Here is a 72089-nt window from a genome sequence, read left to right on the forward strand (position 1 = left end):
TAATGAACATAACAATTTGCAGGGTGATACATATTCTGATGCTATTTCCAGCAAGCCACAGGTGGAGTTTCCTAAATTTCAGCTAGTAGGAGAGAGTGTTGCAGTTCCTATTTTGCCATCTTGAGCAAAGGAAAGATAGAATACGGGAAAAGTAAAGTCGTGCTACAAAGACAGGGAAGGCTATGTGGGCAAGGAAAATAGGCTCCTCTACAATGGATGACAATAAACTTTATTCTCAGAGGGAACATGTGGATATCTCACAACAATTTGTTTGCTTTGTTTGCAGTAGGCTATAATAGTTCATATTTGCTAAATGCCTTTATGTCTCCTAGTTGATCATAGGATCTTCATAATGGATATCATAAATACTAATTGTCTTTTGGGGACTTGAAGTGGATACTAAAAGAGGCCCATATGGCCTATACCACCAACGTTGATTCTCTAGCACAACATTCACAAAGCCAAAATTTCTCCCCCAGACGTCCCTCCCAACAAAAACTAGAGATATGGTAGTAGATGTTGCAGTGAAGGCCTCTAATTTAGTGTGGAATGCCATATATATTTATTATAGAAGTCCCATGAAAAATACCCTGAGTCCAATGTACAATGTGTTGATGCTCCCACAACATATTTACCAAAGGGACCATTTGAACCAGGTGCTCTAATCAGCCAACAATTGCCCCACATGTTTTGAGTATGCCCAGATGGAGTTTTATATTCAACATTTTCATAGAAATTGGAAAAAAACACAATACTGAGTATTACTCATACATTAACTCCTATCTATACTGAAATTTTGAATATTCCATACCTATTCTTAGAATGTTACTATAATTTTTAGAAAAAAAATTGACATTTTTTTAAATACACTACACCACATCTCATAGTATTTACCCAAATCATTTTTTTAAATAAAAACTGTGGAAAGATTCAAGGTAACTTCCATCAAAATTTTAAAAGCACAAAATGTTTTCATGCATAACCATTAATCATAAAATGCAAAGAAAAACAAATTACTAGATCATATGTCATGGTCAAAAAAATTCCAGAGTTCATACTTCATTCACTTTTGTTATTTACTTTTCACTTGGTAAACCTCCCAACTTGTTTGATATAGATGTTTAAATTGATGACTTTCTAGTCTACGTATCCATCATGGTTCGATTGATTTTTGGATTAGTGAAGTTTGCAGAGTATGTGTCAAACCCAACATTCGTACATGATATGAAGGAGGAGCTAAAGGGGCATTTTCTCTCCCATCATTGCAAGTAGCCCATGATTGCACTTGCCTTTGTTAATATAAGCTTTTGAAATCTTCCTGGGTTATGAAAAATATTTGAGTGCATGGTTGTAACTACCACTCTACCACCAATTTTTTCCAAGGTTAGTGCGAGAGAAATTATGAGAAGGGATGCCTATTGATTCCATCATTTGGAATATTGATCACTTATGATTGAATTTTGAGTGTGAGCAACCACATCAACACAAGCTAAAGCAATCAGCAAGTGGGATGAAATTCAAAGATTGTGAAAGATGATGATAGGAAATGGGGTAGAAAAGAAACCAGGATGCCGCTAGATTGAAGTCAATAAACATGTTCATGCTTTTGTTGTAGGAAAATCATCACATTCACAACTGCAAACAATTGATCCAAATTTGGATTGATTTTTTGGATTGGTGAAGTTGGCAGAGTTTGTGCTAAACCCAACATTCGTACATGATACGAAAGAGGAGCTAAAGGGAAATTTTATCTCCAATCATTGCAAGTAGCCCCTGATTACACTTGAGTTTGTTAATATAAGATTTGCAAATCTTCCTATTTTATAAAAAATATTTCAGTGTGTGGTGGTTACTACCACTCTACCACCAAGTTTGTCCAACGTTAGTGCGAGAGAAATTGTCAGGAGGGATGCCTGCTGCTTCCATAATTTGGAAGATTGATGGTGGTGATCTTGAGATTATTATTGGAAATGCATATTTTGATTTAGAGTTATCAAATCTCACGACTCAAAGGTAATTCCAGAGTTCATACTTCACTCACTTTTGTTATTTAATTTTCACTTGGTGGCATTAGACACTGGGAACACATAAACACAAATAGACTTTCACTTCCAAATAGACCATTGATGTACCATTGAAGAGAACCTTGTATTTACAACCCCTCCAAAAATTGAATCACCTTGAGCATAAATTGATTGCCCAGTCTTTCCAAACGTTGGGATTTTGAGGCTTATTCCAGAAGGAAATCGTAATTCTAATACATTTATTGCACCTTGGGTGTAGAAGACTTCGTCGTTACCTTTTGTTTTTGAAGAACTCACCTTGCATTTGGAAAATAAAGATCAATTACACATTCACCTTTTCATGATATGTGACAAGTAATGATTATTTGACCCAAAAATTGTTTGTGACACACAAAAACATACACCAGACATGAGAGAGTAATGGAAAAAAGATCTCACCATAACTTTGTCTTACACTAACACTACATTCAACATCTGAATTATGCACATGAAGAGTTGAAACATTTCTACCTGGAAAAACAATGGATTGCAGTGGACAAATATATATAATTTACATCCCAAAGGCCAATAGCCTTAGTTTCTGCTACAACTACCTTTCTTTTTTTTCTCCATTGTAGCGGGCTATAATAGTTCATATTTTCCACATGTCTTTGTGTCTCTCAGTTGACCATAGGATCTGAATAATGGATATCATAAATACTAATTGTCTTTTGGGGACTTTAAGTGGATACTTAAAGACACCCATATGGCCTATACCACCAATGTTGATTCTTTGGCACAACATTCACAAAGCCAAAATTTCTCCCCCAGACGTCCCTCCCAACAAAAACTGGAGAGATGGTAATAGATGTTGAAGTGAAGGCCTTTGATTCAGTGTGGAATGCCATAATATCTTTATTATAGAAGTCCCATGAAAAAAAAACTTGAGTCCAATGTACAACATGCAGATGCTCCCACAACATATTTACCAAAGGGACCATTTGAACCAACTGCTCTGATCAACCAAAAATCTCCCCACATGTTTTGGGTATGCCCATATGGAGTTTTATATTCAACATTTTCCTAGAAATTGGAAAAAAACACAATACTGAGTATTACTCATACATTTACTCCTATCTGTATTGAAATTTTGAAGATTCCATACCTATTCTTAGAATGTTACTATAGTATTTAGAAAAACAAGGAGAGTTTCATGGAGGTTGATTGACACAGTAGGGATGAACACTTAAAGGTCATGGTAAACATGGCAGATTGTTATTAGGAATGTTAATTTTAAGCATGCCTTTCTTTCATTTTTGGAAAATGCATCTTATAGTTCATCAACAAAGAAACATCAAGAATTATATATTATGGAATTGATGCTTGAACTGACAGGTTACCCTTACCTACATAGGCAAGGAGTAATAGTCTATCAGCTCTGACACAAATTGCAAGAAAATATTTATCTGCATCTTTCCTAAACATGATACCCTTACCTACATAGACAAGGAGTAATAGTCTATCAACTTTGACACCAATTGGAAGAAAATATTTATCTACATATTTCCTGAAAATACTATTCCTGAATGAAATATGGACAACCAATTATGAATGAGTCTTAGGCCTAGTGGTCTATGTATTGTGATTTTTAGCAATAGGATGTTCTATGAGAAGGAAATTAGTCAATGGAGAGATGGTACAAATTACAGTAGGATTCAACATGTTGTACAGTATTTTCAATGTGTGATTGGATTCACACAGCTTGAGATAATAAATGACTTGAAGAAGCCAGTGAAAACATATTCTCCATTTGGTTGGCTTTTGGTGTTTTTGAGAATAGGGAGTCACCCTTTTTAATGCAGTTATTACTCATAGAAATTTTAAGCCCATTTGAATATGCGGCATAATGTTGAGCATGCCTATTAAATAAGGTCTCTAAGGATTTCACTGGAATTAGGCTACTTTGATTTCACTGGAATTGGGCTTCTGTGCTCAAGTAAGGGCCTAGTCCGGAGCTCTAACAAGTAATCATAAAAGAGAGAGATGTAACCCATGGGTGTATGGTCAAGATTCCAATGTAATTTGTAGAATTTATCCTGGTATTTATTCTTCTTCATTAATTGGGTTTGTAGAGTACCCTGTTGAAATATTGTCATCATGTTTTACTCATGGGTTTTAGTAAGAGAACTAAGTGCAGTGGGTTGTGACTTGTAAGCCAAATGAAATACTCTATTGTTCGATACTATAATTGACACAGTATGGCTGAACACTAAAAGGTCATGGTACACATGGAAGATTTCTATTAGGCATGTTAATTTTAAGTGTGCCATTCTTTCCTTTTTGGAAAATGCATCTTATAGTTCATCACCAAATAATAGATCAAGAATTATATATTATGGAGTTGATGATTGAGCTGACAAGTTACCCTTACCTACATAGACAAGGAGTAATGGTCTATTAGCTCTAACACCACAAGAAAATATTTATCTACATCTTTACTCAAAATTCTATTCTTGAATGAAATCTGGATACCAATTATGAATGAGTATTAGGCCTGGTGGTTTGTGTATTGTGAGTTTTAATAATAGGATGTTCTACGAGAAGGTAATCAGTGCATGGAGGGATGGTACAAATTAGAGTACGATTCAACTTTTTGTGTAGTGGTTTCAATGTGTGACTGGCTTCACATAGCCTGAGATAATAAAAGACTTGAATAAGCCAGTGAAAATTGATTCTCCATTTGGTTGGCTTTCGGTGTTTCTAAGAATGGGGAGTCACCCTTTTAATGCCTTTATTTCTCATAGAAATTTTAAGCCCATTTGAATATGCGGCATAGTGCTCAAGAAGTCTATTAAATAAGGTCTCTGAGGATTTCACTGGAATTGGGCTTCTTTTCTCATGTAAGGGCCTAGTCCGGAGCTCTACCAAGAAATCATAAAAGAGAGAGATGTACCCCATGGGTGCATGGTCAAGATTCTAATGTAATTTGTAGAATTTATCCTGGTATTTATTCTTCTTCATTAATGGGGATTGTAGAGTACCCTGTTCAACTATTGTCATCATGTTTTTCATATGGGTTTCAATAGGAGCACTAAGTCCAATGGATTGTGACTTGTAAGCCAAATGAAAAACTCTATTGTTGAGATAATAAAAGAATTGAAGAAGCCAGTGAAAACATATTCTCCATTTGGTTGGCCTTCAGTGTTTCTGAGAATGGGGAGTGACCCTTTTAATGCAGTTATTGCTCATAGAAATTTTAAGCCCATTTGAATATGCGGCATAGTGCTCAGGATGTCTATTAAATAAGGTCTCTGAGGATTTCACTAGAATTGGGCTTCTTTGATTTCACTGGAATTGGGCTTCTTTGCTTAGGTAAGGGCCTAGTCTGAATATCTGCCAACTAATCATAAAAGAGAGAGATATACCCGATGAGTGCATGGTCAAGATTCCAATTTAATTTGTAGAATTTATCCTGGTATTTATTCTTCTTCATTAATGGGGGTTGTAGAGTAGCCTGTTGAAATATTGTAATCATGTTTTGCTAATGGGTTTCAGTAAGAGCACAAAGTCCAGTGGGATGTGACTTGTAAGCCAAATGAAAAACTCTATTGTTCGATACCAGAATTAACAGTACGGATGAACACTTAAAGGTCACGGTACGGATGGTAGAGTGCTATTAGGCATGTTAATTTTAAGCATGCCTTTCTTTCATTTTTGGAAAATGTATCTTATAGTTCATCAACAAAGAATACATCAAGAATTATATATTATGGAGCTAATGCTTGAGATGACAGGTTACTCGTACCTACATAGACAAAGAGTAATAGTCTATCAGTTCTGACACCAATTGCAAGAAAATATTTGTCTGCATATTTCCTGAAAATGCTATTCTTGAATGAAATCTGGACAACCAATTATGAATGATTCTTAGGCCTGGTGGTCCGTGTATTGTGATTTTTAGCAATAGGATGTTCTATGAGAAGGCAATCAATGCATGGAGAGATGGTACATATTATAGTAGGATTCAACTTGTTGTGCAATAGTTTCAATGTGTGACTGACTTCACATAGCCTGATATAATAAAAGACTTGAAGAATCCAGTGAAAACAGATTCTCCATTTGGTTGGATTTCAATGTTTCTGAGAAAGGGGAGTCACCCTTTTAATGTAGTTATTTCTCATAGAAATTTTAAGCTCATTTGAATATGCGACATAGTTCTCAGGGAGTCTATTAAATAAGGTCTCTGAGGATTTCACTGGAATTGGGCTTCTTTGCTCAGGTAAGGGCCTAGTTTGGAGCTCTGCCAAGTAATCATAAAAGAGAGAGATGTACCCCATGGGTGCATGGTCAAGATTCCAATGTAATTTGTAGAATTTATCCTGGTATTTATTCTTCTTCACTAATGGGGGTTGTAGAGTACCCTGTTGAAATATTGTCATCATGTTTTGCATATGGGTTTCAGTAAGAGCACTAATTCCAGTGGGTCGTGACTTGTAAGCCAAATGAAAAACTCTATTGTTCGATACTAGAATTGACACAGTATGGCTGAACACTTAAAGGTCATGGTACACATAGCAGATTTCTATTAGGCATGTTAATTTTATGTGTGCCTTTCTTTCATTTTTTGAAAATGCATCTTATAGTTCATCAACAAAAACTACATCAAGAATTATATATTATGGAGTTGATGCTTGAGCTGACAAGTTACCCTTACCTACATAGAGAAGGAGTAATAGTTTATCAACTCTAACACCAATTGCAAGAAAATATTTATTTGCATCTTTCCTGAAAATGTTATTCATGAATGAAATCTCAAAAGCCAATTATGAGTGAATCTTAGGCCTGGTGGTCTGTGTATTGTGAGTTTTAGAAATAGGATGTTCTATGAGAAGGAAATTAGTGCATGGAGAGATGGTATAGATTACAGTAGGATTCAACTTGTTGTGCAGTATTTTCAATGTGTGACTAGCTTCACACAGCTTGAGATAATAAAAGACTTGAAGAAGCTAGAGAAAATAGATTCTCCATTTGTTTGACTTTCAGTGTTTCTGAGAATAGAGAGTGACCCTTATAATGCAGTTATTGCTCACAGAAATTTTAAGCCCATTTGAATAGTGCGGCATAGTTGAGGTTTCTTCCATCATTTGGAAGATTGATGGTGGTGCTCTTGAGGTTATTATTGGGAATGTAGAATTTTATTTAGAGCTATCAAAGCTCATGACTCAAAGGTGATTCCAGAGTTCATACTTCACTCACTTTTGTTATTTAATTTTCACTTGGTAAACCTCCCAACCTGTTTGACATAGATGTTTAAATTGATGAATTTCTAGTCTAGGTATCCATCATGGTTCGTTAAAAAATGTTGTGTAATTCAATGGTTTTTTCAAGGTTTCAAAAAGTTCAAATACACTCCAAACAAGTTACAAACAAATCAATCACTTTTGTAGTTTTGAACACCTTTCTTAGTTGATCATGGCCTCATGGCATGTGTTGTTATTTTGTGTTTTCCGCATGTGGTAAATGACTCCAATCTTGTTAACCATCACTCTGAAAATAAGCCAACGCCTCCAAACATTATATGCTCATATACCTTAAGTATCTTGTTGAACAAACCAGTATCTAAATGTCCAATTGGTCTAGACTCTAAAGAATGTTAACACTTAGTTGTGAATGGTTGAAAATATAAATATTTCATCCATCATAAAAGCTACACACAAACCATTTTCTTCTCAGAAATTGATTTTCTTCATCTTGAGGTTATAGAATTATCATTCCAAAGAGTAATGGTGCCTCGACAATATGAAGTGAATGTGCGCATATGTGAGATCCAAAATAATCAAATGAAGGGAAATAAAACTCATCTGGTCCTATAGCTTATGTCATTTCTTTATTTCTTAAATGATCATGTGCCCCACTTTGGACACCATCCTCCTGATAAGAATAAAAAACAAATATCCCATTTCCATTAATAGACAACATGAAGTTAGAAGGTAGCTAGACTTGAGCTGCATAAAGTTGTTCATAGTGGGCATTAGACACTGGGAGCACATAAACACAAATATACTTTCCCTTCCAAATAGACCATTGATGTACCATCAAAATGGTTCCTTTGAAGAGAACCTTGTATTTACAACCCCTCCAAAAATTGAATCACCTTGGGAATAAATTGATTGCCCATTCTTTCCAAAAGCTGGGATTTTGAGACCTATTCCAGAAGGCAATCATAATTCTAATGCATTGATTGCACCTTGGCTGTAGAAGACTCTGTCATTACTTTCCATTTTTGAAGAAATTGATTGCCTCTTAGGTGTAGAAGACTCCGTCATTACTTTCCATTTCTGAAGAACTTGCCTTGCATTTGGAAAATAAATATTGGTTACGCATTCACCTTTCTAAGATATGTGACAAATGATGATTATTTGACCCAAAAATTGCTTGTGATACACACAAAAACATACACCCAGACATGAGAGAGTAATGGAAAAAAGCTCTCACCATAACTTTGTCTTACACTACCACTGCATTCAACATCTAAATTATGCACATGAAGAGTTGAAATGTTTATACCTAGAAAAACAACGGATTGCAGAGGATGAGGATCCATAGAATTAACATCCCAAAGGCTGATAACCTTAGTTTCTGCTACAACTACCTTCACTTTATTTTTCCATTGCAGTGGGCTATAATAGTTCATATTTGCTACATGTGTTTGTGTCTCCCACTTGATCATAGGATATACATAATGCATATCATAAATACTAATTGTCTTTTGGGGACTTGAAGTGGATACTAAAAGAGGCCTGGAACAACATTCAAAAAGCCAAAATTTCTCCCCTAGACATCCCTCCCTACAAAAACTGGAGATGGTTTCGAATGTTGAAGTGAAGGCCTCTGATTCAGTATGGAATGCCATAATATCTTTACTATAGAAGTCCCATAAAAAAACCTGAGTCCAATGTACAAAATGCAGATGCTCCCATAACATATTTACCAAATGGACCATTTGAACCAGCTACTCTGACCAACCAACAATCACCCCACATGTTTCGGGTATGCCCAAATGGAGTTTTATATTCAACATTTTCCTAAAAATTGAAAAAAAAAACACAATACTGAGTATTACTCATACATTACTCCTATCTGTACTAAAATTTTGAAGATTCCATACCTAAGAATGTTACTATAGTTTTTAGAAAAAAATTGGCAATCTTTAAAATAAAATACACCACATCTCATAGTATAAGCGAGAAATCATTGTTTGTTAAGGGTTTTCTTACAGTGAAAGTTGAACACTAATGGCTCCAGAGAAAGGTTGATTCCAAAATATTACCATAGCCATGTCGGGTGGAACTAAAAAAATAAACCGAAGGCTGAGTTCTTAGCTACGAATGAAAAATTGTTATCAAATAAGGAGAATAAGCGAGAAATGACTGTTTGTTTGAAGAAAAAAGGGTTTTCTTACTGTGAAAGGTGAACGCTAATGGCTCCAGAGAAGGGTGGCTTCCAAAAAATTACCATAACCATGTCAGGTGGAAGAACTGCAAAAATAAACCCAAGGTTGAGTTCTTAGCTACGAATGAAAAACTGTTATCAAATAAAGAGAATAAGCAAGAAATCACTGCTTTATTTGAAGCAAAAAGGGATTTCTTATCGTGAAAGGTGAACGCAACCCATTAAATTGCCTCTCCCTTCCTTTCTTTGCAACCTTGTTATCATTAGCCAGCTGAGTTCGAGCATAGTCTAAAGAATAAACAAAATGGAGAGAAGATGCACTAGATGTACCACCATAGGAGAGGTTTCCAGCAAACCATTTCCAATAACCATCCCTGTCTTTCTTGAAATTAAAGAGTCCCTTAAAATAATCCTTGAACGCAAAGTTCAAAGCCTGAGTGGGATAATAATCGATAACATTTACAGTGTTTCCTCTCCATAACACAATGATACCTTCATCCTTCATTGTCTTAGCAAAACAATCCCCGATCCCTTTGTATGGTTCAGCAAGACGTCCAAACTTCAACATTTCATCCTGGTTTTGTATCAATAATTTGACATGCTCAATAGGGGCAGCTGCAGTTTTGGATACTGCAACAGAAACCCCTCCCATGAGAAAGTCAATCATGAAACAAGTAAAACATTTCTCTGCAGGCACTGGAATAAAGACAAATGAATGGTCGGGAGCCAAAGCTACATTTCTTGCACGAGAAGCATGCAAAAATGCACTCTGCAAGCCACCATAACTCTGGACAGGGGCCCTGCAACAACTGTTTCAGAAACCCTAGCAAATGGAAGGTGAAGCGCACCATACTGGATGGGTCATATGCTATGTATCCTATTCAGTTGAAACTGTAAACCATGATGGAGGTTCAATTTGACGACAGACAATGGTTCAATCATCTAACAAGACATCTGACAGTTCATAGCCGTAGACAATGTCAGCTAAGGCAATTCTTTTCAAAGGGGTACGCCTTACAGTGTAATTAATTTAAAAAAAATATTGTACATAACTTATAGATAAAATGATTCTCCAGTTTATTTTAAGTATTATTTTTTTTGTTATTTTTTTTCACAATTAAGTATAAATTTTTAAAATTCAGTGTAATCTGTAAAATTGAGTGTATAAAAGATTTTTTAAGTGTTGAATTGATTTGAATATTCGAAAATGCATTTTAAACCATAAGAAATTACAATTTTGTTAACCATTTTATATATTAGTTATAATGAGCCTTTATAAATTAATAATATATATGAATAATGAATTTATGAAAATATAGATATAAATAATAAATTTATGGTAAAACTTACTCAAGATTTAAATTTCATAAATCAAATTAACCAAAAATAAGCAAACTAATCAAATATAAATAAATTTATAATAGATTATTAGAAAGAATTTTAAAATTCAACGATATAAATTATATTCAAAACATATTTTAAAATATATTCAAATTCCATATTTATAAATTAAAATTTTCATATAATAATAATTATTATTAGAATTGGTCTATGAGATTCTCTTGTTTGTGGGATAAGGGACCACCTCTAGTGATTTGACTGCTAAGTCTATGAAAACATACATATTCTACCCCTTTAATTTTGAACCTATAACTTTTTAAAAAAACACATGCTCTTAACCATTAAACCATCAAATTAATAATAAAAAATAATTTTATTAAAAATAAATTATATCACCCTTCCTGATTAAAAAATCTCAACCCACAAAACTTAAAAAACCTTTTAATCTAAACCCCCAGAAACTCCGTGTTATTACGTCTTTTCCTGTGCCATATTTTCCTGGGGGCGACTTTTTTAATTGCTTTTCACCCCGTGCGTGGTAATTTACACGTAATCTTGTAATCGTCATCATTTTGTGTAATCGTCGGCATTCCCATCACAAATGTTTGCAATGGATCAGTGCATGTGGAAAATGCTTCCGGGTCCCCTTGAAGCAACTTATTTAGGCCATATGCGGACCCTATTTTCTAACTATATTATATAATATGGTGGTGGTGGGGAGAAACGAGTCTCTGTAAATAAATAATATTACAATGTTGGTTTTTCCTATCCCCATAATGGACCACACTAGCCAATCAGTTAAATGGAAAGTTGGGATTCCTTATGATTAAAATTAGAATGCAATTGCAATAATATTTCAGGGTCCAATGGGCAATTGATTAGTGACATAGTGCTTGGACTTGATGCTTTGAGTTTTATTTATTATTTTTTCTTTTATAATTTGATTTCAAAGTAGTTACAACAAATATAAAATGGGATTTTTTTTAAATGATTTTATTTTAGAAATTTCAATCATCCTTTACTTTATATTTTTTTATACCGGTATAATAGTGATGATTTTTTATATTTTTTAACATCATCACAACGCATCACTATTTTCGACCCATTTATTAAACAACGTTAATAATTTATAGCAAATAATAATATTTTTTTTCATTTATTTATTCTTATTTCATGGAAAACTAAAATACATATTATGATTTGTTTTGTTTTTCTATTCGACAAGTTTTATTAAAGGTAAAAAAAAATTCGCAATGTAATATGATCTAAATTTTAAAATATGTTTTAATGATTATTTTATAAATATCTAAATAATTGATATGTTGTCTATTTTTTAAAGATTAATAGCTTCTAGTGAAGCAAACCTAAAACAAAATATATAATTATATTTATATTAAATTAGTTTGAGACTTAAAAGCTATGACCATGATTTACACCTATGACCTTGATTTAATGTGTATATGCACCAGTTGGAAGTGAGGACATTGGATCTTGAGGAAACGAAGAAGTACTTTGCTTTTAATTTCCGTCAATTGAAGCATAATCTCATGTAATTGTAAAATAACTTCTTCACAAGCTTCATCCCTATCCTAAAGATTTTTTCTAACCAAAGTTTAAAATGCTAATACATTTTATCTGTATTCCAGTATTTCATGTCACAAACACTGGAATGGCTTACATTTGGAAACCAATTATTGTTCTTAGCATCAACCTCCCAATCATGCATGCATGAAGTGTGGTCCAGTCTTATTTCCCTATTAGCTATGGAAATTTCTTTGAATTGAGGGAGAGTTTGCTCCTAGTATTCTTTGGTTTCCTCACAAGCAGCGCCTTGCACCCTCAATCCATAAGGGCATCTTATCCCTCTTTCCTCTCTATGGCTTCCTCAACCTCTCAACATGTTGAGTTGAATCCCAACACAAATAGCCTTTCCCCTAGACAATGCTGGATAGACTTGAAAGATTAGAGTTGTCTAAAATGGAGACAAAAATCCAAAGTAGAAGGAGATTGGAGAATGTTATTAAAAGGTTCATTCAAAGGAAACAACTTATAGAAATATCAAACAAGGGTTCATGGAGGTTAGGCAGTCACCCTAATAGATAAGAACAAAGCTAGGAGGGGTAATGTGATTGAAATTAGAGAAATAGGAAAGATAGAAGAATGGACAAGGCCAGAAAAAAAAGATAAAGTACAAGGTTGGTGCACAAAATGGTGAACTAGAGTTGCTCTACCTATGGGATGGAGCAATGAAAACACGAAAAAACTAGCAATTCTACCATCCTTGCAAATCACTACTAAGGAGAAGTTTAAATCAAGATGGAAGGACTCATAACCATGAAATTCAATATACTGATAAGTAATAATTCACCCTCTATTTATCCTGGTGATAGAACTAGAACGACCAATAACCCTTGTACATGTTGAAGTTATGTTCCATAACCCTTGTCCTCGCTAGCTAAGTTCTGACGTAGAGTAATAATGGTAAATTCTATAACTTCCTTGAAGGTAACATATCGTCAAATCCGATTCTATAGCCATTGTAAGGCATTATGGCACATAACAACAATGTGCCACCACCCTTCCTAGACAATATGTAGACTCCATTAACTCGTATTTCCGACGGGCCTATTTAAAGCATAGCAGGTTTCCCATGGCCACATAGTTTCCCAAATATTCATGAGATGTTATGCTCATAATGATCAACCTAATTAGAGAATAATAATCTTTTTTTTTATATTTGTACCATTATTTAGTATTTTTATTTTTTATTTTTTTGACAATTTCACAAAATATATATATATATATAACTTACATATTTCATTTACAATTAATAATTGTCATAATTTTCATTTAGGCTCTTCAAACATACATTTTGTTATATATATAATATTGTTGTTATTTTTAAATTGTTAAAACACTTTTATATGAATGAATAAATATAATTTCTTCTTACACATTTTAATTATTACTATTTTTAAATAAATTGATACATATATTTTATTAATCTTTATAAAATATAAATATAATTTTTATTCAAATTTTATAATTATAAATAAAACTAATTCATTATATAGTCTTTATTCACATTTTATATTTACAAATAAAACTAATCCATCATAATTTATTGAAAGAATCTTTCTATCAAACTTTGATAGTCTTATTAATTTAATTTTTAATCAATAAATATTAATTATTTTCATCTCTCATTATAAATCCAAAATTATGTAAAACTTTTTTTACTAAATTAATCATCTCATTATCTATTCTATATTATTTCTAATAAACACCTATTTAGATATTCTTTATATTATCTTTTATCTATTTAAAATAAACTTTAATAAACAATAAATACTCACTCTTATATTCCTCCATAAAAATTAATTCATTGAAATCCATTAACCTAAAATATCAATCCATCTTGAACCATCCTAAAACTACACTTTAATTCATTTTCCTTTCACTCTATTGAAGCCATTTGAAAACAAGTCTAAGGCTTCATTCAATGAATTAATCACTTCACTTACAATTTTAATATTCCGAATAACCCCCTATTTTCTTATTCCTTATATTATCTTTAATTTCTGTGTTCATCTTCATAATCTTCAACTATACATTTCCATATTTTTCATTGAATTAAGATTTTACAATTATCTTTGATTTTGAAATATAATGTATAATTTACCTTCATCATAGATATTAAAAGAATAATGCTAAGAATATGTTGTGTAGAGTGTAGTTAACAAATTAATTTGTTAGGTCTGAACATAAAATGTTATTAGAAATTTAATGCTTATAATATAATGGATAATTCATTGTAAAGTTTGTCATAATAAATCTTTAATGTTTCAAAAAATAATGAAGTTGTATCTTAGTCAATAACATTGAATTATTGTTACTTTTATTACATAATAATATAAATATGTTAGGTTTGATATGAAAATTAGTTTAACAAAATTAAAGAAGAAAGTTTATCTGGAATATGATTCACAATTTTATTTTTAAGTTGCTGTTTTAAGTTTAAAACCTAATTCGTTATCAAGACAAAATGTTTAGAGGAGAAGAGATGTTAATATAAAAAAGAAGAAAAAAGAGCATAATGATATAAGCTAACAAAAATGAACATACAAGAAAATGTTGCAATAGTGGAAATGAACATACCATCAATACAATGAACATAAAATTTATTTTGAAAAAACCAAATGTAAAAAAAATTAGTTAAAATGTAAAGACCATACTTTTTTTTTCTTCACAAAATTATAATGCAAGATGGAAAAAATCTTTACTTGCTATGGAGCATGGACAATCTTCTCTACTTATTTATGGAAAAAAAAATCAAAACTGTATGAAGAAAAGGCTAATCTCCCTTTTGGCTCTTTTTTTAAATGTGCCTTAATATCATGTTGATGGATTGAGTTAGGACTAGGGATTTTACATATTTCAACCCTTGATAAGTTTTCAGGTTTTAACCCTTTAAAATTTTCTTGAAATTTCATACATAAATTATTCCACATGTGTGAGTAATGAGAGATAACATGGCATGTAGTTAGTACTATTATGGTCAATGTATATATCAACATGTGAAAATAATAAATTCATCATACAAACTCTAATGGATGAACTCATTAAACTTCTACAAATATTTCAATGATTAAAACAATACTGAGGCATTAACCCAAATATTTCAATGATTAAAACAATACTGAGGCATTAACCCATTTAAGAGATTTTAAATCTTTTAATAAATTTCAATACCCTAAATCAATCAAATATAATTAACCCATAATATCAGGGTGTAGTGTTAAGGCTATGATTTTCCACCTCTAACTTTTAGAGTAGATTAAAAATTATCTCAAAACACTCATCCTCCATCTCAGTCACCTCCCATCCCCAAACTGTGAAGCATAACTGTATAATCAAGCACGTAAGACTATCCCGAGCAACTATATAAATTATTAGACCAATATAACACTCATTAATAATTTATTTAAGTTTTAAAATCAACCTTTTTTTCTTCAACTATAACAAAATTTGTATTCCTTTGAAAAGGCCATAGCCAAAGCATATAATGAGTTAAATATGGATGATTATTATACTTTTTAACAAAATATGATATTTTTTGAGAAGAAATAAAAAAAGGTTCTAGCCAATTACAAAATATGTGTTCTAGGTTTTTCAATGTATGGCTTGTTTCACATATATTACTATGATATATATAATTTTAAAATACAAAATGTTAATGGTAAACCAGGGCACTATTTTCATCTTCTTTCTCTCATTATGCTGTGAGGAGTTTTGTTTTTCTATTTTCATAAGGTCTTTTTATTTATGGATTTTTTTGACTTACACAAAGTTCTCCATTTCTCTATTATTGGAGACTAATGTTAAGGATTCCATATGATGATTAAGGGTAATATTACATAGCCTATTAAACTTTGTGTTAAAAAAATCTATCCTATGCTTCTAATGCATAGAATACTCATGGCATTAGTATTTTGGTTAATGTAAACTTGCTCAATCTTTAAAGATTTAGAATACATAGATAAAATATAATTTTTGTTTTTTTTGAATTAGTTCCTCATGGTAACGTGTGACTCTTCAAATCCCTTGGATGTCATCCCTATCCATATTGCATAATTCTACATGAGAAATTAGAGAAAGGGATTAGTAGAAAATACCATACTTCTTGCTCACACCTACAAGTTTAATGATACAAATGAGAATGCCATTTCCATGTTTCCGAATGGGTAGACTTTATTTTTGGAAAACCAAAAACTAGAAGGTACTCACATCATGGTATCTAGAATCAAAACACATTTATTTTACAATGATACATAAGCCGAACAAACTCAACTTAGGCTTTTGGAAACAACCGTTGATATTCTCACAAAATTAATGACCATTTACACATTTATAAACCAATTTAAAAAGGGGAAGTGAGGATTAAGGTTTATGATGTACCCACAACATAAAAGGGTTTCTACTAATAAGAAAGATTGCATCTCCAAGGGACCCAATTTCCAAATTAACAATTAACTACTACAAAGCTTCCTTGTAGTAAAATAGTGATTTTCATCACAAATTCTACTATCTTAGTGCCTGAGCCTTTCCAAAAGCAAAGTTGAGAGATCAAATATGGGAAGGTTGAGTGGAGTCCTTGTGTCAAAACAAGCCAAATGGATATGACAGGAGAAGACTAACCCACTTGACCCCTTGCCCACACATTAAATCAGTGATAACAAATGACTAATCCAAAAACAAAGGTACCAAAATGGCTCCCAATGCTAACTAGGGTACTGACCAAACTACCTAGTGCATGGGTAGACTATCCCACAATACACTAGTGCTTATTCATTATCCTGACCATTCTCTTATCATGAATATACTAGAGCATAAAGCAACATTCATAGCCATGAACCAAGTAAATTTTCACATGAGGAGGGAATTGGGTGTCCTTAAATTACCAATCCCAATACTTTCCCATTTCACTATTAAATGTTTCGTCATATCCATATTATTTGAAATTATGTTCACTTAATCCAAGACTTAGTCATGGATGATTTTTATTTTGAACTCCATTTTTAATCAAAGTTCCATGTTTAATCTTTATTGCATGCTTCACCCATAAGTATACTCCCTTATTCAAGTCCCTCTTTATATGGAAAAATGAGACTAAGGAAGGAGCTAAGATATTTCTTGATTCTAGAGATGATGATTTTTAACTTGGATCCTTTAGGAGTGTATTTTTCAATCATTACTTTGATGATAATCTTTTGACAGTGTTGGACCCGCCAACATGTAAGGGGATCTCGCCGGTAAGAAGTCCCAATTAGACCTCAGACCGCTTGGTGTAGGAGTCCCAGTAGTAGGTCATATGGTAATGCCTTGGCCACGATTTCGCACAAAGGCAAGTAATATAACTCTGTTGGTAGCAAGGGTGTGACATCTACAGTGAGTCAAGGAAGGTGCATGAGAGGCTCTAACACATGGGGGTTGAGATGAGTGCGCCCCTTGGAAACCTATAATAGTACTCGGCTTGGAAGGGAACTCACGAACAAAGATGCATCACCAGCTGGAGAGCGAGTTAGCAATCAATCCAATGTGATGGTTAAACCAACAACACATTTTAGAAAGTTTCATACATACTCATACAGAATATTCCATACATGCATGCATAAGAAAGCAAATACATATATCATTTAGAGTAAACCAAATACCATAGAATACAATACAACATATGCATGAAACCTGTTGGCTCTTATTATATAAAGAAGTGTAAGTTCTGGTCATACAATACATCCATGTCGAACCACTAGTCCTAATAGTGCATCGTTACAGCCACATCTGCCTACTCCTCCAAAGAGATGTATTAGCTTTGCACAATGGAGAAGTCAAGGTGTGTTACAATACCGTCCAAGCTCTCTCCAAGATAGTCTTATTGGAAGCTTGGCTGACCAAAAGCCTTTACAATGAGTTATGAGGTTCTATTTATAGCAAAGGGTGGGGTGACCCTTGACATTCCCCTTTGTGACAGTTCATCTACCCTCATGACTCTTCATCTACTCTATGACTATTACATCCAACTATTGACACTTGAACTTCCACTTGTCACGACATTACATTACAATGCACATGTGGTCATGTGAGGCAGAATGGCTTGAGAAAGTCATGCAAGACATCACTGACACTCGATTTGTTGAGGTGAGACCAACTCTTTGACATGCTTGTGATGGTGAAGGTGGTGAGTTGATTCCAAGCTTGGTTGTACGTGATGGTGTGCTTGCACCCCATGGTGACATCTTGCTGAAGTGAACTCTTGCCTCCATTGCATCTGAGTGCATTGGTGTGGCTCCTTCATCCAACTCATCTCCTAGCATGCACATGGTCTTTTTTGTGCAACCGAACTGGTAGCACACTGATGCATAGTGTATGTGATGATCTTCGAGTGCGTTCTGGTGGTCATGCACATTAACTGTCAACTACATGCTCTGCTCCAGGTGGACATGCTTCTTGTCTTTGCCTTGGTGAGTGTGCTGAATGGGTTAGATCACATGCGTGCGCACAATGACATTCATGCTGTTGAATCCCTTGCATGCGATCTACAACACTGCTCACCATGTCTACTTCGTGCTAGCTACTGGGATGGATCTATAACTTGTATCAGTGCAGTTTCATCCATGAGTGCATGTTGTGTCTCCTATTGTTCCTGTTCTTACTGCAACTCATTCACTTGTCTATGTAGCTCATGTTCTTCCTTGAGTTTCTACTTCAACACATGCAACTCCTTCTTCGTTCCATTCTCTGTCTTCAAACGATCATGCCATCACCTCATAGCCTAAGTCTCCAAAATTTCTTTCATGATCAGTGGATCTACTTGAGCTTACAACTTTTTTCTGCCTTCGTGTTATCAATAACCTTCCTCTTGAATTTGTTTCATCAATATGCTGCCTTAAGATACTGTTGATGATGTTGCTCACTGTGATTCTACTACATCATATCTTGATGTCCTTGTCTATGAAAAACTTGATGTCTTCATGAATAGGAAAGCTCATAGAAACTTGATCGACTGCATCCCCAAGTGTGCTCTAAATGGTGTCTTGGACTCTACTCTCCTGGAAACCATTGTACTTGTCCTGCTGAGAGGCAAATGAACACCTGCGATAACAAGAGACATGGAAATTCTCATGGAAAGCAATCTATCAGTAGAAAACCAAAATGAATTTAAGAACTGACTTTCAACATACCTAGGTGATTGATCATGAAGGTCGCACAATTTCCATCAAGAGGTCAGGAGACTAACTACCAAAACTACGCAAGGCACAATCTAGGATGCTGGAAGGCCGATTGAATGCTCGAATTGTGCAATGCACAATCCAGTCTAGCTGCTGACTACTGGAATTGTGCAATGCGCAATCTCGGTTGGTGATGGCTGTAGGCTAAGTGACTACATTGCGCAATTTTCTGGGCCAATAGTCACTGGCCCTTAAAAATTCACAAAACAGTCCTAGAGGATAGTGCCTGGGAAGAAATGTGAATTCCTATAGAGGAAGATAGAGCCTTCCTTCCCCAGATTGCGCAATGTTGTCTCATTGAAGGCAAAGTCTGGGCCAAGGTTGGCCAGACTCACCGACAGGCAACTAAAAGCAAATATGACAGTGAATGCATGGCGACACTAAGTGAAATAAAAAGTGATTGACAGTGCAAGAAAATATTGAATGAAATATTCAGTAAACATATCAACATGCATGTGGGTGAAGCGAGTTATTGAATCGACAACGGTTCGTGCAAAACAATTTCATGCATGCGACAACAGTGAGATGTTAATGAAAACTGAAACGGTTCTAGTACAAGCTAGTATGTATCAAAATGAGAACAAGTGCTCACTGAAATCAAGTAGGTAGTGTTCGTATGAAGAGAAACACAAAAAACGCCAGAAATGCAACAAAAGACATGGAAAGCAATCTTACCCCAAAATAGCTGAGTTAAATGTCCCGACAACTCCTAGATGTGATGTGGGATGTCAAAGTTTCAAGGTTGATGTGAGGAATGAGCTTTGTAGCGTCCGGTTGATGAGTTTTGATAAAATCAAGGTTGTGACGCTCATGCCACAAATCTAGGGAAAGTGACACTTGGTGGGAGGTTTCTGAAATGATCCTTGCATGTAACCTCCAACTACCAAAAACAGGTCCCTGAAACAAGGGATACCTTTGCATGTTGCCTTGGGAGAAGCAGCCCATGCATGCAAGTCTGTTTTTCTCGGTCCCAGAGGGAATCAGTTAACTCAGTTGCACATGTAAGAGGTTGCTCAACTACTGGGAGAAAATGTTAATTTCTAGATGAGAGTTGGGCTAGATGCTCATAATATTTCCACAGTTTCTAGGAAGAGCAGCTGATTGCTGCCCAAATTTTCACAAATTATGGGCTGAGCAGCCTAGCTGGGAAGGATTGCGTAATTTTCTGGGTGAAGCTTGCACAACATAATTGCGCAATTCTGGGCCCAGCAAGCTACGAGTCAGGATTGCACAATTTTTGGAGGGAAGACCGGTTTCCCTCCACATTTGCGTAAATTCTTGAAGGAGATGCTCAACCTGCTGCTGGACCAAGTACAGACGAACAACCTGTGAGGGGAATGCATCAAGGTTTGATCGACAGGCTGTCTTTCTACAAGAAAATCACTCAAGCTTGTGTACTTGATGAAGCAAGACATGCTGCTGTGAAGGTTGGTAGGGAGGATCCAAAACAAAGCTAAGGAAAAATTTTGGAGGGTGGTTGCAGCTGCTACAACACTTAGCGACACACTGGTACAACTTCAGCTCTGAGAATGGACCTTGTTACTAAAAAGCAAGTCTAACACCTCCAGAAGTATTGTTTAGTTCTCAACTTGTCTTGGTTTCACACTAGCTTGATTGTAAGATGTAGCATCCACCGAGATCTTGGTCGATTGACACACATTCCAAGCCAAGTCAACACAGTTGTTTCGATTAGGGTTGAAGGGCATATTGGTGCACAAGCATGATAGTCATCAGAGTCTTAGTTTCATCTCTGGTGTTGCTCCGCTGCTAGCAGGCCTAGACGGTACCCCAACAGAGTCATAGAGGAACACAAGCATGACTCCGCTACCAACAAGCCTATTCAGTACCTCGGCATAGTTACTTGCATCACCTCTCTACATAGGAAGCCTTTCTCTTCTTTCACCTTATTCATTTTTCATTTTTTTCAAAATTTTTTCACTTTTTCATTTTCGTAACTATGCATAACACTTATTCATTTCAGAGGCAGAAGAGGGATCCTGAATTATTGAGAGAAGTAGAGGTTGTTCCTGTAGAGAAGTAGTTTATTATACCTCTGACATCCCTGTTAAGGTTTTGCCCCTCAACTTACTCTACTTGACTGAGCTAACAATGATTAACCCAAAAAAAACTGACTAGAGTAGGTGATACTAGTTAGCGTGCAAGCATTATGTTTTCACCAAGATTCACTTCGAACAGTACATATTTTCCTTCGATGTATCATGGACTAAAAGTAAGAATTTCCTCATACAGAGGCAAGATGATAGATAACCAAGTAATCATAGTTTCACAAGGCCTCTTGTACTTTACCTAGCTTTTTTCAAGAGTCATAAATGGTTCCATGTGAAACTAACCTACGAACAAAACAAGGAATCTAACAACAAAGAAAATCATAAGCAAAAGAAGAAGCGAAAGCAAAGCGAGTAAGAAAACAAGTAAGAAAGAGAACAATCCAACAAAACAAGTAAGAAAACAAGCATGCAAGAAAACAAACTGAAAGAAAACACTACTCCTACTCCTTAGCTAATGGTGCATGGGCCATCTCATGTGAAGTGATACTTCTAATGCAACCACCAGCGCATTGGTTGACCCATGTTGGTGAAGCCATGGTTGGCGAACAAGACAATGATGTGAACCAACAAACAAGAAAGATATAACAATTAAGACAAACACACTCTGAGTTTACAAGTGACCCCATAACAGAGATGAGTGAAAGTACATGACATGCACTCTGTGGAGCTATGATGGTGTTGTGCTACACTGCATGCAGATGTTGAGTGTGTGCATTCTCTTGACCATGACATGCAAGAAAACGTGAGAAAGGTAGACCAATTATGTTGTGCATGTGTGCTTTCTGTGTAAGATTCCTCTAATGCATGAGCGGTGGGATCGTGTAGTTTGAGTGGAGGAAGTGAAATCAGGTTGTTTGGTTGATCTTCAATGCAAAGCAGAGAGTGTTGAGGATCCTTGAGTGTTTCAAAAATTTCCTAATTGGAAGTGAAACCAACCTCAAGACAATAAGGGCCTGACATAACCATCAACTCGGGCTGAAGTTCCTCAACAGTCTGTGGTGTTTCGACTTCGTTGACAGATAAATCAGTGTAGACCAGTGTCTTGGACAAATTAACAATGACTGAACCAAAATCATGACCATATGAAGAAGTGGATAGATCACAACAACAAAGATCAGAAAATTCAAGATGCTTGTCGGAATCCTCATGATTTGAAGAATCGGACAGTGGGGTAGATGAGAAGCAAAGATGTTCGCCCTCTATGTTTTGAAGAAAGATAGATGACAGATTGGACGGATTTTCTGAGGAAGATGTGTCCTCTATGCACTGTAATGACAGACTGACATCTGACATGTCCTGTGAATGATCAGAAGTAGAATCATCCAGAAATGATTTTTCATAGGGGAAATCAGCAATGGTAGAATCACAAGGGATGTCAGGATGAAGTGGATGAGGCATGGATCGAAGGGAGTTATCCTTCACCACGGGCTCTTCTTTAGATTCCCACACACACTCATCCTGAATGATGGTGCAGGTTATCTGCATAACACCAACTCCATCGACAACTTGATCTTCATTCATAGCAAGTGAGGAGTCTAGAATGGAAGAACAAAACATAGTATAATCCATAGGATCAACAGAATGTGAGGATAGAGGTCGATGGAATGAATCCACGTGACAACCAACTAGCTTGCAAGCAAAATCTGTGCAGATATCAAGAGCAGGTAGGGTGGGAGTACGTGACAGTTCAACAAATGTGTGCACATGTTCTCCCACATCACTCAGTGGTGGTGGAGCTGTTTGATGAGGTGAAGCTGGACATTCACTTGTGACAACAACTATGCCTACTCGTGATTGTGCATTTCCATCACTGGAGTATGAGCAGGATTTGAGTGATTTCAAGAATTGCGGATTTTCAGATATGTAAAGAAGATACTCAAATCTCCCATTGAGAAATTCCCAATCAATATCATCTTCAGGGAATCAGTATGCAAGATTACAAAAGCGTGTGTAAAACTATTCAACGGATTCATCAGGTGCTTTTCATAATTCTAGAATTTCTTTGTTGAGTGCTTTATAGTTGAAGTGATTGAAAGCGCGGTCTATCTCTGCGACCAGATGAGCAAGAGAATGAATAGATTTTTTGGGTAGCGTGGCACACCAGTGCATTGGATGCCCTCAAAGCGTGTAGATGAATAGCATGCAACTCATGTATTCTTCAAATAATCCATGTCTTTCGCATGAACCTATAATGCCGACCGCATGCATAACCAAGGCTACGTAGCCTTCACCATTGAATGTTTTATGAGACAAGTTATCCAAGAGATTTTCCGACATGATGAAATAATTTCCATAAGAAATACATTCTGGAAGATAAACTCGATAGTTAGTCATGATAGATGTTTAGAGATTCAAAACAGATGTGAGGACTCAGCTTGTCATCTGGCCCTCCTTCTAGTGCCAAAATGTTGAGGGTGCTAGACCTGCCAACATGTAAGGGGATCTCCCCGATAAGAAGTCCCAATTAGACCTCAGACCGTTCAGTGTAGGAGTCCCATCAGTGTGTTGTATGGTAATGCCTTGACCGTGATTTTGCATAGAGGCAGGTAATATAACTCTGTTGGTAGCAAGGGTGTGACAACTACAGTGAGTCAAGGAAGGTGCATGAGAGGCTCTAACACATGGGGTTTGATATGAGTGAGCCCCTTGGAAACCTGTAATATTACTTGGCTTAGAAGGGAACACACAAGAAAAGATGCATCATCAACTAGAAAGAGAGTTAGAAAGAAATCCAAAGTGATGGTTAAACCAACAACACATTTTAGAAAGATTCATACATACTCATACAGAATAGTCCATACATGCATGTGTAAGAAAGCAAATACATAAATCATTTAGAGTAAACCAGATACCATAGAATACAATACAACATATGCATGAAACTTGTTCGCTCTTATTATATAAAGAAGTGTAAGTTTTGGTCATACAATACATCCATGTCCAACCACTAGTCCCAATAGTGGAACGTTCCAACCACATCACCTGCTCCTCCAAAGAGATGTAGTAGCTCTGCACAGTGGAGAAGTCAAGGCATGTTACCATACTATCCAAACTCTCTCCAAGATAGTCTTATCGGAAGCTTGGATGACCAAAAGCCTTTACAATGAGTTATGAGGTTCTATTTATAGCAAAGGATGGGGTGACCCTTGACATTCTACTTTGTGACAGTTCATCTACCCTCATGACTCTTCATCTACTCTATGATTGTTACATCCAACTATTGACACTTGAACTTCCACTTGTCACGACATTACATTACAATGCACATGTGGTCATGTGAGGCAAAATGGCTTAAGCAAGCCATGCAAGACATCACTGACACTCGGTCTGTTGAGGTGAGACCAACTCTTTGACATGATTTTGATGGTGAAGATGGTGAGATGATGCCAAGCTTGGTCATCCATGATGGTGTGCATGCACCCCATGTGACATCTTGCTGAAGTGAACTCTTGCCTCCGCTGCATCTGGGTGCATTGGTGTGGCTCCTTCATCCAACTCGTCTGCTAGCATGTGGATGGTCTTTTTGGTGCAACCAAACCGACAACACACTGATGCATAGTGTCCATGATGATCTTCTAGTGTGTGCTAGTGGTCATGTGCATCAATTGTCAACTACATGCTCCGCTCTAGTTGAAATTGCTTCTTGTCTTCGCCTTGGTGAGTGTGATGAATGGGTTGGATTGCATGCGTGCACATAATGACATTCATGTTGCTGAATCCCTTGCATGCGATAAAAAACACTACTCACCATGTCTGCTCTGTGCCAGCTGCTAAGATGGATCTATAACTTGTACAGGCACAGTTTCATCCATGAGTGCATGTTGCGTCTCCTATTGTTCCTATTCCTACTATAACTCATTCACTTTTCTATGCAACTCATGTTCTTCTTTGAGTTGTTGCTTCATCACATGAAAATTCTTCTTTGTTCCATTCTCTATCTTCGCACGATTGTGCCATCAACTCATAGCCTGAGTCTCCAAAGTTTCTTTCATCATCAGTGGATCTTCTTAAGTTTGCAACTTTGTTCCGCCTTCGTGTTGTCAACAACCTTCCTCTTGCACTCGTTGCATCCAGTATGCTGCCTTCAGTCGTTATTTATGATGTTGCTCGCTATGATGCTATTGTCGTCATATCTTGATGTCCTTATCTATGAACAACTTGACGTCTTCGTGAGTAGGAAAGCTCATAGACACTTGATCGACCACATCCCCAAGTATGCTCTAAATAGTTTCTTTAACTCTGCTCTCCTCGAAACCATTGTACCTGTACTACTAAGAGGAAGATATACACCTGCAATACCTAGAGTCATGGCAACACTCATGGCAAACAATCTGTCAGTCAAAAACCGAAATGAACTTGAGAACTGTCTTGCAACATACCTAGGTGATTGATCATGAAGGTCACACAATTTCTGCCAGGAGGTTGGGAGACTGACTACCAAGACTGCGCAAGGCATAGTCTGGACCGCTCAAAGGCTGATTGACTGTTGGAATTGCACAATGCACAGTCTAGTCTGGCTGTTGACTGCCGGAATTGCTCAATGCACAATCTCAGCTAGCAATGGCTGCAGGCTCAGTGACTGCGTTGCGCAATTTTCTGGGCAAGCAATCACTATCCCTCCAAAATGTGCAAAACAGTCTTGGAGGAAAGTGCCTAGGAAGAAATGCACATCCCTAGAGAGGAAGATAGAGTCTTCCTTCCCCAGATTGTGCAATGTTGTCTCAGTGAAGGCAGAGTCCGGGCCAAGGTTGGCTAGACTCACCAACGGGAAACTAAAAGCAAATATGACAGTGAATGCATGGGGACACTAAGTGAAAGTAGAAGTGATTGACAGTGCCTACAAACATTGAATGAAAGATTCAGTAAATAGATCAACATGCATGTGGGTGAAGCGAGTTGCCAAATCGTTGACCATTCGTGCAAAACAGTTTCATGCATGTGACAGCAGTGAGAAGTTGATGGAAACTAAAATGGTGCTAGTAGAAGCTAGTATGTATCAAAACAACAACAAGCACTCACTGAAATCAAGCAGACAATGTTCATATGAAGTGAAACACAAAAAGTGCCAGAAATGCAACACAAGACATGGAAAGTGGGCTTACCCCAAAAAAACTAAGCTAAATGTGCCAAGAACTCCTAGATGCGATGCGCGATGTCAGAGCTGCAAGGTTGATGTGAGGAATGAGATCTATAGCGTCTGGTTGATGAGTTTTGATAAATCGAGGCTGCGACATGCATGCTACAAATCTATGGAAAGCGACACTTGGTGGGAGGTTTCTAAAATGATCCTTCCATGTAACCTCCAACTACCAAAAATAGGTCCCTGAAATAAGGGATACCTTTCCATGATGCCTTGGGAGAAGAAATCCATGCATGCAAGTCTATTTTTCTCGGTCCTAGAGGGAACTGGTCAACTCAATTGCACATGTAAGAGGTTTCTCAACTACCGGTAGAAAATGCACATTTATGGTTGGGAGCTAGGCTCACTGCTTAGAAGATTTGCGCAATTTCTTGGTAGAGCAACTGACTGTTGCCTAGATTTGTGCAAATTCTGGGTTGAGCAGCCTAGCTAGGAACAATTTCATAATTTTCTAGGTGAAGCTTGTTCAGTAGAATTGCACAATTATAGGGCCCAATAGGCTGCCAGTCAGGATTGCATAATTTCTGGAGGGAAGACTGGTTGCCCTCCAGATTTGCACAAATTCTTGAAGGAGTTGCTCAGCTTGCTACTGGACCAAGTATGGATGAACAACCTGTGAGGGGAATGCATCAAGGTTTGATCGACGGACTGTCTTTCTGCAAGAAAATCACTGGAGCTTGTGTATTTGACGAAGAAAGACATGCTGGTGTGAAGGTTGGTAGGGAGGCTCCAAAATGAGGCTAAAGAAAAATTTTGGAGGGTGGTTGTAGCCGCTACAACATAATCATAGAATCCTCAAAGGCTAAAAGGGTTATGAAATTTTCTTGTGTAGTTATAGATAAACCACAAAATAAATAATATGCCTTATCTAAGTTGTTGGTTAACTTACCTAGGCCATAGGTGTAAGAGACTATTCATGCTCATCTACGATTATGGAGACTCTCACTGACTCTTATCACCCTTGTAGAATTAACATTATAAACAATATGTTTAGGAAATACTTTAACAATATAATTAGGATAATTAAGAGAAGGTGTCATCTTTTCGTATTAATATTAAGATGATGCAAATGATTGTGCCTTTTATCTATACATAATTTTCAAGAAAAACATCTATTATACTAAAATAATTATATTTTTTTATAAGGTGGAAATTAAACTAGAAATCAAGCGTTCACATAAAAAAGCTACATAAGTCTTGCTAGTGTTTTGCAAGGGATACCAACCCATAAATAAAAATGCACCCTTTGGAGGGATACAGTAGACAACTAAATAGTAAAATTAAAAATGACATGCATGCCTAGATCTGGACATTGGCCCATCTGACCATATGCAAAATAACCATCAAAAGGAAAACCATGAGCTTGATTCATCTGAAAATTAAGGAAGAGGCTTCGAGTTTGATCCGACCACTAGAACTAGATTTTGAGTAGTCATTGAAGGTCTCATTATGGCTGGAGGTATTCTGAGATGCTTCTCATTTCATCTAGATTGTGGTCCATTATGTTCATCTGACAATTGTATTACTTCATAAGCCTATGCATGTGGTCCAGAGTCTGAAGCACATCTCAATGGTACTCCTGGATATCTTGCAATGTGCGCCCTAATAAATATTTCATTTTCCAATCGAGATCCACACTTTCATGTATTGTATTTCCCTACTAAGCATATTATCAATGTATAATATCTAGCTTGACCATTCTTCCTGCACTTCCTGGTCTGAAAGGGGGTTCTTTGGGAAGGTTCCTCTACTTTAGATCTATTTATGTCAACCTATACATGTAAAGGGATCTATTCTTGATACTTGTTGGAAAAACCTGCCACCCTATTTTGGAGTTAAGAGTTACCTCTATGGCCTCTCTCCTCATAATACTTTACATTCCTCATTAGATTACCACTTTCCAGTGGCATTTTAGCTTCCTTTTTGACAATCTAAGCTAATGAATCTAGTTTGTATTGGGCTATTCCTAATTCCTCATTAATAATCCCTTGCCCCTATGTAGGCTCAAGGGTTTCCTAACACGTGAATCAAAGTCGAGCCTTAAGGGGGTTTTTTCTTCTATATCCTATGTCGGTTAATAACCTATTAGCTTGTGTAATGTATATAAGGTGGAGTCCCTGACCCTTTCCCACCCACATTATAGAATAATGATGTTTGTATCCATTGACACCTAGGTTTTCTCAGAAATTCTCCTTTTGACCGTTAACTTTCCCTGTACCAACATTCACTTAGTGTCTCTAGTGATTGGTTGGATTTCACACATCCCCATAGTCATGCCAGAAAGAAATGGTTTCCTGCACTCAAGTCCTTCTTTTCTACTTTGTCTTTGATTCTAAATGCCTCTTCTTGTGTCTTCCAAAATCATCCCCAACACCTTGTCCCATGTGCCTGTCACTCAACTAACCCCCTATAAGCTTATCAAAGGAGTAATTAAATAAATTTTCTCTTCTTTTTTCTGCAATTCACTGAGCTCAATAAAGTTCCCCCAACATAGGTAGTAACACATAAAATTGTTTCAAGAACCAAATATACAACCACAAAAGCTGGAATCGAATTGTTATTTACCTAAAGAAAACTGATGGAGAGAAAAACATAGTTTCCTCAACTCTTCCATAACTTTCCAATTGAACTCCCATTCATTCATCAAACCACTTCTTGGGGAATGGCCTTGATGTTTCCAACACTCCTAGAAATGTTGAGCTAACCCTCTTTCTTGACTACTCCCTTTACGTGACTGATGTCTCTTGGACTCACATCTCCTTCTTCTCTCATAGCGCCAATGCCAGTGTGTTTTTCCCAGGCAAGTCTAGTTAATTTCTCATAACATTGGATCTCCCTCCACTAAATAACATGTTCCCCATTTGTTTTCAACCTCATTACTTGTACCCTTTCCTCGGCATTGCTGCCGTACTCAAAGGAATTTCATTAATGGCCTTCTCCTCTCACTCTCCACACTAGTCTACCCAATCTTCCCTATGTCCATCATCCTGACCAATAATTACCGTTTATGATTTAAATACATGTGGATAACATTTGGTAGGGGCATGTTGCCACATTCCCCTACTTATTTGGCATGTTGGGGTGGTTGCAGCACAACCTCCACCCCTATAAAATTAACATTATAAACAATATGCGTAGACAAAACTTTAACAATATAATTAGGATAATTAAGAGAAGATACTATCTTTTCGTATCTGTATTATTTCTTTTCTATTAATATTAAGATGATGCAAATGATTGTGCCTTTGATCTATTCATAATTTTCAATAAAAACTTGTATTAGTTTTATTATACTAAAATAATTATATATTTTTTGTAAGGTGAACATTATTAACTAGAAATCAAGTGTTTACATAAAAAAACTACATAAGTCCCACTGGACTTTTGTAAGGGAAACCAACCCATAAATAAAAATTTACCCTTTTTAGGGATACCATAGACAACTAAATAATATAATTAAAATTAACATGCATGCCTAGATATGTACATTGGCCTATGTGGCGATACACAAATAACCATCAAAAGAAAAAACACAAGCTTGACTCATCTAAAATTAAGGAATAGGTTCCGTGTTTGATCCAACCACTAGAATTGGATCTACAACAGTCATTGAAGGTCTCATTGTGGTTGGATCTATTTCAAGATTCTTCTCATTTCATGCTAGCCTATGTTCCATTGCTTCCATTTAGTAGTCATAGTACTTCATATGCCCCTGCATGTAGTCTAGAGTATGAAGAAAATCTCATTAATACTCTTGGCTATCCTACAATGTGTGACCCAAAAAATATTTCATTTTCCAATAGGTATCCATGCTTTCATGTATTGGATTTCCCTATTGTACATGTTTCCAGTGTCTATTATCTAGCTCAACCATTCTACTTGTACTTCCCGGTCTAAAAGTGGGGTTCTCTGGGAATATTCCTCCCCTTCATATTTGGTTATCTTTGTGTATACATGTAAAGGGATCTGTTCTTGATATTTGCCAGAAAATCCTACCACCCTATTTTGGAGTTAAGAGTTGCCACTACGACCTCTCTCCTTATAATAATTCACACCCCTCCTTGGACTACCTCTTTCTAGTCACACTGTAGCTACATTTCTGGTAGGTTGAGCTAATGAATATGGTTTGTAATTTGGCTAATCCTATTTCCTCACTGATACTCTCTTTCCCCTGTGTAGGTTCAGTAGTTTCCAAACACCTGGATTGAAGTCTAGCCTTAGGGGGGATTTGTTTTCAATATCCTACGTTAGCTGATAACCTGTTAGCTCGTGTAATGTCTCTGAGGAGGAGTCCTTACCCCTTTCCCACCTACATTATAGAATCTGAGTGCTTGTGGCTATCAACACTCAGGATTTCTAGCAAAATCTCTTTCTTACCATTAGCATTCCCTCTACGAACATTCACTTGGTGTCTCTAGTGATTGGTTATATTTCCCACATCCCCTTAGTCACACCAGAGAGTAATGGTTTCCTGCACCCAAGCCCTTCTTTTCCACTTTGTCTTTGATTCATAAATGCCTCTTCTTGTGTCTTCCAAAATCACTCCAAGCACCCTATCCTGCGTGCCCCTCTCTCAGCTAACACCCCATAAGCTTATCAAAGGAGTAATTAAATAAAATTTCCTTGATTTTCTTAGCAATTCAATGAGCTCAAAAGAGTTCCCCCAACATAGATAGTAGCACATCAAATTGTTCCAATAACCAAATATATAACCACGAGAGCCATAATTGAATTGGTATTTACCTAGAGAAAACCACAATTTCCTCAACTCTTCCATAACTTTCGAATTGAGCTATCATTATTTCGTCAGACTGCTTCTTGGGGAATGGCATTCATTTTTTCAATGCTCCTGGCAATGTCAACCTAACCCTCTGTGTTCGGTGCTTCCTCAGTGTGCCCAATGTGTCTTGGACTCACATCTCCCTCTATTGTCATAGCTCCAGTGCCAGTGTGTTTTTCCCAGGTGAGTCTGTTTAAGTGCTTGCAACATTGCCTCTCCCTCCACTTGATAGCATGTTCCACATTTTTTTTTCAACTCATGGTCACTAGAAGGAGAAAAAGGAGATGACAGGATATCACTTGGATGCAATATTGTGAATCGGGATGTTATGTATTGCATCAAGATGAGAGTGAAAATAGGGAACTAGTACAAAGACTAGAAAGTTTTAATGGATACTGGTTCAAGATTAAATATTGTAAGTGATACAGTGGTTAGTGCACATTTGCGACGACCTACTGCATGTCCCAGAGTCACTACAGCCAGTGGTGACATTGCTACTAAAACAGAGGCAGAAATCGATGTATTTCTGACTAAAGATGTCAGAGTAAAAGTTGTATGTCCAATAGTTCCAGGTATGGATTGTGCCTTGTATCTTGGAACACCTTTCTTTCAGAACTTCGACAAGCATGGAGCCAAGCTTGACACTGCTACTCAAAGGTATGGATATTTTGTCAGCTTGAACAATAGAGAGATATTCTTTCCTTTCATCAATTCAAATGCACCAAATAGACTAAGAAGGATAGAGAGATTGGAAGGTCTATTGGCTAAAATGGAAATAAAGAAAGAATCTCTAAAGACAAATGAACTTTTAGATAATGGGAAATATGCTAAAGAGATAGCAGACCTCACTGCTAAGTTTAAAGAATGTTGTTCAGATGATCCTAATGCATTTTGGCACATTCATAAACATGAAGTTGAACTCCCATTAAAGACATATTTCAGTGGTAAACTCAGAAGATCCAAAGCAGTTCCAATGAATGAAGAATAGATGAAGATGTGCAGGGAAGAAATTAAAGATCTTTTGAAGAAAGGATTAATAAGGAAAAGCAAGAGCCCTATTGCTTGCTTTGCATTTTATGTCAATAAACATGCAGAGATTGCTAGAGGTAAACCAAGGTTGGTGGTCAATTATAAACCTCTAAACAACATTCTTGATTATGATGCTTATCCACTGCCAAAACCATCCTCAATTCTGGCCCAAGTATCACAATCCAAGATTTTCTCTAAATTTGATTTAAAGTCAGGTTCTTGGTAGGTTGGTATTAAAGAAGTTTGTAAGTGTAAAACAGCTTTCTCAGTTCCACAAGGGCACTATGAGTGGAACATCATGCCATTTGGTCTATTCAATGCACCTTCAACACTCCAAAGAATCATGGATGAGACGTTTGAAGGTATGGATGAATTTTTAAAGAAATACATTGATGATCTGTTAATACACTCTGATAACATACCAGATCATATCAAGCATTTAAATATTTTCTTGAAGAGGGTCAAAGAAATGGGTATTGTATTATTTACATCAAAGATGAAAATCTTCAAGACTATGATATATTTTCTAGGATATAATATCCAATATGGTTCATATACAGTAATTCAAAGAAGTCTCAACTTTGTGGACCATTTCCCAGACGAGATAACTGATAAAAATCAGTTACAAATATTTCTTGGAAGTCTTAATTATATTTCAAAATTTTTGAGTCATTGTGACCAGGACAGGAAATTATTGAATAAGAGACTCTAGAAGGCCCCAATCCCATGATGAAAACTGCACCCAAGCAGTAAGAAGAATAAAGGAAAGAGTAAAGAGCATTCAGCCTTTATCTCCAATAAGGGAAGAATGGAAGAAGATAATCATGACAGATGCTAGTCAAGCTGGTTGGGGTGTAGTCTTATGTCAAGAAAATTCAGAGAAATATGGTGGAAATAAAGAGATAGAGGTATGTCAGTATGACTCTAGACTTTGGGCCAAGAACCAGTTAAATTGGTCCAGTCTGAAAAAGGAATTGAGAGAATTTTGCCTCAGAATAGCAAAATTCAAAGATTTTGTTATTTACACAAGATTCACGGTAAGAAAATATTGTCAGGCTTTGAAATATGCTATTCACAAATGTCAATTTGAAGATGCAGCAATGGTCATATGGATCATGGAATTAAGCCAATATTCCTTCGATATAGAATTTGTTCCAGGAGATAAAAATAGTTTCACTAATATGCTAAGCAGAGAATTCTTGTCTAAGCATTCCATCTTAGCATTATCCTGTAACTATATCCGAAGGAGAGAAGATACAGTGTAAATAGAGACTCCTAATGGATGGATTGCATATGATTTGGAGCAGTCTCCACTTGATCTTGATGATGACTGGTTTCCACTAAAGGAAATTAGACATAGAGAAGGAATTCCATATCTTTGGAGAGAAACATTGCAAAATGAAATGAATGAAGAAGCTCTTGAGGCCTTGGAATATTTAAGATACATAGGTAGTATTTCTTATGTAATAGAAAGAGATGATGAAGATGATGATCGTGTTACAAGCTATCATATAACCTTCAGACGGTTCAACAACCATCTTGAAAGAGAAGATTTTGATGAAGACCGCCAAAGGGAAGCTTTTGATTCAGGTATGAATTTACAGAATTACCCATCTAACATGTTTTATGCTATGCAGTTTTCCTTTATCTTTGAAGGAATGACAGTTGAAGACATGGAGGAAGATGATCCTATTCCAGATAGGTTTATGGAATGGTGGAAAATCTATGGTTTATCGGCACTTCTCACTAAACCATATTCCCTTACAATGCTCAAGATTCCTGGTTTTAGTGGAAAAAGTATGCTCGTGACTGGAATATTTTATAAATCAATAAGGAATCTGATAGAGATCAGTGATCTTTCATTTCTGCACGGAATGAAAAGATGTGGCCATGTGCGTTGGTTTGTCACAAACCACTACAAAGTTAGAACAATCTCCTCCAGTACGAATTATGATGATTTCCATGGCTAGGTTGATCCAAGTGTCAATCCATTTCTCAACATCAACTTTACAGAGCCTCCGGACAAATATAATAATCAAGCATGGGAATCTGAAAAAGAAGTGAGGGTCCAGTACTTCTCCAACTATCTAATCGAAAGATGGAATTATCAACACTATACACTCCCTCAAATTGATTATTATACCTTGTGATGTGTCGTCTTTCCAACCGACTTTGGTTTTGGAAAAGCTTTCGTGGGTTCCCTTGTTTAGGAATATCCACTTTGTAATCTTTTGTACAAAAATGAGATTTGCATATCTCTACTTTATGTCTTTTCGAGCTTTTGTGGATTCACTCGTTCATGAATTTCCACTGTGTAAATCCTATAGTACAATAATTAAGATCACATATTGATGTTTTCTTTGTCCTAGATTCGGTCCCCGTATGCCAGTTGGCTTTTCAAAGGGAAAAGGGACGAGATAACATGAGCAGTCCACTCATACCCGAATCTGGTTGGTACATCTACTTTTGTTCACATGTTTGGTCCTTACAACATCTTACTTTTGTATATGACATTTCACGGATGTTTGTTCCCCTTGGGTTCTATAAATAAAACAAACTACAAGGTAAGACACATTCGGAGTTGGTCATTGAGAGTTTTAGAGTTGAGAGTCTAGAGGTCTGAGTGGAGTTTCTCTCTTGCTCTGCATATGTGGACAACCAGTCTAAACTGCTTGCATCGTGAGAAGAGCTCAAGTAATTTAGGGATTTGAGAAGTTTGCGCATTAGTGCTTGACGCTAGTGTGAACCTAAAGCGGCCGAATCATTTAGAATTTCTGTAAGTCTGTAAGTCTGTTGATTTTCGAGACTCAACCTGCATGCATGCCAGGTAGCCTACAAATCTCTTAAGCTTTTGGCTAAGACATATATGTTGAATGCTACTACAGTCAATCTGGGGAAGAAAATCTTAGTCCATTTCTGTAATTTTGTAATTCTCATATAATAAAGAAAGATGATTTCCGCATACCAATGTGTTGATCCTGTAAAAATCTATGTGAGAATTCATTCCCGGATGCATCTACTTCTGATCATTCAAAGAATACACCTGATGTCAATCTATCATATCATAGTGGATAGGACAAATCGTTGTTTGAAAATCCACTCAATAGTTCATCTGTTATTTCCAGAAATGCAGATTGTGAACATTCTTGCATCTCATCAACCCCTTTGTGTGATTCATCAGGTCATGAGGATGTCGATGAACTTATTGAATTCTCTAATCATGGCTATCATGATCTCTTTACCCCTTCATTCAATCACGACGTTGATTCATTCACTCTTGATCTTTCTAAGCCACCCATCTTCAATGATCTATCCATTAATGAAATGGAAACCCCATAATATGTTGAGGCACTTCAGCCCGAGCTAATGGTTTTTCCAGTTCCTCACTACCTTGAGGTCAGTTCCACTTTAGATCATAAGTATGTTAAAACACTGAAGTCTCCTCATCCTTCTCCTATTCACATTGAAGATCAATAAAATTCAAAGAATTCACATCATCCTCATGAATCACATGATCTTATCACTCATGCATTGGAGTAATAATACACTGTAAGCACTCTTGCTAAACATAAGTTGTCTTTCTTTCTTCTGTTTTGCCATTTTTCATGGTCAAAAGAGTGTACGTGCTTATCGTCTACATGTAGTGTGTTGCATAACCAGGATAGGTCCGCAGAATGTTTATCTTGAGCTTTTATTCTTTTCTTTTCTGTGGACATTTTTAAACTTGAAGCGTGTTGGTCTTCATTGTTATATCTTTCTTGTTTTCTAGTTTACATACTTACCTTTCTCGTAAAACATGCCTTCACCAACATGGGTCAACCAATGCGTTGATGGTTACATTGGAAATATCACTTTACATGAGTAGGCCCATGTGCTGTTTAGTTTAGGAGTAGGAGTAGCATTCTATTTCTTGTTTTGCTTTATTTTAATGCTTTCTTTGTTTACATTGTTTTTGTTGCTTGTTTTCTTGCTTTTCTTACTCGCATTTATTTAGCTTTACTTTTTATCTTTGCTTGTTTGTTTTGTTTTCTTGTTATGCACCCATAGGTTTAGTTTTGCATGAAGCCGTGTGTGGCTCTCGAGACAAGAAAGGTGAAGTGCAACAAGACTTGTATAACTATCAACACTTAGTTATATGTTGTCCTCTCTCTTTATGAAGAGATTGTTATCATTAGTGGATGATAACCTTATGGAAGATATGTCCTGTTCAAAGTGAATCTTGGTGAAAAAACAACGGTTTCACTTTTAACTAGTACCACCTACTCTAATCGGTTCCTTTGGGTTAACACTTGTCAGCTCAGTCAAGTAGAGTAAAGTGAGAGGGAAAAACTTAACAAGTATAGTTAAAGGTATATATAAAATACTTCTCTGAAGGGAAAAACTCTTATGCTCATAATAAAATAGGATCCCTCTTCCACCTATGAAATAAATAAGTTCCTATGCACAATTCTTTGAAAAATGAAAAAAAAAAATGAAAAATGAAAAAATGGATAAGGTGAAAGAAGAGAAAGGCTTCTTGCACAAAGAGGTGATGCAAGTAACTCCGCTAGGGTACTGACCAAGCTCGTTGGCAGCGGAGCTATGCTTGTGTTTCTGCGTGACTTCGTTAGGGCATTGTCTAGGCCTATTGGCAGTGGAGCAACACCAGAGATGAAACTAAGACTCTCACATGTATATTACTGGTGAGCCAATAGACCCCTCATCTCCAATTGAAACAACTCGGTTGACTTGGCTTGGTATGTATGCTGACCTATTAAGAGAATGATAGGGGTTATATCTTAACTCAAGCTTATTGTTGAAGCCATGATGATCTAAGAATCAGACAATACTTCTAGAGGAGTTAGACTCACTTTTCATGAAAAAGGTCCCTATTGAGAGTTGGAGTTCTACTCGTGAGTCACCAATGTTGTACAGACTACAACCACCCTCCAAATTTTTACGTTGCTTCATTTTGGAGCCTCCCTCCTTGAAATCATAGCAGTTATCCTGCACTAATTAGGTAATCATGTTTATTTTACTTCATCTATCACTTAACAACTTGTGTTCACTCACTTGTCTCATCTACTAACCACAATATGACCCAACACTTGGTTCACATCCAATCATTTGGTTATCGGGAAAAATTATGCAATCCCCTTAGGAATTGCGCAGAGCATCCTAGCAGCTGCCCTTCACTCCAGAAATGAAATAAGTAGGCCAATTGGCACTGTTATCCATAAATTCACATAGCAGGCTAGCTGAAACTGCTCTCCTGAAATGAAAACCGCAAGCCATTTGGCATTGCTCCCCATAAATGCGCATAACAGGCTAGCCAAAACTTCTCTCCAGAAATTCGAAGAGTAGACTAGGAACCTTGCTCTGAAAAATTGTGCAGAGTTGGCCTACTAGCCAAGGCCACTTAGCCTAGAAATAGTGCAAATTTTTTTCCCGCAGTGGCTATCTATTGCATGTGATGGTAGGTTGCTCGGTTCCTCTAGAACTGCACAATCCTTCCTAGAATTTTGGGTAGTATTCCTTGAAAAAGAAAAAAGAAAAAAGAGAAAAACCATCCCTATATTTTAGGGATCTATATTTAGAAGTGGGTGTTACATGAAAATTCGATTTTAGAAACTTCCCGCAAAGTGTCACTTTTTCCTAGATTTGTGGCATGCACGTCATAAACCCTAAGTTCACCAAATGTATTTAAATGGTGCCCTAGATCTCATTATTCACATTAGATCTTGGATCTATGGCATTCCCAAGGCATCTAAGAACCTTTGGCATAATCGGTTAAACTTTTCTGGGAAGTTTTTATTTTCATGTCTTTTGCCTCTTTTTCTGTGTCTTTTATTTCTCAGCTTGTGTGAGTGCTCTTTTCCTTATTTTATTGAATGACCACTAGTGTTTTAATGTGTTTTAACTTGTAGAAGTGTTTTTTTGAGTTTTGCATAACATTTCCTTAGTGTCGCATGCATAACATTGTTTCTGCACTCACAATCATTGTTGTGGCGACTCTCTTCATCAGATTCATGGTTTTGTCATTTGACTGATTTCTGCGCTTACCTAAATTGCATGCATGTCTATTCACGTAGATCTACACCATATTTTCAAATAAATTTAGTCATTCAAATTTTTATGTTGCCATTGGGAAGATCTGGGCTACCTTGACCGATATTTTGCTCCTCCCAGAAAGAACTTCGCATTCTTGGAAGTCAAAGCTCTGCCTTGCCTTAAGGAATTACATAGAGGTTGCCCACATTGACTCTTAGTTGTTCACTTTGCAATCCTGGGAGGTAGTTCCCCAGTCCTACCCACTGGAGCTACGCAAGGTATAGTTCCATCTAGAAACCCACGCTGACTAATCTACAAGTTGTGTAGTTTCAGTCGCTAGTCAGCCTCTCTAGATTGCGCATTGTGTAGTTCTAGTAAGCAGTGAGCCTCACTCGTAGCTGAGACTATGAAATGCGTGGTTCCAATTGACAGTCTCCGAGCCTCCCGAAGTCAATGCTACACAATCTTTCCTAACAGTCACTAGTTTTTTTCTTGATTCATTCTTCAGTTGTTTTACTTTTTTAGCCGACATTGCCTTACCATGAGTGTCTTCTCTGTCTCTAGGTACCACAAGTTTTTTAGGATCTTCTCAACAGTACAAGTATCATGGCCTCTGAGAGAGTTGGATTAAAAGACAAATTTGAAAGAAGTATTGCAAATGTGGTTGAGAGGGTGTCTATGAGCCTGCCCATCTACATAGACACACACCTATTCATTGAGAAAGACATCAAGATCACATGGTAAGACATCAACAGTATTTTCGCAGGCAACTTTGAGGAGAATGTGGAGGACCGACAAGTCTACGTAAACATCCATAAGTGAGGATTATACAAGGTTGCATGTAGGTATCCCACCTTCCCGTGCACAAATATGATCGACTAGATTGTCTCACACACTGATCCTGAGATGATGATAGTGAGAAGTGTCAGTGGAGTAAATATTCCTTCCTCCAGGACAAATATTATCAGTATATTTACCATTTTCCATAGTCGGTGAAGAGGATGGATGCACCATTCTACACTCCCAATAACAGCATGAACAACAGTTGGGTTGTTATGTTGGATTAGATGGAAACTAAAGGAAAAATTTTGAATTGGTCTGACACGTTGGATTTCCAACAAAAAGTGCATGTATCCAATCCCTGGAGTCCTCCCAATGATAAACAAGTAAGATTCTTCATTTCTACCTACCTACTTGATGCAATTTGTGCCCATCAATAGTTTCCTGGCATGGGTTGGGCATGCACACCTTAAGAGAATGTTATGAACGTATATTCAAAGTTTCTCTGAGAGTGCAGCTACCGAGGAGTTGTGGTTGGACTATCTGACCACTTCATTACCCCTCTATACATGATGATCTTTGAACATGATATGACTTTCATTTCCAAGGCCGCAATGGACGTGTTGCTGAATATTACATATTGGTATGCCTAACTCGATGGCACCTTCATTAAGATGTACAGTGTGGAAAAATCTCTGCATATGTTTCCTATGTTTTCCACAGACAAGTTGGTCATGCAAGAGATTTCATAACACATCTCAATAGGGTTATCAGCTAGATTTCACAAGAAGAAGAAGGCACCCTAGCCTATGCTTCCTTTGTGAATTGGATTATATGTGATCCAGAGATTGAAAGGAGTGAATTCCGAGGTCGAGGACTTCAAGAAGTTTAAGTTCGTCACCAAGAGTTTCAATCCATATGATACACATGGATTATGTAAGGACCATTGTGTGAGAGTATACTATTCTTGGATCCATGGGATGTTTCATTGGACAAAGGAAGACCCCAAAGATATTGATATAATTCCTCCAAGCTTGATGAATTGGTCAACATAACAGTAGAGTGACTATTAGCAATCAAGGTAGAAACACCACAAGGAACAACAACAACCACAACAATGAGCAAAAAACTTGCACAAAACAAAGGCAAGAGGAAGATTGTAGAAAGCGTAGAGGCAAAGAAAAGCTACAATTTTAAGGAACACCCACTTATGGAAAGAGTAGCTTTGGAGATATAATAAAATAGGCGATAGTGTGACAGTAGAGGAGTGTAGAGGGAGAGATATAAGTAAAGGCTAGAAGAGATGGAGAGGAAGTTGTAGGAAGTAGAGCAGAAGCTCAAACAAGCACAAGAGTTGTGCAGGAAGAGAGAAGGAAGCGCAATAGGTACAGGAATACGAATAGGAACAAGAGGAAGTGCAAGCCACACAAGCAACGCAAACTGCATCGATACAAGTTGCAAACTCAAAACCAACAACAGATGAGGAACATGGTGAACAACTGTAGGAACAAGAACCTTCTCACTAGGATGAACCGATAGTAAAATAGATGGACGTGGACATGGAGTAGCTGGAATAGGATCAGGACATCGACCTCATGCCAAAAGCGACTGAGGTCACCCCACAAGATTCACCAGCTCCATCAACAGAGCAAGTACCAAGTGAGAAAGGGGATATTGTTCTCCTTGAGGACAATCTAGGAATAGATGTGTATAGGATAACCTTTGATGAGTCACAACACAGAGTTGTACCAGCACGTAGACCGCACACCTCGGATGATCATGCATCACCTGTGCACTATGAAGAATGGCTGATTGTGTCAAATGTCTGAAAACATTTAGCTTCCTTGTTCGATGCTACAAAGGCTTATGTTGAAGCCATGAGCTTGAGTGTGAAGTTCTTGATAGCAGAAAATGAGTGCATCGCTAAGGAATTGAAATAAGCCAAGAAGAGAGAGGAAAAATCAACAGGATCTGCCAGATCAGAGATGAAGAAAGAAATATTAGCTGAATTATGATATCTTGAGATAGTCATATAGTGGGTGTATGACAAGTTTTTCACTATGCACAAGGCATTCTTACATCTATATGGTCATAAGAAGCGTTGCACCAAGATAGCGCAGACACTCACTGATATACATGTCGTCGTTGATCATGTAGCAACATGGAAAATGAAGTACAAGGGATCACTGCTTGACTTGCACAATATGATGAAGCTGCAGGTATAGTTGGACAAAGCAGGTATCTAGAGCCTGATTCAGAACTATGAGGAACTCCCTCTTGTCATCACCAATATCATGGTGAGAAAGTATGGCACCTTGTTAATTGGAATGCTCACCGAGGTCAAAGAGAATAAGCAACTCCGATTGAAACTCGACACGTACTTTCATGAGTTGATTCTTATGGCCACCAGCACAGATTTAGAAGTCAGTGCAAAGACATGTAGATGTATATCGTCGGTCTAGCCTTTCTCAGGAATAAGTTGCGTATGTTATAGGATGAGTTGGATAGAGGTTCCAAATCAGTATACCAAGAAGCAATGGAGGCAAGAACTCGCTTCTAGAAATACATCATCAAAGAGTATACAGACACCATCGTGCACTATCAAGAAAGGCATCAGTTCACTAGGGATCACAGAGAGGGTGTTGATGAGTTGATCTTTCCGTAGCTTTCTGAGTTAGGTGTTGTCTTGTCTAGCTAATTCAAGCCCATTTTTGTCCCACACAGGTATATGTGGAAAATTAATATTGTAAACATGATGTAAACTGAAATTCCAAGTGTCATTAGTGGAATGAAAACAATCATATGTAATGTAACAAGTTATGTAATGAAGTTGAAGAGTCGTGAGGGTCATCCAAGAGTCACAAAGGGGAATGTCAAGGGTCACCCCACCCTTTGTTATAAATAGAACCTCATAACTCATAGAACAGACTTTTGGGAGCCAAGCTTTTGTTAGGAATTTCTTAGAGAGGGTTTGCAGAGTATGGTGATGAGCCTTGGGTTCTCCACAGTGTAGAGAGAGTACATCTCTTTTGAGGAGTAGGCGATGTTGACTGTAATGTTTCACTCTTGGGGCTCGTGGCTATCATGTTTGTATGTATGGATGGAACTTTCACTTTTATATAATATGACAAAGCCAAAATGTTTTCATGCATATGTTTTTATTTTAGTTGGACTATTGTGGTTTCTTTAGCAATGTATGTTATTTAACTTATGCATTCATGTATGAAATACTTTGTATATTATTGTATTAATATTGTTGGAATCGTGTTTTTGGTTTAACTAGTCACCTTGGATTTTGGACTATTCCGCTTCCAACCCATGATGTCATTTTTCTCACGTGTTCCTTTCAGGCTGTGTACTATTACATGCTTCTAAGGTACGCACTTCCTTTTCCCCTTCATGTGTTAGGATCTCCCCATACATCTCTCTTGATTCATTGTAAGGTCACACACTTTCTTTCGATAAACATATCATACTTACCTCTGTGCACTATCGCAATCAAGGCATAGCTTTACTACCCACTGCTAGGAATCCTACTCCAAATGGTCTGAGGTCTAGTTGAAACTTCTTATCGACGAGATCCCCTTAAATGTTGGTGGGTCCAACACCTTCAAGATATCCCAAACTAAAAAATCCTCTTGTAAGGTTCCTTCCATCATGCTAACTGCCTCCCGAGTCATAATTTTTATAACCAATTAAGTGGGCATCATTCCTCCTATAATATTTTGGGCATTAATGGATTTTTCCTTGCAGTTATATTAATATATGGCATGCTTATATCTAATGATCATGCTTTGGTTCCAATTAGAATTGAATGAGAACATTTACTGCAAATCATATGTCTAGTCAAGTATTTACCAAATACATTAGTGAGCCAATCAGCTATCTATACTTTGAAGGATGCACAAGTCCCAAATTGGAATTCCTTATTATTTTCAAGTTTATAATAATCGAGGTTTTCATTGGTTTATAATCCATCATGTCAAACCTCTTCAAGAATTTTATCACATTCTTTCCTTGACCTGGATAGATCTGATGAGCCCCGACTTGGGTAACGTATTGGGCTCATTTTACCTAATTGTCCTTATTCAATCCTCCATTTTTCATAGATTATGCATGTTTTTCTAGTATGTTTATGTTATTTGAATGAATAAGGGTGGTAACTCTACCAAGGAGGCTAATACGTGGTCATTTTAGGTTTTTTGGACAAATTTTGGAGCAAAACCAAGAAATTATGGCCCAGGTGACAACCATGCTTGAGGTGAGGATTCGTAGGGAGGTTGTCTGTGGCATTAAATGGCCCTTCCTCGAAATCTCCACCCTCAACTCTGAACTCAACAGGCCACCAAAACAAGTTCTAAAGGCAGCCAAGCAGCTTTGGAAAGAGTGACTGTTTACTGTAGTTGGAACAGGCAAGTCCCTTGAATCTAGGAGGACTGCTAGCCCCCTTGTATTGTATCAATAAGAAGGCCTCAGCCTTCGTAGTTTACTTTCGGAACTGTTGGTATTTGCACTATAGTGCTCTCCTTTTTTAGCTCGTTGTTCTTAGCTACTTTTGTACAACTTTCTTGTGATGATAATTTTTGAGTAATGAGAAGCAACTTTACTTGGCATCAGATCTGAGTTCTTTATAGGAGCCTGCAGCTCTTGGGGTTGGGCCCAACCCGAGTGCTAATGCCTCCTTTACGTATTGTTATTTGTTATTTATGCATTTGCAAAATTATTTATGTTAAGTAGATTAAATCTTGTTGATTAACTAGGTCACTGTTAATGGTTAGAAAGACTTTTGATGCTCAGATTTAGTTGATAGGTTGTTAACATGGAAAAGCCTCAAAAAGGGGCCATCAAACATCTCTGGTTTCACCTCTCCCTCAGTGGGATCAGGAGCTGGGATCAGGATAACCTTGCTGCCCACAAAAACACTGATTTTCCTTTGCCATGCAATCACTAGTGTTTGATTTTCATGTGTAGAAGTTGGTTACAAGTTCAGACTTTTGCTTTCTTAGTTACATGAGTTAGAATACATGGTTTCATTGCAGTTCAACTTCTGTTCATTCTTTTTACTGACAGCTAGATTAGATTAGGTCAACGTAACTAGGTATTTGATTTTACAAGTCTTCGTTGGTTCAGTTGGAAAAACGACTTGCAGAGCACCTGTACCACTTCTCTACCTGCCCATACTTCATCAAACCCATCTGCTCCATCCCTTAGCTCAGCTTCTAGCCTTATGTTTGCCATTTGCTCACATAGCCCTAGTTTTTTTGTGCATCATTGCTTCAGTCCTCTTTGAACAAATCCAACCATTTACATCTGTCCTCAACTCCATCCACCAAGTGCTGGACCACCTCCAACCCTTATCCTACCTCCATACCACTCCTTCATCTTTTTCCATCCATCCATCCTCCAAAATCCCATTTCTGAACATCCTGTAGAAAGTTACAGAACATATTGTAGAAAATCACAGACATCCTGGAGAACCCCTGTAGACTTCCTGTAGAAGCTCACAAATGAGGTTTCTTGATAGCCAAACTCTGTGAAACTCTCTCGAAGGGTGTTAGGGACCCCTTAGACCCTCTTTGAACCTTCCCGACCTCATCCAAGCATTTCCTCTTTCCAATCCACCTCTGCACAATCAAACAGTCAAATCGCATGCATAATAATTTTGGCAACTTATCCAAAAATACAAAAGGATGTTTTTTCAGATGTTACTGTAGAAGTATCTTAGACACATGTATTTACCTTCCTAGAAGTCAATGGCATTCCTTTTAGTAGCTTGCATCCTCTTTCTTGCATCGGCAGGGATAACTGGTAAAATTAGGGTTTGCTAGGGTTTACGTTTCCTTTCAGCTTTCTAGTTTCTTTCTGCAAGTAGATAAGCCCTCTTTGAGTTAGATTTCTTCCATCACTTAAAAATCTTCTTCTCAGAGCTCATAGAAGTTGGCTTAAGCCCCTAGCAAACTTGTGCTAGCTGACCAAGTGACAGCTATGGCAAGAGCTAGTACTTGTGTATACAGCATCGTCACTTCCAAGTTTGTTATGAACTACCGGGTTGATAAAAGTAAAGAAGGGAGTCCCAGGAGTTGTAGCATTATTGCTGCAATACTGGAGATCACCACTCTTTTTGACACCATTACCAGGGAAGCGTCAGAGTATTTGTGATTGCTACTTTTCTTCTATCTTCCTACTCCAATCCTCTGCCAAGAAGTTTATTTCATTTCCATTCTGCAATTTCATTTCTGCAAAAGTAAATTAGACATTTCCTGCTTTCATAGATTAGCCTTTCCATTCCACAATTTCAATTCTGCAAGCGTAGTCTGGCATTTCATTCTCTCAATTTGATTTCAGCAAAATAGATTAGTCCTTTCCTGCTTTCATTTCAATTCCACATTTTCATTTCTGCAAGATAGATTTTAGTTAGTTGCAATTCCATCTGTTTCAGTTTTGCAAGTACAAGCAGAGAAAAAAGAAAAAACAACCAAAAATTCTTTCATGCCTCGTAGGAATAGAGATAATACCGGAAAATTCCTACCCAACGCCCCCACCACTTCACTGAGTCACCCTTCTCTCTTCTTTGGTGGCAGTGATCCAGAAGAGCCTATAGGTGAACCTCCTGAGATATACGAAGATCCTATAACAGAAGAAGAGCAACAAAACATTCCTTTTTAGACCATGGATGACAAAAGAAATGGTAGAGACGATGACGAGAGAATAGAAGGTACCTTTCCATCCAAGAGACCAACGGGGACATGAAAATGAAGAACATAAGTCCCTCAGCCTTACCTCATTTCCATGGATTGACCACTGAAGACCCTGATACCTTCCTGTTTAAGTTTTCTGTCCTTTGTCGAACTTATGACTATACAGAAGATGAGAAAAAGTTGAAACTCTTTCCTTCTACCCTCAAGGATGCAGCATTACGCTGGTTCATTGGGTTACCTGGAAATAGTATCACTACTTGGGCTCAGATGCAACAAGCCTTTAACAACAAGTACCGGGATTACTGTAGGTCAAAGGAAACCAAGGGAGAAATCTTTCGGATGACCATGGGAAATGATGAGTCTTTAGAGGACTACAAGGAAAGGTTCCAACTTAGCTATAAATGGGTCAGGTGCACACTTGACCCTGAATCTCTAAAGCTGGTTCTGCTCCGAGGAGTCCCTGAAGACCTCCTAGATACCCTTCACATGCTAGCTAGAGGAGACATTTACCAACTACCTTATGAGGACATAAAGACTGTGTTTAGAAACCACTCTAGGGCAGCCCGGAAAAGAGGTAGGGGGAATCCACTTTCAGCTAGTACTACCTTCTCCAAGCATGAGTTTGCTAATCAGATGGAAGACCTCAAAAGTGAGATGAGACAGACCATTGCCATGCAACTTGATACTTTCCAAATCCAACAAAAGCAAGAGGAAGCTGAGAGGGCTATGGCCATTTTTTGTCCCAGATGTACGAGGAAGCACCCTAAGAATGAGTGTCCATTGCACTCAGTAGAGGTATGTTTTGTTTGTGAGGAGAACCACCCCTCAAACCAATGCCCAACCTTGCCCGGATTCAAAGCCATGTACCAAGGGACTGAGGCACCCACTGAACCTCTCCACTTCCTCAACGAAAGGAGGCCACATGGACCCAGACCTTACCAGCAGGGCATGCAAGGGCCATCCCAAGCTTATTATAGTCCCAACCAATCTGCTTACATGCCTTCTTGGGGTCCCCCTGCTCATCCTTCCTAGTCTGCACCTCCTTCGTGGTCTTATCCACCTCAATACCATACTCAACCCACTACTCATTCGTTTCACTCACATGTCCAGCCACAGCCTTAGTGGAATGCACCTCAACCGGGGTGGAGGCCCCAATACAACTCTCCTCCCGCCATTTTGCCTCCACCATCGGCTCAACCACAACCATTACCTCCTTCTCCTCCAAGGCAACCCCAGATGCCTGCTCAACCGAACCCGAACCCCAACAACCGACAGGCCCAACAGGTATACACTCGGGAGACAACATGTCCTACCTATGCTGTGAAGATCCAGGAGATCAACCTGCGATCCGGGAAGACCCTTCTAGATCGCCAACCTCCTCCCCCAGAGGACGAGGAAGAGAAACAGGAAGGTGAACCCAAAGCCATTCCACCCTTTCCTGAGCGACTAACAGTAACCACGCAACCAAACCCAGAGGAGACTGAACTTCTGGGAGAACTGAAATAGTTGTGTGTGAAAATACCACTTCTCCAGGCCATCAAAGATGTACCGATATACAACAAACTGATTAAGGAGAAGTGTTTCAGGCACCCAGGCAGGTGAAAGAGAGATGCCTCGACTATCGATGTCATCGGACAACTGTCCGATCTAATGTTGGGGCAAGTAATCTGTCCAAAGTATTTGGACCCTGGGAGTCCTGTAGCTGATGTCCACATCAATGGCACCATAATTCCCCATACCTTGATTGATCTAGGGGCTGCCATTAATGTGATGACCAAGGACACCATGCTCAAACTCAACCTTCAGAATTCCTTAAGGAAGACCTCGACAGTCTTGCAGTTGGCAGATCGCTCCACTGTGACTCCCGAAGGGATTATGGAAGATGTCTTGGTCTCTGTTGACTCTTGGGAGTACCCTGCAGACTTCTTGGTCCTTCAGCCAAAGGCTAAGCTCACTGGATACCCCCTCATTTTGGGAAGGCCTTGGTTAGCCACTGCAGATGCTTACATTAGTTGCCGAGCTGGAAGCATGACCATCAAGAATGGGCCTATGTCCAAGCAAATGGTTCTATATCCTCCTGCCCAACCTATGCTAGAACATGACTTACCACTCTGGTTGGAAGAAGGAGATGAGGATGAGGTCTACTTTGCACCATTGTGCACAGTAGAAACCACTAGGGGAGATCCTCAAACCGAGGATGATTTGATTGAGATTTTGATTCAGAATCCACCTCCCAGTGCACTGTCCTTAGAGGAATTGGTAGAGGATACCCAAGCCATCACCTTAGTGGACCTCTGTGTGACTTATCCAACCTCTCTCAGAGTTAAGAATGTGGAGTTTGGTCCCGAAAGAACTTTAAAGATCATCTCCTCCCTATCTCCTTCCCAGGAGGAGCTGTGTAGCTTACTGAACAATCATTTAGATGCTTTCGCTTGGAGCTATAAGGAGATGAAAGGAGTCCATAATTCGGTCTGTACCCATCACATCTACATTAAAGAAGATTGTAAAGCGGTCAGGCAGCCTCAAAGGAGAATGAATCCAACCCTTAAGGACATTGTCAAAGAAGAATTGCAAAAATTATTGGGTGCAGGATTCATCTATCCTATCTTCGATAGTGAGTGGGTCTTGCCTCTAGTGCTGGTGCCCAAAAATAACAGGAAGTGGAGAATCTGTGTAGATTACCAAGAACTTAACAAAGCCACCAAGAAAGACCATTTTCCTTTGCCTTTCATAGATCAGGTGTTGGATGGACTGGCAGGGAAGAAGTTCTTCTCTTTCCTAGATGGGTTCACCGGGTATAACCAGATCCAAATTAGGCCGGAAGACCAAGATAAAACCACCTTCACTTGTCCTTGGGGTACCTTTGCCTACCGAGTCCTTCCCTTTGGGCTATGCAACGCTCCTGCCACTTTCCAGAGAGTAGTATTGAGCATCTTTTCTGAGTTGGTCCATGATTCGATAGAAATCTATATGGATGACTTTACTCCTTAGGGTCCAACTTCCAAGAAGCATTGACTAATCTGGGAAACGTTCTGACCAAGTGCATTGAGATGAACCTGTCCCTCAGTCCCGAAAAATGTGAATTCCTGATGATTGAAGGGACCGTGCTAGGTCATACCATTTCTCGGCAAGGATTACAGGTGGACCCTAATAAGATTGATATCATCCAAAAGATCCCACCTCCTCAAAAGGTAAGAGATGTTTGGAGTTTCCTAGGCTTAGCAGGATATTATCGAAGATTCATTAAAGACTTCAGTAAGCTAGCCTCACCTTTGTTTGGACTCTTAGGGAAAGATGTTGAGTTTAAATGGACTGACAACTGTCAAAGGGCACTGGATGAGTTGAAGGATAAGCTGGTGTCCGCCCCGATCTTGAGAGGTCCAAACTGGGCCCTACCTTTCCACATCCACACTGATGCCTCGAAAAAATCCATAGGGGCAACCTTAGGACAAGTTGAGGAGAAACTCCCATATGCCATATACTTCGTCAGCAAGAACCTGTCCAAGGCAGAAATGAACTATACTGTAACCGAGAAAGAGTTCCTGGTTGTAGTCCATTCCCTAAACAAGTTCAGACACTACATCACTGGTTATCAAACATTTGTACACACTGATCATCTTGCGATTAGATATTTAATGAATAAGCCTGATGTCAATGCTCGTACCATTAGATGGTTACTTCTATTGCAGCAATTTGATTTGTCTATTGTCGACAAGCCAGGTAAGGAAAATGTTGTTGCTGACTTCTTATCTAGATTGGACTTGCCTACAGGTGAAGAAGGAACAGTGGATGACCAGATGCCAGATGAACATCTATTTGCTATCTCAGTGCTCTCTCCATGGTTTGCTGATATAGAAAATTACTTGGTCTCAGCACAGTTCCCTCCGCATCTATCCTCAAAGGAGAAGAGCAAAATTGTAAGGAAGAGTGACCCGTTCACTTGGATCGGGGGCAACCTGTTTAAACTTGGCCCAGGTCAGATCTTGAGACATTGTGTTAGGGAGGAGGAAGTCTTTGACATCCTCCTAACCTGTCATGATGGACCTTCTGGAGGCCACTTTGCAGCAAAAAGCACTGCCTTCAAAATTCTACAGGCATGTTACTATTGGCCTACTCTTCATCAAGATGTCAGAAGATACATCAGCCAGTGTGACCGATGTCAGAGGATGGGGAAACTGATTCTAAGGGATGAAATGCCTCTCCAACCTCAAGTGACCTTCGAGCCATTTGAGAAGTGGGGCATGGATTTTGTGGGTCATATCAACCCTCCTTCAAAGCAATGGTCTTAAATCATTGTGTGCACCGACTATCTGACCAAGTGGGTAGAAACAAAGGTAATCAAAGCAGCAACAGAAGAAAAGGTGGCTGAGTTTCTGAGGGAAAATATCTTCTACAAGTATGGCTACCCAAGAGAATTAGTCACAGATCAAGGAAGCCAGTTCACCTCCAACCTGATTGAAGATTTGCTCGCACATCACAAGATCAAGCACAAGACTTCCACCCCCTATCATCCTCAAGCAAATGGGCAGGTGGAAGTCACTAATAGAGCATTGGAAGGGATTTTGACTAAGGTTGTGAGCAGCAGCAGAAAGGATTGGGCAAATTGCCTAGTTGAGGCCACTTGGGCCTACAACACCACTTGGAAGACTACAACCGGTTTCACACCTTATGAGCTGATCTACGAGAAGAAAGCTTTGCTGTCCATAGAGTTCGAGTACAATACATTAAGGGTGGCAGCTCGGCTGGACCTAGATCTTAGCCATGCTCAACGTGAAAGATTATTGCAGCTGAATGGATTATATGAACAAAGAATGTAGGCCCTCCTCCACTCAGAAGTAGTTCAACTCCAGAGGAAGATATGGCATGATCGGCACCTTAATGAAAAGCAATTCCAGCCAGGAGATTGGGCACTGCTGTATGACTCAAGATACAAGGATTTCAAAGGAAATTTGAGGACAAGATGGTTAGGACCATATACAGTGGAGAAATGCAATGACAATTGTTCAACCCTTATCAGGACCATTGATGAGGAAGCCATCCCCATGCTTCTCAATGGGCATCGATTGAAAATCTACAAGAAACCCCTTTAAAGGCAGGAGTTCATTGAAACTGTGGAAAAATCAGTTCTAGAAATAGAGCAGGGTTCTGCCTCTGTTCCGACCACACCTTGATCATCAAAAAAAAAGAAAAAGAAAAAAAAAGGAATAAAAAGATCCCGGGACGAAAACCTCTATGAGGCGACCATGGCAGGCAGTGAGGGTGAAAACCTCAGGGAGGCACCCCTGCCGTCTCTCAGAAAATAAAGAATTTGAATAAAAAGATCCTTGGGTGAAAACCTCTCTGAGGCACCCAGGGCAGATAGTGGGGGTGAAAACCTCATGAAGGCGCCCCTGCTGTCTTTCAAAAGAAGAAAAAGAAAAAAGAGAAAAAGAAAAAGAGGAAAGAGAGAAAAAAGAAAAGAAACATGTTTGATATCTGAAAATTATTGCAGGTTGCAGGAAATACAGTGCAGATACAGAAGGTCGCGTAAAATGAGGACAGGGGTCCGTACCAAGTTACCAGACATCCTCACAGACACTCCCTCCATGGCCACTCACTTTTTCCAGGATTTGGACACATTCGGGTCAAGATTCAACCTCCTACAGGAAGTTTAAAGGCTTTCTACAGGAAGTTCTGCATTTCTACAGGAAACATCCTGTAGAACCTTTGGGCAGGCCAAAATTGACTCTAGAGAGGGATTTAAAGCTTGAAATCTGTTGAGGAGGCATGCAGCCACCCCTTTCTTCCATCCATCACCTGTTTCATCTCTTTCCACCGCCACTACCACAATTTGGTCTTATATTCCTGCACAGTCATGCAAAAAGTCATGTTTTCCTTAGATTGCAATTTTTTTCCAAGGGACAAATCAAGTACATGAAGGTTCGCATACTCTACCTATTAAAGCTTCATTAGGACCCTTCAATCGTGAATGCAACCCTGCTCGTTTCAGCATGCAGCCCAGGAGGAGAAGCAGCTACAAGGTGTCCTACAGGAATCCTGTAGCAGCTGATCCGCCTGGAATACACACTATGGAGTCAATAGCAGCTGAAATCAACACACGAGGCATGTAACTAGCTCCGATTGAACGTGAACACCTACTTGACAGCTGAGAAAAGGCAGAGCAGTGCATTCAACATTCACCACCAGTGGATCAGGTCCCGAAGCGTTGCATGCAACATCAAAAAATGAACGAAGGAATTCTAGCGCCTGTGCACGAAGCAGCAATGAGCAAAGCCATCGTTCCATGTCCGAAAACCTGCAGATCACGTCCATGGCCACACAGGTAAGTACCTAACCTTATTTCGTCAAATTGCATAAACTATACTATGAAACTTACATGTTTGTGAATGGTGCGGGTTGAACAAATTCGGTGGCTAGTCAACTGGCCACCCACAATCAGTGGGATGGCCTCGTTGGATCCGAATGAGCTCAGTTACGCTTGAATATACCAAAGGAATGTGGAGCCGACACGTGGGAAGTGTCCAGTCGAGGAAAATTGGCGGATTTGCAGTGAAATCAGTGGATAGGCAGTGATGATGGCGGGTAATGGGAAAGATAGAAAAATGGCGATCAGAGACACGCTGGAGAATGATGGCCGTGACGTTGGCCAACGGATCGGCCTGGACACCTCACCCCCACGCCATGAATTGCGCCGTAATTCAAAATCCTTCGACCATAACACTCACATTAACCACTGGCATTTACTATTACAACCGGTTTTCAGCAGCGTATGCATCCTCCTCCTCTACAGTTCATTAGTCCAAGCTTCTTGGCCCATTTCAAACTCCTTCCGTGTCCCAAGCTTGCTCAGAAGCGCCGTGACATCTTCCAGAAGCTGGCAAAGCTCTCTACAGGAAGGAGCTCTACAGGAACAATAGCATAGCCTCCCAGAGTAGAGAAACCCGGATCTTCTGCGTCGGAATTGGAGTTTTGAAGCGAGGTAGGCTCGAAAAACGCCATACCTGTGCATGAAATTTCAAAAGGTGGTAAATTAAACTGTTTGGAGTAGGGAAAGTTAAAACAAGTCTGCCTGTGGGTCAAGAATTGTGGTTTTCCTGGGTGATACACAGAGTTTTTTCAGTTGGTTCTGTGTTACATTCTCCTCCACGGTGCCCGTTAACAAATTCCTCCTATAGAAACAATAAACCTTTGTAAGGACTGATCTGTGCATAAAAAAAGTGACTTGTATATGCTGGGTGTGAAAATTAAGCTCTGCACTTTGTCTGTGAGAGCCTAATTTCCTTTTGACAGCCAAGTTTTGGGGTAGCATCAGCATTATAACCAGGGAATTGGTGAAAAGGGGGATACAAACATCTGAGAAACCTTGTCCTGAGAATCAAAGGAGGAAACCATACACAGAATTCCCCTTCTGATCAGTACACAAGCCAAAATAGAGTATTTTTCACCATGCTAGGAGGGTTTATCAGAAAGGAACCCTCAAATTCCAAGAAGTTGAGAGAAACTCCTGAGGTGGTAGACCTATTTACCCATGCAAATTGGATGACCTTCTATGATAGAATTCAAGGTCACGATGATGAGATAATAGAGGAGTTCCTAAGGTCCCTGCAGCCTAAATCAAAGACACTGGCCACTGTAAATTTCTGAGGATTGACCTTAAAACTCACCCCACAACTCATTAGTCGGGTCACTGACTTGCCATTGGGGATACCCTGGGATAAAGAGGAAAGGAAATTGGGCCAGAAGGCCAAAAAGGAATTCTTCCTACCAGAAGAACAGTTTTCAGAGGACAAAAATGGGGTCCGGAGAGCTAACCTACATTCATTTTAGAGTGAGGTCAGCCTTCATATTATGAAATACATTACCTGTGAGGGGCGATTCAGTATTGTATATGGTTATCACTTCCAGTTGCTCACTGAACTCAGACATAAGATGGATTTACCCACAGAAAAAAAGCTAAGCATCCCCTACTTCCTCCTACAGTCATTGATTGAGTGTGGCACAAAACTAAAGAAAGGGACACCAGACCAGCTGGCCCATCATGGGCTTATCAAGCTTCTAGTAGAAGATGCCCTTCATACCTATACTGTCCCTCTCTCTTGGGAGATTTTTCGCAATATGACCAAGGATGATGATATCCGAATTCTGGCCGAAGAACTCACTTCATCCAACAGTGAGGAAAAGGAGCATATTGAGGCAGAGAAGCAAACTAAAAGTAAGGAAATTAAGGGTAAGAAAACCCAGGACAGACCACCATAGGAAAAGCAAGAAGAGAAACAAGAAAAAGGCCAAGCTATTGAGGCCAAAGCTGTGGGTGGAATAAAATCACAAACGCCAAGGGAGAAATGGTTGCAAATCAGGGCAGAAAGGACTTAAAAGGTCTAAGCAAGTGAGGGGACATCCAGGGAAACCATAGCAAAATTGAAGGAGAAGACACCCCCAACCAAGCAGACCAAAACATTGAGAACTGTTTCTATAGGAAGCCCGAAAACTGCTTCTACAGGAAGACAGAAAACAGTCCGCACAGGACTTTCTACAGGAAGTCTGAAGACAGAGCAACAGAGGGAAAATCACCAGAACTTTTAGCTAGGGAGGCAGCAGCTATGCTGGCCACCCTAAACATATCTCCCAAGTAGAAGGAAAAGTGAAAGAGGGAGCCTCTCCTATATTTTAAGGCAAGAAGGAGTGTGAGGATTAAGACTGGCAAAACCTAGCCTCCTTAAAAGAACCAATCACAATTGTAGATTCCCCTACCACAGAAAAGGAGAGGTCCCCCTCCAAGGCATCCATCACTTATGAATGGGGAAGCCCGAAGACATCCACCTGGAGGGAAAGAATGAAAATGTTGGACGCAAAGGCCTCTCTACAGGATGCTGAGATTATTCTACAGGAAACACTGGCTAGGCTAAAGGAGATCAAAGAAATGGAAGCTGAGGCAGCTAAATCACCACAAGAGGAAGAAAAGGTGGAGAACATTGTGGAACCTAGCCCCCAGCCTAGCTTGGGCTCCTACTATAACTTCTTGGAGGCTGGAAAGATCATTCCTCAAAAATTCACAATGCCACATTTCCTTGCACTAGAAGAAGAGAGAGTGAGGACCCACACTTGGATGAAAATCACTAAGTCCAAGGGTGTGGCGGATATAGGTCCTCTGGAGGAACAACTCAAAGAGGCAAGAAGGGAATTGGCTCTAGTATGGCATGTGGAGAGCAGCCAGCGGGTCAAGCTACAGGAAGAAAATGAGCTGCTTAGACAGCAGCTACAATTACAGGGACAGAGGAAGGAAGACAGGCCTCATATCTTGGGAGAACAACAGCAACAGGAGGAGCCCACAACAGCCAAAGATACCCCTGATGAACAACAGAGAAAGGAAGGGATGTAGACTGAAATTGAGATACTGAATCGGCAACTACAAGAAAAAGAATTGGAGACAAAGTCTCTAAAACAACAGATACAAGAAACAAGAAAAGCAGGCCCAACTGGCCTGCATGGCCAGCTGGGCAATGGAAGCTCTGTAGTGTAGGCAGCCCTCCAAATCCTATGCCCTATACCTTAAGGATCAGTGGTTACAGTTTCAGATCAATACCTTGGCTCAAAGGGGCATCACCCCATTCCGAAATTATCATCAGTTTGCAGCTCTATGTGGCAGTAGTTCATATGAGGATAGGGCCAAATTATCAGAGTTCTACTTGCACAACTTTGCCCTTCTGGACATGAACGCATGGGATCCCAACATGGTGATAGGAGATGTCCAGCTAATGGCCATGGCCTCTTGGATGAGCCATGAGGAGAAGAGAGCAGTAGAGGTTCGTAGTATCATGGGCAGAGATCTTAGTGAGCCTCTCATGATCAGAGCAGAGCCGGATGAGCCATCAGTAGTGATAAGCGCCCACCAGCACTTGGCCAATAGTCCTCAGGATCTATCGGAATACATTGAGCAACAGGCTCAAGCCATTGCCCACTTTGAGGACATGGAGAGACTGTTGGGAGAAAACTGCATGCATGTCTGCACAAGGCGGTGGAACACACTGCCTCACAGCCTGAAGATAAAAGAATACCACTCTCCCACCAGGATGAGGGAAGCCTTGGCAAGGGTACCCCTCTACAAACAGTTGATGCAGAATTTGAAGGCCAATTGGATTGGCTTGAAATTTAGTCCTCCTTTACTTTTGGGATTGCTAGAAGGAGTGAAGGAGGAGGAAGAAGGTAGACAATGGGAGGAAGTGGAAAGGAAGGCAAGATTCCACGAAAGGGAAGAGGATATCATAGTAGAGGCTTGGGACCTGAGGGAGGCGATCAAAGCCATAAAGGATGATGAGTTCGACTAGTTGATCAGAGGATGAGAAACCCATTTAGCAGGGGGTGATGATGAGCCCCAAATTGGGTAACTTATGTTGGAAATAATACTGAGAGGGGGAGGGGGTGAATCAGTATTATCAAGTTCTTTTAACAAATCTTCCTTATTTATACTTTGAATTATTTTTGCATATCAGTACCATATGAACAAGAAAAATAGATAGTCACACCAAAGAACACCAGATATAAGGTGGAAACCCAATGTGGGTGAAAACCACCTGCTGCAATATGTCTCTATCTTCTTTCAAATTAGAAACTTCTTTTACAATGGTTTTGTACTGGTGCAGTCCTTTACCAGTACGCAGGTTGCAACCTACAGAGAGCTACAACTCTCTCTTGTTTTCCAGTCTCTCCTGGAAGGGAGCTACAACCCCCTACTTCTTTTCTTACAAGGACCACTTTTCATAAATTTTCAAACTGGATCCATAAACGTCAAATGATCATCAAGTATAAGTAAATCACCCAGTCAACTGCAGTAACCAGATCAACAATAATAGAACTAAACCCAGAACACCTTATCAACAGAAAAATACAGCCAAACAAAAGGTCTTAAGATAGATACGCAGTTTTCCTTTCTCTCGTCTGCGTGCGTACGCACTTCACCTTCTGCTCCTCTGCGTATACCCGCAGAGGCCCTTATGCCGCACTGCGTGTCCACGCACTGTTTCTTCAACCGCGCTGCGCACTGTTACTGCAGGTACGCACCCATAGACGCTATCGCACCGCGTACTGCCACTGTAGCCACGCACTCATAGATACTATCGCGCCGCGTACTTTTACTGTGCGTACGCACCTGAACCTTTGTCACGCTGCATACCCACGCAGATCTCCTTCTTCTGTTCTGCGTACCCATGCAATACCCCTTCTTCTGCTCTACGTACCTACGCAGCTCTCTTGTTTCTGCTCTGCGTACCCACGCACCTGTACCGTTAATCACCTGCGTACTTCTGATTAGGGCCGAATTGGCAGTCCACCTGTGTGCTACAGTTAGTCAGATGCCCAGATCTGATCATGCGCTCGAGAGATCACCCTTCACAGATTCGCTTTCAACTTCACTTTCATATAGATCAAGCTTTTAAGACAATAACCCAATATTTCAGATCTTAAGATATTCAATTTGCAAAAGATACTTCGCCAAGTGATCTCCTTTGCTTTATATAGGCAAGCTCCTCCTAAAATCATGGATTAATACCATAGATAACCAATACCAGGGGCCCAAAAACATGGGGCTCAATAAAAATAATAATATAAGTCAATACCACGGGCCAAAACCATAGGATCAAGAGCGGCAGGCTTAATACCACGGGCCAAACATAGGAAACCCCACGTGAACGCGCTTCTCTGCCTTGGAGTTAGTGAAACTGGGGGTACGCACCCTCTGAACGGGTGGCCTGCGTGTCTGGCCGCGGTCCCTTCACGCTATACCTGCGTGTACGCATCTTCTGAACTGTTCTCCTGCGTACTTCTTGATTTTCAACATTTTGAGAGCCTGATCAAAGCATTGCCACTTGAGGGTGTTGCCATCAAGTACAACATCTGTAACATAGAGCCATACCAGAATCATAATGCCAACAATCTCCCCCTTTGGACTTGATGGCAACCTCAAAATTTTCAGCTTCATTCTCCCCCTTTGACATCAAGGGCAAAGGGTTATGCTCCCCCTAAGAACATGCTCCCCCTGAATATGAACCAGATCTGCAAAGAAAAACCATAATCCACCAAACACCATAAATGACCATGAAAGAGATAGAGACATATTGCAGCTATAATCAGATTAGCATCCATGATCTCCTTCTGTACATCCTCCATAATGCCAACAATGCATTATATGCTCCCCCTGAACCTGTGCCATTCGATCTTCAACCAATCCGCAACCCAGCACATGTAACCATTAGAAGAGATTCAACAAGATGATGCATCAACAACCCCCAGCTTCTGCCTGAGGTATTCAAAAGTTTCCCTGGGCAATGGTTTGGTGAGTATATCAGCAACTTGTTCCTTAGAAGGAACATACTCCAACTTGACCTTCTATTCAAGCACTTGTTCTCGGAGAAAATGATATTTGATTGGTATGTGCTTGGTCTTTGAATGCATGACTGGGTTCTTTGAAATGCTGATTGCACTTGTGTTATCACATAAGATGGAGATAGGTGGTGTACAAGTGATTTGAAAGTCCTGCAAGGTCTGCATCATCCGAAGGAGTTGAGTGCAGCAAGATGCAGCAGCAACATATTCTGCTTCAGCTGTAGACAAGGCAATCGAACTCTGTTTCTTGCTGAACCAAGATACCAATCTGGAGCCCATAAAGAACGCACCACCACTTGTGCTCTTTCTGTCATCCACGCTTCCGGCCCAATCTGCATCTGTATAAGCATGAAGTGTGAGATATGTATCTCTAGGATACCATAAGCCATAATTTTGAGTCCCTTGAAGATATTTGAAAATTCTCTTCACTGCCTGAAGATGAGTCTCCTTCGGATTTGCCTGAAATCTTCCAACTATTCCAACTACATGCATGATGTCTGGTCGGGTACCTGTCAAATAAAGTAAACTTCCAATCATAGATCTGTAGGTTGGTTGATGCACTGCTGCAGATTCATCATTTTCACTGAGGCTACATCCTGTGACCATGGGTGTGCATACTGGTTTTGCATCTTCCATGCCATATTTCTTCAAGATCTGTTTGAGATACTTGGTTTGAGACAAAAAGATCCCTCCTTCCTTTTGTTGGATTTGCAAACCAAGAAAATATGTTAGTTCTCCCAGCAAGGACATTTCGAATTCTTTCTGCATCACCAAGGCAAAGTTTTGACTCACAACTTCTTCATTGCTGCCAAAGATAATGTCATCTACATACACAACAAGTATTAGCAACTTGTCATTTTCAACTTTTATATAAAGATTGCTATCTGTTGATCCTTTTGAAAAACCTTGTTGATGAAGATATTTGTCCAACCAATAGTACCAAGCCCTTGGAGCTTGTTTGAGACCATAGAGAGCCTTTTTCAATCTGCATACAAGATTTGGATCGTTTCCAAGAATGAACTCATCTGGCTGCTCAATGTATACTTCTTCTTCCAAGTCTCCATTCAGAAAGGCTGATTTCACGTCCATTTGAAATACTTTGAAGTTTGAAAGCTTGAGAGAGCAAGGAACATTCGGATGGCCTCAAGCCTTGCAACAGGAGCAAAGGTTTCTTCAAAGTCTATCCCTTCTTGCTGTGCATACCCTTTACAAACAAGTCTGGCCTTGTCTCTAATTACTTCTCCATTTTCATTCAGTTTGTTTTTGAAGACCCATTTTGTTCCGATAACATTCTTATCCTTTGGTCTAGGAACCAGCTCCGAAGTGTTGTTCTTTTCAATCTGCTCAAGTTCTTCATCCATTGCTTTCACCCAACATTCATCTTTGCATGCCTCTTTCACATTTTTTGGTTCAGTGGAGGAGAGTAATGCCAAATAGCTTGAAGCTTCTGTAACTGTTCTTCTTGTTTGTACACCTGCTTCTTTCTGCCCCACAATCTGAGATTCTGGATGATTCCTTTGAACATATCTGGATGGATTCTTCTCTTCTATTCTTGTCTGCTCCCCTGGTTCTTCTTGAGGTTCTTCTTCTTCATCATTCTTTCTTTGAGGGTAGCCTTCATCTTCTTCGATGTCTTCATGATGTACTTGCCTAGGAATGTATCCCTTCTCATCAACCACTACATCAATGTTGTCAATGATTCTGCCAAGTCTTTTATTGTAGCATTTATATGCTTTGCTATGTGGAGAATAACCAAGAAGAATACCTTCATCTGCTCTAGGTTCAAGTTTTCCAAGTTGCTCATCAGTATTCTTAATATAACATTTGCTCCCAAAGATTTTGAAGTGCTTTACCGAAGGAGTCTCACCACACCAGAGCTCATGAGGGGTTTGAGTGCTGTTCACCCGGACATTTGTTTTGTTGAGAATAACAACTGCAGCATGAGCAGCTTCACCCCAGAAAGTTGCGGGAGTTCCTGACTCATCAAGCATAGCACGAGCCATTTGTTGGACGGTTCTGTTCATTCTTTCCACAACTCCATTTTGCTGAGGAGTTCTAGCTATAGAGAATTCTCTTCTTATCCCATGTCCTTCACAGAAATCGAAAAATTCATTTGAGGTAAACTCCCCACCTCTGTCAGATCTGAGGCACTTAATTTTGTGTCCTGATTCGTTTTCAACCAATGCTTTGAAAGATTTGAATTTTTCGAATGCTTCATCTTTGTGCTTCATAAGTCCTAACCAGACAAACCTGGAGAAATCGTCAATGAATAATATCAAGTATTCTTCTCCTCGAGGTGTTCTTTTCCTGAATGGACCACATGTATATGTATGTACTAGCTCAAGAGGCATGCTAGCTGATCCTTCCTTCTCTGGAAAGTTAGTTCTGGTTTGCTTTCCAAACTGACATGATTTTCATATGGTGTTGTCTGGAATTTTGATATCTGGAAGATCGCGAACTGCTTGATATTTGCATGCTTTCCTTATTTGTGAAAAGCTTAGATGCCCCAACCTCCGATGCCATAACCAGTGCTCATCATCCTTGCTTAGATAGCATTGTTGTTCTCCTTCTTCAAATATATATAGATTATTTGGAGTTCTTTTACCTTTGATCACTGTTTTACCTGTATCAAGATCACGAACAAGACATCCATTTGATCTGAATATCACCTCGGTTCTTTGGTCACACATCTGGCTGACACTTAGAAGATTATGCTTCAATCCATCAACATACAAAACATTTCCAGCCTTGACTTTTTCTTTTAACTGAGCAATGCCTTTTCCTTTTATGGTTGCAGGAGTATCGTTTCCAAAGGAAACTTTCTTTCCCTTTTCTAGAGCAGAATATGACTCAAGTTTTTCTTTATCACCTGTCATATGCTTCGAAGATCCACTGTCAATGTACCATAGATTTTCCTGTCCTTCTGCATAAAATGCTATCCCACATCTTTCTGTTTGTGGTTCCTTTATTCTCCATGTTTTGGTGCTTGAGGCTTGCTCCTTTGTCTGCTGACACTTGCTCCTGCATTCAGAATCTTTATGACCAAAGTTATTGCAAATAGAATATTCAACTTCATTTTCAAGAGCCGAAAAGTTGTTATAGGTCCTTTTTGTAATCCCGGTCATACTTCTTTGTTTTTGAGCTTCTCTAGTCATGATTGTTTTATATGCAACACATTGAGCTGCTTTGTGACCAAAGTTATGGCAAGAGAAACATTGTCCATTGAAGAAACTTCTGCGGTTATCAAATCTACTGGCCAAATGATTGTAAATTCTATTGTCATCCATTCTTGAACCAAATTGAGAAGATTTTACCTGTGGTTGGTTGTAGCTTTTGTTCACCCTTAAGCCGGATTGCCCCTGATAATCTCTGTTTGCAATTCGTCCCTGTTTTACTTGATGGTCTCCATTGTACTTTTGCTCATTCCTTCTTGCTGCATCAAGATAACTTTTTGAGGTGGATGCTTGAGAAGTTTCTCCATTATAGCCCAGACCTATCTTGTTTAGTGGAGAACGTTGTACATTGATAATCTCATCCAAAGTTTCAGATCCTTTGACAAACTTAAGATTAATAGCTTTTGTTTTCTCAATCTCTTTTCTAAGACCAACAATTTCACCTTCTAATTTTTCAAGATGCTTTTCTTTTTCATCAATTTGAAATTGTAGAGTATCAATGATCATATTCTTTTCTTCTATACATCTCTTGAGTTTAGTAATTTCTTCATAAAGGCTATCCACATCTATAGCATCCAAATAATCATCATCTTCAAATGCCACTAACAGTTTATAGTCATTACCTTGTTCATCTTCATCACTATTTGATAGACCATCACTATCTTCATGAGTGTAGTAGCTTTTCTTATTTGCACTCTGTTTCTTGTTCCATCTAGCAGGTTCCTTTCCTTTATCCTTATAAGGGCATTTTGCAGCATAATGACCTACTCTTCCACAAGAAAAGCATTTAAAAGGTAACTTACCTCTGAACCTTCCAGAACCCCTTTGAAGATTTCTGACAAAATTTGATTCTTCTTCTTCTTCTTCTGGCACGTTACTTGCTTCATAATAATCTCCTTTACCTGAAGCCTTGAAAGCAGCTTCTCTTCTGTCTGATGGACCTCCATTTCTCATTTCATAAGCAGTTAGAATTCCGTGTAGCTGAGACATAGTAAGAATCCGCAGATTTTCCTTTTCTTCTATTGCTGACACTTTAGATTCAAACTTGGGGGACAATGATCTTAGAACTTTTTCAACCACAATAGCCTCTCTTATTTCTTCACCCAAGTTTTTCATGCAAATAACAATCTCATCTACCCGAAGAAAATAGTTAGCCACACTTTCATCATTATACATCCTGATATTCTCATACTGAATCCTGAGAGTTTGAAGTTTAGCACGCTTTACCTATTCATCTCCTTCGTAGCTCAAGACAATCTTGTCCCATATTTCTTTTGCGGATTTATATTGCATAACCTTTACGAATTCTGTTTGAGATAAGCATCCCAACAAAGTATTGACTGCTTTAGCATTTGTTTCATATTTCTTCTTTTTGGCCGCATCTGTAGGAGTAGCTAAAGGAAAAGTGTAGCCTGTATCTATGATATCCCAAACTTCTGTACCAAGAGATTGAAGATAGGCAGTAACTCTTACCTTCCAATAATTGAAGTTTTTCCCATCAAAAATTGGTGGCCTGATTGATGCTTCCCTCTCGTAGTTGCTCATGATGAATGATCTTCCTTCAAGCGATCAAGCTTCTTCGAAGGACCTGCTCTGATACCAATTGTTGGAAATAATACTGAGGGGGGGGGTGAATCAGTGTTATCAAGTTCTTTTAACAAATCTTCCTTATTTATACTTTGAATTATTTTTGCATATTAGTACCATATGAACAAGAAAAACAGATAGTCACACCAAAGAACACCAGATATAAGGTGGAAACCCAATGTGGGTGAAAACCACCTGCTGCAATATGTCTCTATCTTCTTTCAAATTAGAAACTTCTTTTACAATGGTTTTGTACTGGTGCAATCCTTTACCAGTACGCAGGTTGCAACCTGCAGAGAGCTACAACTCTCTCTCGTTTTCCAGTCTCTCCTGGAAGGGAGCTACAACCCCCTACTTCTTTTCCTACAAGGACCACTTTTCATAAATTGTCAAACTGGATCCATAAACGTCAAATGATCATCAAGTATAAGTAAATCACCCAGTCAACTGCAGTAACCAGATCAAAAATAACAAAACTAAACCCAGAACACCTTATCAACAGAAAAATACAGCCAAACAAAAGGTCTTAAGATAGATACGCAGTTTTCCTTTCTCTGGTCTGCGTGCGTACTCACTTCACCTTCTGCTCCTCTGCGTATACCCGCAGAGACCCTTCTGCCGCACTGCGTGTCCACGCACTGTTTCTTCAACCGCGCTGTGTACTGTTACTGCAGGTATGCACCCAGAGACACTATCGCACCGCGTACTGCCACTGTAGCCACGCACTCATAGATACTATCGCGCCGCGTACTTTTACTGTGCGTACGCACCTGAACCTTTGTCACGCTGCGTACCCATGCAACTCTCCTTCTTCTGTTCTGCGTACCCACGCAGTACCCCTTCTTCTGCTCTGCGTACCTACGCAGCTCTCCTGTTTTTGCTCTGCGTACCCACGCACTTGTACCGTTAATCACCTGCATACTTCTGATTAGGGCCGAATTGGCAGTCCACCTGTGTGCTACAGTTAGTCAGATGCCCAGATCTGATCATGCGCTCGAGAGATCACCCTTCACAGATTCGCTTTCAACTTCACTTTCATATAGATCAAGCTTTTAAGACAATAACCCAATATTTCAGATCTTAAGATATTCAATTTGCAAAAGATACTTAGCCAAGTGATCTCCTTTGCTTTATATAGGCAAGCTCCTCCTAAAATCATGGATTAATACCATAGATAACCAATACCAGGGGCCCAAAAACATGGGGCTCAATAAAAATAATAATATAAGTCAATACCACGGGCCAAAACCATAGGATCAAGAGCGGCGGGCTTAATACCACGGGCCAAACATAGGAAACCCCACGTGAACGCGCTTCTCTGCCTTGGAGTTAGTGAAACTGGGGGTACGCACCCTCTGAACGGGTGACCTGCGTGTCTGGCCGCGGTCCCTTCACGCTGTACCTGCGTGTACGCATCTTCTGAACTGTTCTCCTGCATACTTCTTGATTTTCAACATTTTGAGAGCCTGATCAAAGCATTGCCACTTGAGGGTGTTGCCATCAAGTACAACATCTGTAACATAGAGCCATACCAGAATCATAATGCCAACAACTTATTGGGCTCATTTTGCCTAATTGTCCTTGTTCAATCCTCCATTTTTCATAGATTATGCATGCTTTTCTAGCATGTTTATGTTATTTGAACGAATAAGGGTGGTCACTCTACCAAGGAGGCTAATACATGGTCATTTCAGGTTTTTTGGACAAATTTTGGAGCAAAACCAAGCAATTATGGCCCAGGTGATAGCCAAGCTTGAGGTGAGGATTCGTAGGGAGGTTGTCTATGGCATTAAATGGCCCTTCCTCGAAATCTCCACCCTCAACTCCGAGCTCAACAGGCCACCAAAACGAGTTCTAAAGGCAGCCAAGCAGCTTTGGAAAGAGTGACTGTTTACTGCAGTTGGAACAACCGAGTCCCTTGAATCTAGGAGGGCTGCTAGCCCCCTCGTATTGTATAAATAAGAAGGCCTCAGACTTCATAGTTTACTTTTGGAACTATTGGTATTTGCACTATAGTGCTGTCCTTTTTCAGCTCGTTGTTCTTAGCTACTGTTGTACAACTTTCTTGTGATGATTATTTTTGAGTAATGAGAAGCAGCTTTACTTGGCATCAGATCTGAGTTCTTTATAGGAGCATGCAGCTCTTGGGGTTGGGCCCAACCCGAGTGCTAAGGCCTCCTTTACGTATTGTTATTTGTTCTTTATGCATTTGAAAAATTATTTCTATTAAGTAGATTAAATCTTGCTGAATAACTAGGTCACTGTTAATGGTTAGAAAGACTTTTGATGCTCAGATTTAGTTGATAGGTTGTTAACAGGGAAAAGCCTCAAAAAAGGGCCATCAAACATCTCTGGTTTCACCTCTCCCTCAGTGGGATTAGGAGCTGGGATCAGGATAACCTTGCTGCCCACAAAAATACTGATTTTGCTTTGCCATGCAATCACTAGTGTTTGATTTTCATGTGTAGAGGTTGGTTACAAGTTCAGACTTTTGCTTGCTTAGTTGCATGAGTTAGAATACATGGTTTCATTGCAGTTCAACTTCTGTTCATTCTTTTTACTGACAGCTATATTAGATTAGGTCAACGTAACTAGGTCTTTGATTTTATAAGTCTTCGTTGGTTCAGTTGGAAAAATGACTTGCAGAGCACCTGTACCACTTCTCTACCTGCCCATACTTCATCAAACCCATCTGCTCCATCCCTCAGCTCAGCTTCTAGCCTTATGTTTTCCATTTGCTCACATAACCCTAGTTTTTTTGTGCATCATTGCTTCAGTCCTCTTTGAACAAATCCAGCCATCTACATCTGTCCTCAACTCCATCCACCAAGTCCTGGACCACCTCCAACCCTTATCCTACCTCCATACCCACTCCTTCATCTTTCTCCATCCATCCATCCTCCAAAATCCCATTTCTGAACATCCTGTAGAAAGTTACAGAACATCCTGTAGAAAATCACAGACATCCTGTAGAACCCCTATAGACTTCCCGTAGAAGCTCACGAATGAGGTTTCTTGATAGCCAAACTCTATGAAACTCTCTGGAAGGGTGTTAGGGACCCCTTAGGCCCTCTTTGAACCTTCTCGACCTCATCCAAGCATTTTCTCTTGCCAATCCACCTCTGCACAGTCAAACAGTCAAATCGCATGCATAATAATTCTGGCAACTTATCCAAAAATACAAAAAGATGTTTTTTCATATGTTACTGTAGAAGTAGCTTAGATACATGTATTTACCTTCCTAGAAGTCAATGGTATTCCTTTTAGTAGCTTGCATCCTCTTTCTTGCATCGGCAGGGATAGCTGGTAAAATTAGGGTTTGCTAGGGTTTACGTTTCCTTTTAGCTTTCCAGTTTCTTTCTGCAAGTAGATCAACCCTCTTTGAGTTAATTTTCTTCCATCAGTTAAAAAGCTTCTTCTCAGAGCTCATAGAAGTTGGCTTAAGCCCCTAGCGGACTTGTGCTATCTGACCAAGTGACAGTTGCAGCAAGAGCTAGTACTTGTGCATACAACACCATTGCTTCCAATTTTGTTACGAACTACCAGGCTGATAAAAGTAAAGAAGGGAGTCCCTGGAGTTGAAGCATTATTGCTACAATACTGGAGCTCACCAAGATCTCATCAAGTTCTTTCCAGACTTCTAGTCCGAAATAGTAGTGCATTATCCATAGATCCTTCATGTCAAATTTTGCTTCTATTTTCTTCTTACATTCTTCAATTAGACCTTACACACTTGTTAAGAGAAAGTCATCGACATACAAAATAATGATTAACAACTCTCCCTTCACAACCGTAATATAAAGGTTTATATCAACATAACTCTTTGTGAAGCCTAATCTTTATAGTTATGCATCCATCCTTGCATATCATGCCCTTGGTGCTTGCATGAGGCCATATTGGTGAGCCTCGATATTGCACAAAGAATGTTTCAACTCGCAAGGGCTCCACAACTAAAATTATCAACTAAGGGTTCGTACAAACTTCAAGGTGATAGTTCTATATACACAACAGATAGTATTCCTCTCATGGCACCTTCATTTATAAAAAGTACTCAGAGTCCCTTCCTCCAACTAAATTACAATGAAATCTTGTTGATAAAGGTACAATTGAAAATTTCTTCTAGATATGAAAATATAAATGCCATTGACTCAACTTCTAAATGCTAACTAATCAATTCATGAAAGGAAAAAGGCTAATCTACTTGCAGAAAGAAAGCTATGTTATCTTGAAGAATTTATCAAATTAACACATCTACCTCCATAAAAGAAGCTAATTTATCTTGCATAATTCATCAAACTACCATTCAAAATTGCATGTACCATCTACCAAGTTCACACTTTCTTATAAATCAATAACCTACTTACATGATAGAGAAACTAACTCTTTGTTTTTGCAGTGAAGAAAAGGAAGGGTCGGAGTGGCCTAAGAGCCTTCCCTTATCATAAAATCACAACTGGGGATCATTATGAATCTATACTAAGTCAAATTTGTAATGGGGATTAAAACTAATGGAGGAAAATATTGCTATTGTGTTTCTATAGGCGATTTCTACAGGAGGTCGGTAATGCTATAGGAGGGAATTCGAATGGTTTTTTAAGGTCGAAACATTGTCTTGAGGGTATGTAGAGGTGAATGGAAGTTGAATAAAATCAAGGCAGGGAGGTTTGATCCCGTAGCCAAGCTCAGGACCCCTTGACAGCCTATCTTGAACTAGGATGAGTCCTCTCGATGTACTATGATGAATGGCTTATAAAACAGGGTTTTCGGACAGATTTTGGAAGTGGAAGGAGAATATGAAGTAGCTTGAGATGGAAGTGGTGAAGGTTGCCTTTCTTACAGGTCAACCCTCCCGACAATCAATCACATGCATGCATCCATTAGTCATTAATAATATGAAATAAGTTATGAAGGAAAAGATGAGTTGAAGTTAAATAACATCTAATTCATGAAATACCCTTGATCTAATTGCTAAACTGACTTCTAAGCTACAAAACAAAAATGTGAAACATGAAAAATCACACTAATATATTTCCAAGAAATCATAAACAAAATATTTTTAGACTATGTTTGTGAATCCTTCCACTCATTCTCCCACAAGAGAGGTGGTAGAGAGGCTGCAACCACAATATTTTTAGATTAATATCTACTCAAATGCAACAAACTATGAACATATTGGAATTGAGAATAAACATAAGTACAAGAGGATGGACCAAATCCTCTTGGTTGGGCCCAAACCCAAGGGTCTCAACCCTTTGAAACTAACACAGACACAACTTAAGATCTAACTTATCATTACCAAAAAGTGCAGGTCTGATACATCACATAAAAGTTCAAAATAACAATGTCTAGCTTAAAGCTCAATATCTACACCTATCTGAATAAAAAATTTGAATCCTAATGACCGCTTCTAGTTTATTTACACAAAAGGGAAACTGAAGCAGCTCCCTTGAAAGTAGGAGTGGTTCCCTCTTTGATGTTGAAAATGGTGGATCTTGTCCCTCTTGATCTACACTTGGACTAGGAGCCACTCAACCACCAATGAGCTCAAACTGTTGAGAGAGGATATGGTGATTCAAAGATGAGTTTAGGTAGTTAAGGAGGTGGAAGAAAGCTCTAGATTTTGTCCTAGTTGTCTCCATCAAGCACCTACATAGTAGTAGCCTAAAAAATGCTTCATTTTCCTAAAATCAAACCACATTAGGCAATATACTATGACAAACACATTTTACTCATCTTACTAAGCATAATATAAAAAAAATGTGAACTAGTGTAAGAGAAGGATAGTTTTACGGTTGTAGGATGAAATATTAATATTCAAAATGTACCTATTGAGAGGACTCATAATCACCCCCATGTTGAATGTGTTGTTAATCCTTTGATCAACTTGGTCATCCATGTGCAGCTATTTCATGGCCCTAGTGTCCTCCCTGACATCCCAAGGATCCTTGTATGGTGTTCCCTATTGGGAATAAAAAATTGCATTCCCCTCTATCTCTGCCCACTCCCTCTTCTCTCCTGCTTCAAATCTTCCTTCTTGTAACCTTAGCAGCATGGGTGGAATGATCTTGTTTCCTATCCAACTATTTCTCATCCTCTGCATGATCCTCTTGTACAATGGTTTTCTCTCCAAGGAATTCCTTATCCTTTGAGAAGAGTGATATTCTATGACTTGTAGGTTGTGGGATGAGGGATGCCATCTCCCATGAAAATCTTTCATACTTTCTATTCCCAACATCTTGAATGTGTCTTCAAAGTGTAGAATGACCTTCTCATAGGTAGAAATGTATTTAGGTGCTAAAGCAACATCATTGGACATGAGTCCATGATTGCTAATGGTATCCTTTGGGATCACTAGATCTATCATGATATATGATGGTTCCTTTTCCTCCTTTACCATTACCCTTTTCACCTCTTCAGCTCTTATCTCCTCATGAATCATCGAGGATGCTAAAGTCATCAGCTGCATATCTCTTAATCTTGAATTGGGATCCCAAAAAATCATATTTGTCAAAGTGAGGTTGTGCATGCATAATTCAGCCAAGTTTTCTTTGTCTTCCATTTCAGTTTGGTTGCAAAATTAAATGAATTGTGTGTAGTCCTAAAATGCTAAGTATCCATATTATTCCAAATATTTCATTTGGAACTATAGCCACTATTCTTTGAGAAAGATGGAATAATACAATAATGGTTGTCTACATTGGTGCTCTGAAGGTGGAAAGTTGTGTTTCTTTCTCCTGGAACCTCACTCTCAACCTCATTTTTTCTACCTAGAGTTTCTCCTTCATCATAGACTCTCTCATTCTCAACTCACTTAACTGTTTTCTCATTTCAATGACCTTTTCTTCCATGAGGCCTACATCCTCTACCTTCTTATATTTATAATTTTCATCCACCTATGGGTTCTATTTCTCTATCTCCAGCTCATAAAGGAGTGGGATTACAATTTTTTCAGGGATAATCCTTCCTCCAATGAATTTGTAGTAGGAGCTCAAGATTGGTTATGGGCTAGGTTCTTGGATCTATTTTAGTTATTTTCGAACAATATTTGAGGTGGTGGATTCCTCTTGTGAATACTTCATGTTCTCCTATAGCTTCCCTTGTCCTGCCAGTAATAGACTCTGCCCCTCCTATAACAACTCTTGTCTCTCCTATAGAAAACCTCAATCCTCTTGTAGCTTCTATTTTTCCTCTTCCTCAAAGGTACATTGTATCCTTGGATTCTTTAAGGTGACAGGCCTCATGGTATGCCTACTCATAGGCACTATGGGTGACTTGGTTTTGGTTTTAGGAGTAACCTCTACAATTTTTCCTTCATTGGGTCCTATTTCTTCCTTTTTTCTTGGTGACTCATAAATAATTATAGGAACCCTTGTAGGAGTTTGTGATTTCACTTGTCTAATTCTATTGCTCTTCTTGGTTCTAAAATACATTTGACTTTGTCTTGATTGATTCCTATTGGATTTGATAGGAGTACCTAATGTAGCTAAGTTTGCAACTACTTCATGTTAAGTGTCTTCTGCTCCTTGGGGTGGAGAAGTCTCCTCGAGGCTTATTCTTTCTTCTCCTTTCTTTTCTCCTCTTCTCCTTTCATCTTTTCTTCTCCTTCCTCTGCCTCTGCTACCACCGTTTCCTCTATTTTTATTTCTTCTTCTTTTCTTCTTGTTTCCTCTTCCTCCTCTATCTTTTCTCCTTATGCTTCCTCTATTTTTCCTTCTCTTCCTCCAACACTAGAGGCTGGAGTCTCTCCTTATGTGATGGCTAGTGTTTGTATGAAAGTATCCCTATCCATCTCCACAAATTTACTCCATGTGATAGGGATTCTCAAGTGATTTAGAGAATCTACCACTATCGATATGATGAGGCCATGGTGAGCTAAATTCTGGTGTTTTCCTTCTCCTACCTTCTAACTCATGTCCATGGTTGATTGTAGAAGGAAATGAGGGACACTAAGTCTCTGAGAAAGGGGTACTTCTTCCTCGAATCTCACCTCCTCAAGTAGCCTGAAGTGGTAGGCATAAACCACACTTAATCTCCCTTCACAAGATATATATTTGGGGATATGGTAAGCCAACTGATCCCAAGGATAAGGAAGACATTCTCTTCTCACTCCATTCTTGTCTTCTATAGGAATCTCTTTTGAAAGGAGGAAGTTTTTCCTAGCTATGACACTTACTCCTTGTCTTACTTTCTCCATCTAATTCCTAGAGGCAAGGTGCTGACTGTGCTAATGGTTTCAGGACTAAGAGAGATTACAAACCCTATGATAACAATTGTGGCACTGTTTTCCTCTTGAAAGTGTAATTCCATTGAACATTAATGTGAAATATCATCAGCATACCCCTTTAGGAGCTCAAAGAAACCCAACAATTGGTGGTTTTTGAAGATCTCAACTACAGGAGGGTGTTGGTGAATTCTCCTAGTGTTTGAGGGTTCCCTTTTGTTAAATTCTATGCCCCCCCCATATATTCTATATTACTCCTTGATGTTATGTAGGTGTGGAATTGAAGAAAATTCAAATAGTCTCAGTGGTGAAACAATGGCACAAAAAGTGGTGAAAAAGTGGCATAATTCTTGGTAATATTTAGAAAGAAGGGTGCTCTAATTGATATCAACCAAACTATTTTATTTTCTTTGAACCACAATAAAATTCCAAAAGGATCCCTTACTGATCAATTTATTGCCATATTCTCTTAGTTTCAAGGAAAATTCTCATGAAATTAGGTATATAAGCAAAGAAGGAGGGTATCACTTCTTATCACATAAATTTTATGTGTGCATGAAGGTTTTGAGATAGTATGAAGCCACTCTAACTCCTTTTCCTCCTCCCAACTCCTCATGTA

The 72089-nt window shown here is 38.8% G+C and overlaps 1 pseudogene; it reads right to left on the reverse strand.

Moving 5' to 3' along the window:
• Positions 1-9618: 9618 nt before the first annotated feature.
• On the reverse strand, positions 9619-52423 carry LOC149249458 (ADP/ATP translocase 1, mitochondrial pseudogene; annotated as a pseudogene).
• Positions 52424-72089: the final 19666 nt, after the last annotated feature.

This window comes from Pinus tabuliformis, chromosome 7 (assembly GCF_031772625.1).
Source record: "Pinus tabuliformis cultivar Carrire ecotype Pingquan chromosome 7, CPIR1, whole genome shotgun sequence".
NCBI classification, from domain to species: Eukaryota; Viridiplantae; Streptophyta; class Pinopsida; order Pinales; family Pinaceae; genus Pinus; species Pinus tabuliformis.